This window comes from Prorops nasuta, unplaced genomic scaffold (assembly GCF_024137725.1).
Source record: "Prorops nasuta isolate Cenicafe-Biocafe unplaced genomic scaffold, Cenicafe_Pnas_1.2 PNAS00040, whole genome shotgun sequence".
Classification (NCBI taxonomy): Eukaryota; Metazoa; Arthropoda; class Insecta; order Hymenoptera; family Bethylidae; genus Prorops; species Prorops nasuta.
Genome location: NW_027116837.1, coordinates 626,936 through 699,024, shown reverse-complemented (window position 1 = coordinate 699,024; position 72,089 = coordinate 626,936). Strand labels below are relative to the sequence as shown.

At 44.2% G+C, this 72,089-nt stretch overlaps 4 long non-coding RNA genes across 4 annotated transcripts; 2 read left to right on the top strand and 2 right to left on the bottom strand.

The window, feature by feature from the left end:
- The first annotated feature begins 38,391 nt into the window (after nucleotides 1-38,391).
- On the top strand, nucleotides 38,392-39,368 carry LOC136784006 (uncharacterized). The gene is made up of 3 exons (XR_010824358.1): nucleotides 38,392-38,807; nucleotides 38,870-39,094; nucleotides 39,339-39,368. It is a non-coding gene; the product is annotated as an uncharacterized lncRNA (long non-coding RNA).
- Nucleotides 39,369-39,398: 30 nt separating this feature from the next.
- LOC136784003 (uncharacterized) lies at nucleotides 39,399-40,917 on the top strand. Its single transcript, XR_010824356.1, has 3 exons — nucleotides 39,399-39,547; nucleotides 39,611-39,679; nucleotides 39,742-40,917. It is a non-coding gene; the product is annotated as an uncharacterized lncRNA (long non-coding RNA).
- A 3,618-nt stretch (nucleotides 40,918-44,535) lies between these two features.
- Nucleotides 44,536-46,054, bottom strand: LOC136784002 (uncharacterized). The gene is made up of 3 exons (XR_010824355.1): nucleotides 45,906-46,054; nucleotides 45,774-45,842; nucleotides 44,536-45,711 (listed from the first exon to the last, which is right to left on the bottom strand). It is a non-coding gene; the product is annotated as an uncharacterized lncRNA (long non-coding RNA).
- A 30-nt stretch (nucleotides 46,055-46,084) lies between these two features.
- Nucleotides 46,085-47,061, bottom strand: LOC136784005 (uncharacterized). Its single transcript, XR_010824357.1, has 3 exons — nucleotides 46,646-47,061; nucleotides 46,359-46,583; nucleotides 46,085-46,114 (listed from the first exon to the last, which is right to left on the bottom strand). It is a non-coding gene; the product is annotated as an uncharacterized lncRNA (long non-coding RNA).
- Between the last annotated feature and the right edge of the window lie 25,028 nt (nucleotides 47,062-72,089).

Here is a 72,089-nt window from a genome sequence, read left to right as displayed (position 1 = left end):
GGGCTATGGTAACTCACTTGGGGTCAGGGAGTACTTCTATGGGACTAGGGTAACTCACTTGCGGTCAGAGAGTACATATAAAGGGGCTAGGATAACTCACTTGGGGTCAGGGTGTACTTATAAAGGGGCTAGTGTAACTCACTTGGGGTCAGGGAGTACTACTATGGGACTAGGGTAACTCACTTGCGTTCAGAGAGTACATATAAAGGGGCTAGGATAACTCACTTGGGGTCAGGGAGTACTTATAAAGGTGATATGGTAACTTACTTGGGGTCAGGGAGTACTTATATAGGGGCTAGTGTAATTCACTTTGGGTCAAGGTGTACATATATGGGACTAGGGTATCTTACTTGGTGTTTGTGAGTACTTATATGAGACCAGGGTAACTCATTTGGAGCCGGGGTGTACTTATAGAGGGGTTATTGTAACTCACTTGGGGTCCGGGAGTACTTCTATGGGACTAGGGTAACTCAATTAGGGTCAGGGTGTATTTATTTGGGACTAGGGTAACTCACTTGCGGTCAGAGAGTACATATAAAGGGGATAGGATAACTCACTTGTGTTCAGAGAGTACTTATAAAGGGGCTAGGATAACTCACATGGGGTCAGGGTGTACTTATAAAGGGGCTAGTGTAACTCACTTGGGGTCAGGGAATACTACTATGGGACTAGGGTAACTCACTTGGGGTCAGGGAATACTATTATGGGACTAGGGTAATTCACTTGCGGTCAGAGAGTACATATAAAGGGGTTAGGATAACTCACTTGGGGTCAGGGAGTACTTATATAGGTGATATGGTAACTCACTTGGGGTCAGGGAATACTTATAAAGGGGCTAGTGTAACTCACTTGGGTCTAGGAGTACTTATATGGGACTAGGGTATCTCACTTGGTGTTTGTGAGTACTTATATGAGACCAGGGTAACTCACTTGATGCCAGGGTGTACTTATAAAGGGGCTATGGTAACTCACTTGGGGTCAGGGAGTACTTATTAAGGGGTTAAAATAAATCACTTGCGGTCAGAGAGTACATATATAGGGGCTAGGATAACTCACTTGCGGTCAGAGAATACATATAAGGAGCTAGGACAACTCACTTGGGGTCAGGGTGTACTTATAAAGGGGCTAGTGTAACTCACTTGGTGTCAGAGAGTACTTATAAGGGACTAGGGTAATTCACTTGGGGTCAGGGAGTACTTCTATGGGACTAGGGTAACTCACTTGCGGTCAGAGAGTACATATAAAGGGGCTAGGATAACTCACTTGGGGTCAGGGTGTACTTATAAAGGGGCTAGTGTAACTCACTTGGGGTCAGGGAGTACTCCTATGGGACTAGGGTAACTCACTTGCGTTCAGAAAGTACATATAAAGGGGCTAGGATAACTCACTTGGGGTCAGGGAGTACTTATAAAGGGGCTAAGGTAACTCACTTGGGGTCAGGGAGTACTTATAAAGGGGCTATGGTAACTCACTTGGGGTCAGGAAGTACTTCTATGGGACTAGGGTAACTCACTTGGGGTCTGGGAGTAATTATATGAGACCAGGGTAACTCACTTGATACCAGGGTGTACTTATAAAGGGGTTATGGTAACTCACTTGGGGTCAGGGAGTACTTATTAAGGGGTTAGAATAACTCACTTGCGGTCAGAGAGTACATATAAAGTGCCTAGGATAACTCACTTGGTGTCAGGGAGTACTACTATGGGACTAGGGTAAATCTCTTGCGGTCAGAGAGTACATATAAAGGGCCTAGGATAACTCACTTGGGGTCAGGGAGTACTTCTATGGGACTAGGGTAACTCACTTGCGGTCAGAGAGTACATATATAGGGGCTAGGATAACTCACTTGGGGTCAGGGAGTACTTATAAAGGTGATATGGTAACTCACTTGGTGTCAGAGAGTACTTATAAAGGGGTAGGGTAACTTACTTTGGGTCAAGTAGCACTTATATGGGACTAGGGTAACTCACTGCGGTCAGAGAGTACATATAAAGGGGCTGGGATAACTCACTTGGGGTCAGGGAGTACTTATAAAGGGGCTATGGTAACTCACTTGGGGTCAGGGAGTACTTATAAAGGTGATATTGTAACTCACTTGGGGTCAGAGAGTACTTATAAAGGGGTAGGGTAACTTACTTTGGGTCAAGTAGCACTTATATGGGACTAGGGTAACTCACTGCGGTCAGAGAGTACATATAAAGGGGCTGGGATAACTCACTTGGGGTCAGGGAGTACTTATAAAGGGGCTATGGTAACTCACTTGGGGTCAGGGAGTACTTATAAAGGTGATATGGTAACTCACTTGGTGTCAGAGAGTACTTATAAAGGGGTAGGGTAACTTACTTTGGGTCAAGTAGCACTTATATGGGACTAGGGTAACTCACTGCGGTCAGAGAGTACATATAAAGGGGCTGGGATAACTCACTTGGGGTCAGGGAGTACTTATAAAGGGGCTATGGTAACTCACTTGGGGTCAGGGAGTACTTATAAAGGTGATATTGTAACTCACTTGGGGTCCGGGAGTACTTATAAAGGTGATATTGTAACTCACTTGGGGTCCGGGAGTACTTCTATGGGACTAGGGTAACTCACTTGGAGTCAGGGTGTATTTATATGGGACTAGGGTAACTCACTTGCGGTCAGAGAGTACATATATAGGGGCTAGGATAACTCACTTGGGGTCAGGGAGTACTTATATAGGGGCTAAGGTAACTCACTTGCGGTCAGAGAGTACATATAAAGGGGCTAGGATAACTCACTTGGGGTCAGCGTGTACTTATAAAGGGGCTAGTGTAACTCACTTGGGGTCAGGGAATACTAGTATGGGACTAGGGTAACTCACTTGCGTTCAGAGAGTACATATAAAGGGGCTAGAATAACTCACTTGGGGTCAGGGAGTGCTTATAAAGGTGATATGGTAACTCACTTAGGGACAGAGAGTACTTCTATGGGGCTAGGATAACTCACTTGGGGTCAGGGTGTACTTATAAAGGGGCTAGTGTAACTCACTTGGGGTCAGGGAATACTATTATGGGACTAGGGTAACTCACTTGCGTTCAGAGAGTACATATAAAGGGGCTAGGATAACTCACTTGGGGTCAGGGTGTACTAATAAAGGGGCTAGTGTAACTCACTTGGGGTCAGGGTGTACTTATAAAGGGGCTAGGGTAACTCACTTGGGGTCAGGGAGTACTTATTAAGGTGATATGGTAACTTACTTGGGGTCAGGGAGTACTTATATAGGGGCTAGTGTAATTCACTTTGGGTCAAGGTGTACATATATGGAACTAGGGTATCTCACTTGGTGTTTGTGAGTACTTATATGAGACCAGGGTAACTCATTTGGAGCCAGGGTGTACTTATAAAGGGGTTATTGTAAATCACTTGGGGTCCGGGAGTACTTCTATGGGACTAGGGTAACTCAATTAGGGTCAGGGTGTATTTATATGGGACTAGGGTAACTCACTTGCGGTCAGAGAGTACATATAAAGGAAATAGGATAACTCACTTGTGTTCAGAGAGTACATATATAGGGGCTAGGATAACTCACTTGGGGTCAGGGAGTACTTATAAAGGTGATATGATAACTCACTTGGGGTCAGAGAGTACTTATAAAGGGGCTAGTGTAACTCACTTTGGGTCAAGGAGTACTATTATGGGACTAGGGTTATTCACTTGCGGTCAGAGAGTACATATTAAGGGGTTAGGATAACTCACTTGGGGTCAGGGAGTACTTATAAAGGGGCTATGGTAACTCACTTTAGGTCAGGAAGTACTACTATGGGACTAGGGTAACTCACTTGCGTTCAGAGAGTACATATAAAGGGACTAGGGTAACTCACATGGGGAATGGGAGTACTTATAAAGGGGCTAGGATAACTCACTTGGGGTCAGGGAGTACTACTATGGGACTAGGGTAACTCACTTGCGTTCAGAGAGTACATATAAAGGGGCTAAGATAACTCACTTGGGATCAGGGAGTACTTATAAAGGTGATATGGTAACTCACTTGGGGTCAGAGAGTACTTATAAAGGGGCTAGGGTAACTCACTTGGTGTCTGTGAGTACTTTATGGGACCAGGGTAACTCACTTGGGGCCAGGGTGTACTTATATAGGGGCTAGGGTAACTCACTAGGGGTCAGGGAGTATTTATAAGGGACTAGGATAAATCACTTGCGGTCAGAGAGTACATTTAAGGGGCTAGGATAACTCACTTGGGGTCAGGTAGTACTTATAAAGGGGCTATGGTAATTCACTTGGGGTCAGCGAGTACTTATTTGGGACTACGGTAACTCACTTAGGTTCAGGGTGTATTTATACTGGACTAGGGTAACTCACTTGCGGTCAGAGAGTACATATAAAGGGGATAGGATAACTCACTTGTGGTCAGGGAGAACTTATAAAGGTGATATGGTAACTCACTTGGGGTCAGAGAGTACTTATAAAGGGGCTAGGGTAACTCACTGCGGTCAGAGAGTTTATATAAAGGGGCTAGGATAACTCACTTGGGTTCAGGGAGTACTACTATGGGACTACGGTAACTCACTTGCGGTCAGAGAGTATATATAAAAGGGCTAGGAATACTCACTTGGGGTCAGAGAGTACTTATAAAGGGGCTAGGGTAACTTACTTTGGGTCAAGGAGTACTTATATGGGACTAGGGTAACTCACTGCGGTCAGAGAGTACATATAAAGGGGCTAAGATAACTCACTTGGGATCAGGGAGTACTTATAAAGGTGATATGGTAACTCACATGGGGTCAGAGAGTACTTATAAAGGGGCTAGGGTAACTCACTTGGTGTCTGTGAGTACTTTATGGGACCAGGGTAACTCACTTGGGGCCAGGGTGTACTTATATAGGGGCTAGGGTAACTCACTAGGGGTCAGGGAGTATTTATAAGGGACTAGGATAAATCACTTGCGGTCAGAGAGTACATTTAAGGGGCTAGGATAACTCACTTGGGGTCAGGTAGTACTTATAAAGGGGCTATGGTAATTCACTTGGGGTCAGCGAGTACTTATTTGGGACTACGGTAACTCACTTAGGTTCAGGGTGTATTTATACTGGACTAGGGTAACTCACTTGCGGTCAGAGAGTACATATAAAGGGGATAGGATAACTCACTTGTGGTCAGGGAGAACTTATAAAGGTGATATGGTAACTCACTTGGGGTCAGAGAGTACTTATAAAGGGGCTAGGGTAACTCACTGCGGTCAGAGAGTTTATATAAAGGGGCTAGGATAACTCACTTGGGTTCAGGGAGTACTACTATGGGACTACGGTAACTCACTTGCGGTCAGAGAGTATATATAAAAGGGCTAGGAATACTCACTTGGGGTCAGAGAGTACTTATAAAGGGGCTAGGGTAACTTACTTTGGGTCAAGGAGTACTTATATGGGACTAGGGTAACTCACTGCGGTCAGAGAGTACATATAAAGGGGCTAGGATAACTCACTTGGGGTCAGGGAGTACTTATAAAGGGGCTATGGTAACTCACTTGGGGTCAGGAAGTACTTCTATAGGGCTAGGGTAACTCACTTGGGCTCTGGGAGTACATATAAAGCGGCTAGGGTAACTCACTTGGAGTCTGGGAGTACATATAAAGGGGCTAGGATAACTCACTTGGGGTCTGGGAGTACATATAAAGGGGCTAGGATAACTCACTTGCGGTCAGAGACCTCTTCTATGGGACTAGGGTAACTCACTTGGGGTCAGGGAGTACTTTTTAGGGACTAGGGTAACTCACTTGGGGTCATTGAGTACTTTTATAGGGGCTAGGATAACTCACTTGGGGTCAGTGAGTACTACAATGGGACTAGGGTAACTCACTTGCGGTCACAGAGTACATATAAAGGGGCTAGGATAACTCACTTGGGGTCAGGGAGAACTTATAAAGGTGATATGGTAACTCACTTTGGGTCAGGGAGTACTTATATGGGTCTGGGGTAAGTCACTTGGGGCCAGGGAGTACTTATAAGGGGCTATGGTAACTCACTTGGGATAAGGGAGTACTTATTTGGGACTAGGGTACTCACTTAGGGACAGGGAGTTCTTATATGGAACTAGGGTAACTCACTTGCGGTCAGAGAGTACATATAAAGGGGATAGGATAACTCACTTGGGGTCAGGGAGTACTTATAAAGGTGATATGGTAACTTACTTGGGGTCAGGGTGTACTTATAAAGGGGATAGTGTAACTCACTTTGGGTCAAGGAGTACTTATATTGGACTAGGTTATCACACTTGGTGTCTGTGAGTACTTATATGAGATCAGGGTAACTCACTTGGAGCCAGGGTGTACTTTTAAAGGGGCTAGGGTAACTCACTTTGGGTCAAGGAGTATATATATGGGACTAGGGTAACTCACTTGGTCTCTGTGAGTACTTATATGGGACCAATGTAACTCACTTGGGGCCAGGGTGTACTTATTAAGGGGCTAGGGTAACTCACTTTGGGTCAGGGAGTACTTATAAAGGGGCTATGGTAACTCACTTGGGGTCAGGAAGTACTTATATAGGGCTAGGGTAACTCACTTGGGCTCTGGGAGTACATATAAAGCCGCTAGGTTAACTCACTTGGAGTCTGGGAGTACACATAAAGGGGCTAGGATAACTCAATTGGGGTCTGGGAGTACATATAAAGGGGCTAGGATAACTCACTTGCGGTCAGAGACCTCTTCTATGGGACTAGGGTAACTCACTTGGGGTCAGGGAGTACTTTTTAGGGACTAGGGTAACTCACTTGGGGTCAGGGAGTACTTATATAGGAGCTAGGGTAACTCACTTGGGGTCAGTGAGTACTACAATGGGACTAGGGTAACTCACTTGCGGTCAGAGAGTACATATAAAGGGGCTAGGATAACTCACTTACGGTCAGGGAGTACTTATAAAGGGGCTATGGTAACTCACTTGGGGTCAGGGAGTACTACTATGGGACTAGGGTAACTTACTTGGGGTCAGAGAGTACATATAAAAGGGCTAGGATAACTCACTTGGGGTCAGTGGAACTTATAAAGGTGATATGGTAACTCACTTTGGGTCAGGGAGTACTTATATGGGACTGGGGTAACTCACTTGGGGCCAGGGTGTACTTATTAAGGGGCTAGGGTAACTCAGTTGGGGTCAGGGAGTACTTGTAAAGGGGCTATGGTAACTCACTTGGGGTCAGGAAGTACTTCTATGGGACTAGGGTAACTCACTTGGGCTCTGGGAGTACATATAAAGCGGCTAGGGTAACTCACTTGGAGTCAGGGAGTACATATAAAGGGGCTAGAGTAACTCACTTAGGGTCAGAGAGTACTTATATAGGGGCTAGGGTAACTCACTTGGGGTCAGGGAGTGCTTATAAAGGTGATATGGTAACTCACTTGGGGTCAGGTAGTATTTCTATGGGACTAGGGTAACTCACATGGGGTCTGGGAGTACATATAAAGCGGCTAGGGTAACTCACTTGGAGTCTGGGAGTACATATAAAGGGTCTAGGATAACTCACTTGGGGTCAGGGAGTACTTATAAAGGGGCTATGGTAACTCACTTGGGGTCAGGGAGTACTTATAAAGGGGTTAGAATAACTCACTTGCGGTCAGAGAGTACATATAAAGGAGCTAGGATAACTCATTTTGGGTCAAGGAGCACTTATATGGTTCTATGGTATCTCACTTGGTGTCTGTGAGTACTAATATGAGACCAGGGTAACTCACTTGGAGCCGGGGTGTACTTATAAAGGGGTTATTGTAACTCACTTGGGGTCCGGGAGTACTTCTATGGGACTAGGTTAACTCACTTAGGGTCAGGGTGTATTTATATGGGCCTAGGGTAACTCACTGCGGTCAGAGAGTACATATAAAGGGGCTAGGAGAACTCACTTGGGGTCAGGGAGAACTTATAAAGGGGCTAGTGTAACTCACTTTGGGTCAAGGAGTCCTTATATGGGACTAGGTTAACTCACTGCGGTCAGAGAGTACATATAAAGGGGCTAGGATAACTCACTTTGGGTCAGGGAGTACTTATAAAGGGGCTATTGTAACTCACTTGGGGTCAGGAAGTACTACTATGGGACTAGGGTAACTCACTTACGTTCAGAGAGTACATATAAAGGGACTAGGGTAACTCACTTGGGGTCTGGGAGTACTTATAAAGGGGCTAGGATAACTCACTTTGGGTCAGAGAGTACTTATAAAGGGGCTAGGGTAACTCACTTTGGGTCAAGGAGTACTTATAAAGGGGCTATGGTAACTCACTTTGGGTCAAGGAGTACTTATATGGGACTAGGGTAACTCATTTGGTGTCAGGGAGTACTTATAAGGAACAAGGGTAACTCACTTGGGGTCTGGGAGTACTTATAAAGGGGCTATGGTAACTCACTTGGGGTCAGGGAGTACTTCTATGGGACTAGGGTAACTCACTTGCGGTCAGAGAGTACATATATAGGGGCTAGGATAACTAACTTGGGGTCAGGGAGTACTTATAAAGGGGCTAGGATAACTCACTTGGGGTCAGGGAGTACTACTATGGGACTAGGGTAACTCACTTGCGTACAGAGAGTACATATAAAGGGGCTAGTATAACTCACTTGGGGTCAGGGAGTACTTATAAAGGTGATATGGTAATTCACTTGGGGTCAGAGAGTACTTATAAAGGGGCTAGGGTAACTCACTTTGGGTCAAGGAGTACTTATATGGGACTAGGGTAACTCATTTGGTGTCAGGGAGTACTTATAAGGAACAAGGGTAACTCACTTGGGGTCTGGGAGTACTTATAAAGGGGCTATGGTAACACACTTGGGGTTAGGGAGTACTTATAAAGGGGTTAGAATAACTCACTTGCGGTCAGAGAGTACATATAAAGGGGCTAGGATAACTCACATGGGGTCAAGGAATACTTATAAAGAGGCTATGGTAACTCACTTGGGGCCAGGAAGTACTTCTATGGGACTAGGGTAACTCACTTAGGGTCAGGGTGTATTTATATGAACCTAGGGTAACTCACTGCGGTCAGAGAGTACATATAAAGGGGCTAGGAGAACTCACTTGGGGTCAGGGAGAACTTATAAAGGGGCTAGTGTAACTCACTTTGGGTCAAGGAGTCCTTATATGGGACTAGGTTAACTCACTGCGGTCAGAGAGTACATATAAAGGGGCTAGGATAACTCACTTTGGGTCAGGGAGTACTTATAAAGGGGCTATGGTAACTCACTTGGGGTCAGGAAGTACTACTATGGGACTAGGGTAACTCACTTACGTTCAGAGAGTACATATAAAGGGACTAGGGTAACTCACTTGGGGTCTGGGAGTACTTATAAAGGGGCTAGGATAACTCACTTTGGGTCAGAGAGTACTTATAAAGGGGCTAGGGTAACTCACTTTGGGTCAAGGAGTACTTATAAAGGGGCTATGGTAACTCACTTTGGGTCAAGGAGTACTTATATGGGACTAGGGTAACTCATTTGGTGTCAGGGAGTACTTATAAGGAACAAGGGTAACTCACTTGGGGTCTGGGAGTACTTATAAAGGGGCTATGGTAACTCACTTGGGGTCAGGGAGTACTTCTATGGGACTAGGGTAACTCACTTGCGGTCAGAGAGTACATATATAGGGGCTAGGATAACTCACTTGGGGTCAGGGAGTACTTATAAAGGGGCTAGGATAACTCACTTGGGGTCAGGGAGTACTACTATGGGACTAGGGTAACTCACTTGCGTACAGAGAGTACATATAAAGGGGCTAGTATAACTCACTTGGGGTCAGGGAGTACTTATAAAGGTGATATGGTAATTCACTTGGGGTCAGAGAGTACTTATAAAGGGGCTAGGGTAACTCACTTTGGGTCAAGGAGTACTTATATGGGACTAGGGTAACTCATTTGGTGTCAGGGAGTACTTATAAGGAACAAGGGTAACTCACTTGGGGTCTGGGAGTACTTATAAAGGGGCTATGGTAACACACTTGGGGTTAGGGAGTACTTATAAAGGGGTTAGAATAACTCACTTGCGGTCAGAGAGTACATATAAAGGGGCTAGGATAACTCACATGGGGTCAAGGAATACTTATAAAGAGGCTATGGTAACTCACTTGGGGCCAGGAAGTACTTCTATGGGACTAGGGTAACTCACTTGGGATCTGGGAGTACATATAAAGCGGCCAGGGTAACTCACTTGGAGTCTGGGAGTACATATAAAGGGGCTAGGATAACTCACTTGGGTCCAGGGTGTACTTATAAAAGGGCTAGGGTACCTCACTTGGTGTCAGGGAGTACTTATAAGGGACTAGGGTAACTCATTTGCGGTCAGAGAGTACATATAAAGGGGCTAGGATAACTCACTTGCGGTCAGAGAGTACATATAAAGGGGCTAGGATAACTCACATGGGGTCAGAGAGTACTTCTATGGGACTAGGGTAACTCACTTGTGGTCAGAGAGTACATATAAAGGAGCTAGGATAAGTCACTTGGGGTTAGGGTGTACTTATAAAGCGGTTAGGGTACCTCTCTTGGTGTCAGGGAGTAATTATAAGGGACTAGGGTAACTCACTTGGGGTCTGGGAGTACTTATAAAGGGGCTATGGTAACTCACTTGGGGTGAGGGAGTACATATAAAGGGGCTAGGATAACTCACTTGGGGTCAGGGAGTACTTATAATGGGGCTATGGTAACTCACTTGTGGTCAGGGAGTACTTCTATGGGACTAGGGTAACTCACTTGGGGTCAGGGAGTACTTATAAAAGGGCTATGGTAACTCACTTGGGGTCAAGGAGTACTTATAAGGGACTAAGGTAACTCACTTGATGTCTGGGAGTACTTATAAAGCGGCTAGGATAACTCACTTGCGGTCAGAGAGTACAAATAAAGGGGCTAGGGTAACTCACTTGCGGTCAGAGAGTACATATAAAGGGGCTAGTATAACTCACATGGGGTCAAGGAATACTTATAAAGAGTCTATGGTAACTCACTTGGGGTCAGGGAGTACTAATATGAGACTAGGGTAACACACTTGGGGTCAGGGAGTACTTATTAAGGGGTTAGAATAACTCACTTGCGGTCAGAGAGTACATATAAAGGGGCTAGGGTAACTCACTTGCGGTCAGAGAGTACTTATAAGGGGCTAGGGTAACTCACTTGCGGTCAGAGAGTACATATAAAGGGGCTAGGATAACTAAACATGGGGTCAGGAAGTACTTATAAAGGGGCTATTGTAACTCACTTGGGGTCAGGGAGTAATAATATGAGACTAGGGTAACACACTTGGGGTTAGGGAGTACTTATAAAGGGGTTAGAATAACTCATTTGCGGTCAGAGAGTACATATATAGGGGCTAGGATAACTCACTTGGGGTCAGGGAGTACTTATAAAGGGGCTATGGTAACTCACTTGGGGTCAGGGAGTACTTATAACGGACTAGGGTAACTCACTTGGGGTCAGGGAGTACTTCTATGGGACTAGGGTAACTCACTTGCGGTCAAAGAGTACATATAAAGGGGCTAGGATAACTCACTTGGGGTCAGGGTGTACTTATAAAGGGGCTAGGGTAACTCACTTGGTGTCAGGGAGTACTTATAAGGGACTAGGGTAATTCACTTGGGGTCAGGGAGTACTTCTATGGGACTATCGTAACTCACTTGCGGTCAGAGAGTACATATAAAGGGGCTAGGATAACTCACTTAGGGTCAGGGAGTACTTCTATGGGACTAAGGTAACTCACTTGCGGTCAGAGAGTACATATAAAGGAGCTAGGATAACTCACTTGGGGTCAGGGTGTACTTATAAAGAGGCTATGGTAACTCACTTGGGGTCAGGGAGTACTAATATGAGACTAGGGTAACACACTTGGGGTCAAGGAGTACTTATTAAGGGGTTAGAATAACTCACTTGCGGTAAGAGAGTACATATAATGGGGCTAGGGTAACTCACTTGCGGTCAGAGAGTACTTATAAGGGGCTAGGGTAACTCACTTGCGTTCAGAGAGTACATATAAAGGGGCTATGATAACTCACATGGGGTCAGGAAGTACTTATAAAGGGGCTATTGTAACTCACTTGGGGTCAGGGAGTAATAATATGAGACTAGGGTAACACACTTGGGGTTAGGGAGTACTTATAAAGGGGTTAGAATAACTCATTTGCGGTCAGAGAGTACATATATAGGGGCTAGGATAACTCACTTGGGGTCAGGGAGTACTTATAAAGGGGCTATGGTAACTCACTTGGGGTCAGGGAGTACCTATAAGGGACTAGGGTAACTCACTTGGGGTCAGGGAGTACTTCTATGGGACTAGGGTAACTCACTTGCGGTCAGAGAGTACATATAAAGGGGCTAGGATAACTCACTTGGGGTCAGGGTGTACTTATAAAGGGGCTAGGGTAACTCACTTGGTGTCAGGGAGTACTTATAAGGGACTAGGGTAATTCACTTGGGGTCAGGGAATACTTCTATGGGACTATCGTAACTCACTTGCGGTCAGAGAGTACATATAAAGGGGCTAGGATAACTCACTTAGGGTCAGGGAGTACTTCTATGGGACTAAGGTAACTCACTTGCGGTCAGAGAGTACATATAAAGGAGCTAGGATAACTCACTTGGGGTCAGGGTGTACTTATAAAGAGGCTATGGTAACTCACTTGGGGTCAGGGAGTACTAATATGAGACTAGGGTAACACACTTGGGGTCAGGGAGTACTTATTAAGGGGTTAGAATAACTCACTTGCGGTAAGAGAGTACATATAAAGGGGCTATGATAACTCACTTGGGGTCAGGGAGTAATTATAATGGGGCTATGGTAACTCACTTGGGGCCAGGAAGTACTTCTATGGGACTAGGGTAACTCACTTGGGATCTGGGAGTACATATAAAGCGGCCAGGGTAACTCACTTGCGGTCAGAGGGTACATATAAATGGGCTAGGGAACTCACTTGCGGTCAGAGAATACATATAAATGGGCTAGGATAACTCACTTGGGATCTGGGAGTACATATAAAGCGGCTAGGGTAACTCAGTAGGAGTCTGGGAGTACATATAAAGGGGCTAGGATAACTCACTTGGGGTCAGAGAGTACTTATAAGGGACTAGGGTAACTCATTTGCGGTCAGAGAGTACATATAAAGGGGCTAGGATAACTCACTTGGGGTCAGGGTGTACTTATAAAGAGGCTATGGTAACTCACTTGGGGTCAGGGAGTACTAATATGAGACCAGGGCAACTCACTTGGGGCCAGGGTGTACTTATAAAGGGGCTATGGTAACTCACTTGGTGTCAGGGAGTACTTATAAAGGGGTTAGAATAACTCACTTACGGTCAGAGAGTACATATAAAGGGGTTAGGATAACTCACTTGGGGTCAGGGAGTACTTATAAAGGGCTATGGTAACTCACTTTGGGTCAGGGAGTAGTAATATGAGACTAGGGTAACACACTTGGGGTTAGGGAGTACTTATAAAGGGGTTAGAATAACTCACTTGCGTCAGAGAGTACATATAAAGGGGCTAGGATAACTCACATGGGGTCAAGGAATACTTATAAAGAGGCTATGGTAACTCACTTGGGGCCAGGAAGTACTTCTATGGGACTAGGGTAACTCACTTGGGATCTGGGAGTACATATAAAGCGGCTAGGGTAACTCACTTGGAGTCTGGGAGTACATATATAGGGGCTAGGATAACTCACTTGGGGTCTGGGAGTACATATAAAGGGGCTAGGATAACTCACTTGCGGTCAGAGACCTCTTCTATGGGACTAGGGTAACTCACTTGGGGTCAGGGAGTACTTTTTAGGGACTAGGGTAACTCACTTGGGGTCAGGGAGTACTACAATGGGACTAGGGTAACTCACTTGCGGTCACAGAGTACATATAAAGGGGCTAGGATAACTCACTTGGGGTCAGGGAGAACTTATAAAGGTGATATGGTAACTCACTTTGGGTCAGGGAGTACTTATATGGGTCTGGGGTAAGTCACTTGGGGCCAGGGAGTACTTATAAGGGGCTATGGTAACTCACTTGGGATAAGGGAGTACTTATTTGGGACTAGGGTACTCACTTAAGGACAGGGAGTTCTTATATGGAACTAGGATAACTCACTTGGGGTCAGGGAGTACTTATAAAGGTGATATGGTAACTTACTTGGGGTCAGGGTGTACTTATAAAGGGGATAGTGTAACTCACTTTGGGTCAAGGAGTACTATTATGGGACTAGGGTTATTCACTTGCGGTCAGAGAGTACATATAAAGGGGTTAGGATAACTCACTTGGGGTCAGGGAATACTTATAAAGGGGCTATGGTAACTCACTTTAGGTCAGGAAGTACTACTATGGGACTAGGGTAACTCACTTGCGTTCAGAGAGTACATATAAAGGGGCTAGGATAACTCACTTGGGGTCAGGGTGTACTTATAAAGGGGCTAGTGTAACTCACTTGGGGTCAGGGTGTACTTATAAAGGGGCTAGGGTAACTCACTTGGGGTCAGGGAGTACTTATTAAGGTGATATGGTAACTTACTTGGGGTCAGGGAGTACTTATATAGGGGATAGTGTAACTCACTTTGGGTCAAGGAGTACTATTATGGGACTAGGGTTATTCACTTGCGGTCAGAGAGTACATATAAAGGGGATAGGATAACTCACTTGGGGTCAGGGTGTACTTATAAAGGGGCTAGTGTAACTCACTTGGGGTCAGGGAATACTACTATGGGACTAGGGTAACTCACTTGCGTTCAGAGAGTACATATAAAGGGGCTAGGATAACTCACTTGGGGTCAGGGTGTACTTATAAAGGGGCTAGTGTAACTCACTTGGGGTCAGGGTGTACTTATAAAGGGGCTAGGGTAACTCACTTGGGGTCAGGGAGTACTTATAAAGGGCTATGGTAACTCACTTGGTGTCAGGGAGTACTTATAAAGGGGTTAGAATAACTCACTTACGGTCAGAGAGTACATATAAAGGGGCTAGGATAACTCACTTGGGGTCAGGGAGTACTTATAAAGGGCTATGGTAACTCACTTTGGGTCAGGGAGTACATATAAGGGGGTTAGAATAACTCACTTGCGGTCAGAGAGTACATATAAAGGGGCTAGGATAACTCACTTGGGGTCAGGGAGTACTTATAAAGGAGCTATGGTAACTCACTTGGGGTCAGGGAGTAGTAATATGAGACTAGGGTAACACACTTGGGGTTAGGGAGTACTTATAAAGGGGTTAGAATAACTCACTTGCGGTCAGAGAGTACATATAAAGGGGCTAGGATAACTCACATGGGGTCAAGGAATACTTATAAAGAGGCTATGGTAACTCACTTAGGGCCAGGAAGTACTTCTATGGGACTAGGGTAACTCACTTGGGATCTGGGAGTACATATAAAGCGGCCAGGGTAACTCACTTGCGGTCAGAGGGTACATATAAATGGGCTAGGGAACTCACTTGCGGTCAGAGAATACATATAAATGGGCTAGGATAACTCACTTGGGATCTGGGAGTACATATAAAGCGGCTAGGGTAACTCAGTAGGAGTCTGGGAGTACATATAAAGGGGCTAGGATAACTCACTTGGGGTCAGAGAGTACTTATAAGGGACTAGGGTAACTCATTTGCGGTCAGAGAGTACATATAAAGGGGCTAGGATAACTCACTTGGGGTCAGGGAATATTTATAAAGGTGATATGGTAACTCACTTGGGGTCAGAGAGTACTTCTATGGGACTAGGGTAACTCACTTGCGGATAGAGAGTACATATAAAGGAGCTAGTGTAACTCACTTGGGGTCAGGGAGTGCTTATAAAGGTGATATGGTAACTCAGTTGGGGTCAGAGAGTACTTCTATGGGACTAGGGTAACTCACTTGCGGTCAGAGAGTACATATAAAGGAGCTAGGATAACTCACTTGGGGTCAGGGTGTACTTATAAAGAGGCTATGGTAACTCACTTGGGGTCAGGGAGTACTAATATGAGACTAGGGTAACACACTTGGGGTCAGGGAGTACTTATTAAGGGGTTAGAATAACTCACTTGCGGTCAGAGAGTACATATAAAGGGGCTAGGATAACTCATTTGGGGTCAGGGAGTACTTATAAAAGGGCTATGGTAACTCACTTGGGGCCAGGAAGTACTTCTATGGGACTAGGGTAACTCACTTGGGATCTGGGAGTACATATAAAGCGGCTAGGGTAACTCACTTGGAGTCTGGGAGTACATATAAAGGGGCTAAGGTAACACATTTGAGTTCAGGGAGTACTTATATGAGACTATGGTAACACACTTGGGGTCAGAGAGGACTTATAAAGGGATTTGAATAACTCACTTGCGGTCAGAGAGTACATATAAAGGGGCTATTGTAACTCACTTGGGGTCAGGGAGTACTTATAAAGGGGCTATGGTAACTCACTTAGGGACAGGGAGTTCTTATATGTGACTAGGGTAACTCACTTGCGGTCAGAGAGTACATATAAGGAGTTAGGATAACTCACTTAGGGTCAGAGAGTACTTATATAGGGGCTAGGGTAACTCACTTGGGGTCAGGGAGTGCTTATAAAGGTGATATGGTAACTCACTTGGGGTCAGGTAGTATTTCTATGGGACTAGGGTAACTCACATGGGGTCTGGGAGTACATATAAAGCGGCTAGGGTAACTCACTTGGAGTCTGGGAGTACATATAAAGGGGCTAGGATAACTCACTTGGGGTCAGGGAGTACTTATAAAGGGGCTATGGTAACTCACTTGGGGTCAGGGAGTACTTATAAAGGGGTTAGAATAACTCACTTGCGGTCAGAGAGTACATATAAAGGAGCTAGGATAACTCATTTTGGGTCAAGGAGCACTTATATGGTTCTATGGTATCTCACTTGGTGTCTGTGAGTACTAATATGAGACCAGGGTAACTCACTTGGAGCCGGGGTGTACTTATAAAGGGGTTATTGTAACTCACTTGGGGTCCGGGAGTACTTCTATGGGACTAGGTTAACTCACTTAGGGTCAGGGTGTATTTATATGGGCCTAGGGTAACTCACTGCGGTCAGAGAGTACATATAAAGGGGCTAGGAGAACTCACTTGGGGTCAGGGAGAACTTATAAAGGGGCTAGTGTAACTCACTTTGGGTCAAGGAGTCCTTATATGGGACTAGGTTAACTCACTGCGGTCAGAGAGTACATATAAAGGGGCTAGGATAACTCACTTTGGGTCAGGGAGTACTTATAAAGGGGCTATGGTAACTCACTTGGGGTCAGGGAATACTAGTATGGGACTAGGGTAACTCACTTGCGTTCAGAGAGTACATATAAAGGGGCTAGAATAACTCACTTGGGGTCAGGGAGTGCTTATAAAGGTGATATGGTAACTCACTTAGGGACAGAGAGTACTTCTATGGGGCTAGGATAACTCACTTGGGGTCAGGGTGTACTTATAAAGGGGCTAGTGTAACTCACTTGGGGTCAGGGAATACTACTATGGGACTAGGGTAACTCACTTGCGTTCAGAGAGTACATATAAAGGGGCTAGGATAACTCACTTGGGGTCAGGGTGTACTTATAAAGGGGCTAGTGTAACTCACTTGGGGTCAGGGTGTACTTATAAAGGGGCTAGGGTAACTCACTTGGGGTCAGGGAGTACTTATTAAGGTGATATGATAACTTACTTGGGGTCAGGGAGTACTTATATAGGGGCTAGTGTAATTCACTTTGGGTCAAGGTGTACATATATGGAACTAGGGTATCTCACTTGGTGTTTGTGAGTACTTATATGAGACCAGGGTAACTCATTTGGAGCCAGGGTGTACTTATAAAGGGGTTATTTTAAATCACTTGGGGTCCGGGAGTACTTCTATGGGACTAGGGTAACTCAATTAGGGTCAGGGTGTATTTATATGGGACTAGGGTAACTCACTTGCGGTCAGAGAGTACATATAAAGGAAATAGGATAACTCACTTGTGTTCAGAGAGTACATATATAGGGGCTAGGATAACTCACTTGGGGTCAGGGAGTACTTATAAAGGTGATATGATAACTCACTTGGGGTCAGAGAGTACTTATAAAGGGGCTAGTGTAACTCACTTTGGGTCAAGGAGTACTATTATGGGACTAGGGTTATTCACTTGCGGTCAGAGAGTACATATAAAGGGGTTAGGATAACTCACTTGGGGTCAGGGAGTACTTATAAAGGGGCTATGGTAACTCACTTTAGGTCAGGAAGTACTACTATGGGACTAGGGTAACTCACTTGCGTTCAGAGAGTACATATAAAGGGACTAGGGTAACTCACATGGGGTCAGGGAGTACTTATAAAGGTGATATGGTAATTCACTTGGGGTCAGAGAGTACTTATAAAGGGGCTAGGGTAACTCACTTTGGGTCAAGGAGTACTTATATGGGACTAGGGTAACTCACTTGCGGTCAGAGAGTACATATATAGGGGCTAGGATAACTCACTTGGGGTCAGGGAGTACTTATAAAGGGGCTAGGATAACTCACTTGGGGTCAGGGAGTACTACTATGGGACTAGGGTAACTCACTTGCGTACAGAGAGTACATATAAAGGGGCTAGTATAACTCACTTGGGGTCAGGAGTACTTATAAAGGTGATATGGTAATTCACTTGGGGTCAGAGAGTACTTATAAAGGGGTTAGGGTAACTCACTTTGGGTCAAGGAGTACTTATATGGGACTAGGGTAACTCATTTGGTGTCAGGGAGTACTTATAAGGAACAAGGGTAACTCACTTGGGGTCTGGGAGTACTTATAAAGGGGCTATGGTAACTCACTTGGGGTCAGGGAGTACTTCTATGGGACTAGGGTAACTCGCTTGCGGTCAGAGAGTACATATATAGGGGCTAGGATAACTCACTTGGGGTCAGGGAGTACTTATAAAGGTGATATGGTAACTCACTTGGGGTCAGAGAGTACTTATAAAGGGGTAGGGTAACTTACTTTGGGTCAAGGAGTACTTATATGGGACTAGGGCAACTCACTGCGGTCAGAAAGTACATATAAAGGGGCTGGGATAACTCACTTGGGATCAGGGAGTACTTATAAAGGGGATATTGTAACTCACTTTGGGTCCGGGAGTACTTCTAAGGGACTAGGGTAACTCACTTAGGGTCAGGGTGTATTTATATGGGACTAGGGTAACTCACTTGCGGTCAGAGAGTACATATGAAGGGGATAGGATAACTCACTTGTGGTCAGAGAGTACATATATAGGGGCTAGAATAACTCACTTGCGGTCAGAGAGTACATATAAAGGGGTTAGGATAACTCACTTGGGGTCAGGGAGTGCTTATAAAGGTGATATGGTAACTCACTTGGGGTCAGGTAGTATTTCTATGGGACTAGGGTAACTCACATGGGGTCTGGGAGTACATATAAAGCGGCTAGGGTAACTCACTTGGAGTCTGGGAGTACATATAAAGGGGCTAGGATAACTCACTTGGGGTCAGGGAGTACTTATAAAGGGGCTATGGTAACTCACTTGGGGTCAGGGAGTACTTATAAAGGGGTTAGAATAACTCACTTGCGGTCAGAGAGTACATATAAAGGAGCTAGGATAACTCATTTTGGGTCAAGGAGCACTTATATGGTTCTATGGTATCTCACTTGGTGTCTGTGAGTACTAATATGAGACCAGGGTAACTCACTTGGAGCCGGGGTGTACTTATAAAGGGGTTATTGTAACTCACTTGGGGTCCGGGAGTACTTCTATGGGACTAGGTTAACTCACTTAGGGTCAGGGTGTATTTATATGGGCCTAGGGTAACTCACTGCGGTCAGAGAGTACATATAAAGGGGCTAGGAGAACTCACTTGGGGTCAGGGAGAACTTATAAAGGGGCTAGTGTAACTCACTTTGGGTCAAGGAGTCCTTATATGGGACTAGGTTAACTCACTGCGGTCAGAGAGTACATATAAAGGGGCTAGGATAACTCACTTTGGGTCAGGGAGTACTTATAAAGGGGCTATGGTAACTCACTTGGGGTCAGGGAATACTAGTATGGGACTAGGGTAACTCACTTGCGTTCAGAGAGTACATATAAAGGGGCTAGAATAACTCACTTGGGGTCAGGGAGTGCTTATAAAGGTGATATGGTAACTCACTTAGGGACAGAGAGTACTTCTATGGGGCTAGGATAACTCACTTGGGGTCAGGGTGTACTTATAAAGGGGCTAGTGTAACTCACTTGGGGTCAGGGAATACTACTATGGGACTAGGGTAACTCACTTGCGTTCAGAGAGTACATATAAAGGGGCTAGGATAACTCACTTGGGGTCAGGGTGTACTTATAAAGGGGCTAGTGTAACTCACTTGGGGTCAGGGTGTACTTATAAAGGGGCTAGGGTAACTCACTTGGGGTCAGGGAGTACTTATTAAGGTGATATGATAACTTACTTGGGGTCAGGGAGTACTTATATAGGGGCTAGTGTAATTCACTTTGGGTCAAGGTGTACATATATGGAACTAGGGTATCTCACTTGGTGTTTGTGAGTACTTATATGAGACCAGGGTAACTCATTTGGAGCCAGGGTGTACTTATAAAGGGGTTATTTTAAATCACTTGGGGTCCGGGAGTACTTCTATGGGACTAGGGTAACTCAATTAGGGTCAGGGTGTATTTATATGGGACTAGGGTAACTCACTTGCGGTCAGAGAGTACATATAAAGGAAATAGGATAACTCACTTGTGTTCAGAGAGTACATATATAGGGGCTAGGATAACTCACTTGGGGTCAGGGAGTACTTATAAAGGTGATATGATAACTCACTTGGGGTCAGAGAGTACTTATAAAGGGGCTAGTGTAACTCACTTTGGGTCAAGGAGTACTATTATGGGACTAGGGTTATTCACTTGCGGTCAGAGAGTACATATAAAGGGGTTAGGATAACTCACTTGGGGTCAGGGAGTACTTATAAAGGGGCTATGGTAACTCACTTTAGGTCAGGAAGTACTACTATGGGACTAGGGTAACTCACTTGCGTTCAGAGAGTACATATAAAGGGACTAGGGTAACTCACATGGGGTCAGGGAGTACTTATAAAGGTGATATGGTAATTCGCTTGGGGTCAGAGAGTACTTATAAAGGGGCTAGGGTAACTCACTTTGGGTCAAGGAGTACTTATATGGGACTAGGGTAACTCACTTGCGGTCAGAGAGTACATATATAGGGGCTAGGATAACTCACTTGGGGTCAGGGAGTACTTATAAAGGGGCTAGGATAACTCACTTGGGGTCAGGGAGTACTACTATGGGACTAGGGTAACTCACTTGCGTACAGAGAGTACATATAAAGGGGCTAGTATAACTCACTTGGGGTCAGGAGTACTTATAAAGGTGATATGGTAATTCACTTGGGGTCAGAGAGTACTTATAAAGGGGCTAGGGTAACTCACTTTGGGTCAAGGAGTACTTATATGGGACTAGGGTAACTCATTTGGTGTCAGGGAGTACTTATAAGGAACAAGGGTAACTCACTTGGGGTCTGGGAGTACTTATAAAGGGGCTATGGTAACTCACTTGGGGTCAGGGAGTACTTCTATGGGACTAGGGTAACTCGCTTGCGGTCAGAGAGTACATATATAGGGGCTAGGATAACTCACTTGGGGTCAGGGAGTACTTATAAAGGTGATATGGTAACTCACTTGGGGTCAGAGAGTACTTATAAAGGGGTAGGGTAACTTACTTTGGGTCAAGGAGTACTTATATGGGACTAGGGCAACTCACTGCGGTCAGAAAGTACATATAAAGGGGCTGGGATAACTCACTTGGGATCAGGGAGTACTTATAAAGGGGATATTGTAACTCACTTTGGGTCCGGGAGTACTTCTAAGGGACTAGGGTAACTCACTTAGGGTCAGGGTGTATTTATATGGGACTAGGGTAACTCACTTGCGGTCAGAGAGTACATATGAAGGGGATAGGATAACTCACTTGTGGTCAGAGAGTACATATATAGGGGCTAGAATAACTCACTTGCGGTCAGAGAGTACATATAAAGGGGTTAGGATAACTCACTTGGGGTCAGGGAGTACTTATAAAGGTGATATGGTAACTTACTTGGGGTCAGGGAGTACTTATATAGGGGCTAGTGTAATTCACTTTGGGTCAAGGTGTACATATATGGGACTAGGGTATCTTACTTGGTGTTTGTGAGTACTTATATGAGACCAGGGTAACTCATTTGGAGCCGGGGTGTACTTATAGAGGGGTTATTGTAACTCACTTGGGGTCCGGGAGTACTTCTATGGGACTAGGGTAACTCAATTAGGGTCAGGGTGTATTTATTTGGGACTAGGGTAACTCACTTGCGGTCAGAGAGTACATATAAAGGGGATAGGATAACTCACTTGTGTTCAGATAGTACATATATAGGGGCTAGGATAACTCACTTGGGGTCAGGGAGTACTTATAAAGGGGCTAAGGTAACTCACTTGGGGTCAGGGAGTACTTATATGGGACTAGGGTAACTCACTTGCCGCCAGAGAGTACATATAAAGGGGCTAGGGTAACTCACTTGGGGTCAGGGAGTACTACTATGGGAATAGGGTAACTCACTTGCGGTCAGAGAGTACATATAAAGGGCCTAGGATAACTCACTTGGGGTCAGGGAGTACTTATAAAGGGGCTATGGTAACTCACTTGGGGTCAGGAAGTACTTCTATGGGACTAAGGTAACTCACTTGGTGTCTGGGAGTAATTATATGAGACCAGGGTAACTCACTTTATACCAGGGTGTACTTATAAAGGGGCTATGGTAACTCACTTGGGGTCAGGGAGTACTTATTAAGGGGTTAGAATAACTCACTTGCGGCCAGAGAGTACATATAAAGGGCCTAGGATAACTCACTTGGGGTCAGGGAGTACTACTATGGGACTAGGGTAACTCACTTGCGGTCAGAGAGTACATATAAAGGGCCTAGGATAACACACTTGGGGTCAGGGAGTACTTCTATGGGACTAGGGTAACTCACTTGCGGTCAGAGAGTACATATATAGGGGCTAGGATAACTCACTTGGGGTCAGGGAGTACTTATAAAGGTGATATGGTAACTCACTTGGGGTCAGAGAGTACTTATAAAGGGGTAGGGTAACTTACTGTGGGTCAAGGAGTACTTATATGGGACTTGGGTAACTCACTGCAGTCAGAGAGTACATATAAAGGGGCTGTGATAACTCACTTGGGGTCAGGGAGTACTTATAAAGGGGCTACGGTAACTCACTTGGGGTCAGGGAGTACTATTATGGGACTAGGGTAATTCACTTGCGGTCAGAGAGTACATATAAAGGGGTTAGGATAACTCACTTGGGGTCAGGGAGTACTTATAAAGGTGATATTGTAACTCACTTGGGGTCCGGGAGTACTTCTATGGGACTAGGGTAACTCACTTGGGGTCAGGGAATACTATTATGGGACTAGGGTAATTCACTTGCGGTCAAAGAGTACATATAAAGGGGTTAGGATAACTCACTTGGGGTCAGGGAGTACTTATAAAGGTGATATTGTAACTCACTTGGGGTCCGGGAGTACTTCTAAGGGACTAGGGTAACTCACTTAGGGTCAGGGTGTATTTATATGGGACTAGGGTAACTAACTTGCGGTCAGAGATAACAAATGAAGGGGATAGGATAACTCACTTGTGGTCAGAGAGTACATATATAGGGGCTAGGATAACTCACTTGGGGTAAGGGAGTACTTATAAAGGGGCTAAGGTAACTCACTTGCGGTCAGAGAGTACATATAAAGGGGCTAGGATAACTCACATGGGGTCAGGGTGTACTTATAAAGGGGCTAGTGTAACTCACTTGGGGTCAGGGAATACTACTATGGGACTAGGGTAACTCACTTGCGTTCAGAGAGTACATATAAAGGGGCTAGGATAACTCACTTGGGGTCAGGGAGTGCTTATAAAAGTGATATGGTAACTCACTTAGGGACAGAGAGTACTTCTATGGGACTAGGGTAACTCACTTGCGATCAGAGAGTACATATAAGGAGCTAGGATAACTCACTTGGGGTCAGGGTGTACTTATAAAGGGGCTAGGGTAACTCACTTGGGGTCAGGGAGTACTGATTAAGGTGATATGGTAACTTACTTGGGGTCAGGGAGTACTTATATAGGGGCTAGTGTAATTCACTTTGGGTCAAGGTGTACATATATGGGACTAGGGTATCTCACTTGGTGTTTGTGAGTACTTATATGAGACCAGGGTAACTCATTTGGAGCCGGGGTGTACTTATAAAGGGGTTATTGTAACTCACTTGGGGTCCGGGAGTACTTCTATGGGACTAGGGTAACTCAATTAGGGTCAGGGTGTATTTATATGGGACTAGGGTAACTCACTTGCGGTCAGAGAGTACATATAAAGGGGATAGGATAACTCACTTGTGTTCAGAGAGTACATATATAGGGGCTAGGATAACCCACTTGGGGTCAGGGAGTACTTATAAAGGTGATATGGTAACTTACTTGGGGTCAGGGAGTACTTATATAGGGGCTAGTGTAATTCACTTTGGGTCAAGGTGTACATATATGGGACTAGGGTATCTCACTTGGTGTTTGTGAGTACTTATATGAGACCAGGGTAACTCATTTGGAGCCGGGGTGTACTTATAAAGGGGTTATTGTAACTCACTTGGGGTCCGGGAGTACTTCTATGGAACTAGGGTAACTCAATTAGGGTCATGGTGTATTTATATGGGACTAGGGTAACTCACTTGCGGTCAGAGAGTACATATAAGGAGCTAGGATAACTCATTTGGGGTCAGGGAGTACTTATAATGGGGCTAAGGTAAATCACTTGGGGTCAGGGAGTACTTATATGGGACTAGGGTAACTCACTTGCCGCCAGAGAGTACATATAAAGGGGCTAGGGTAACTCACTTGGGGTCAGGGAGTACTACTATGGGACTAGGGTAACTCACTTGCGATCAGAGAGAACATATAAAGGGCCTAGGATAACTCACTTGGGGTCAGGGAGTACTTTTAAAGGGGCTATGGTAACTCACTTGGGGTCAGGAAGTACTTCTATGGGACTAGGGTAACTCACCTGGGGTCTGGGAGTAATTATATGAGACCAGGGTAACTCACTTGATGCCAGGGTGTACTTATAAAGGGGCTATGGTAACTCACTTGGGGTCAGGGAGTACTTCTATGGGACTAGGGTAACTCACTTGCGGTCAGAGAGTACATATAAAGGGGCTAGGATAACTCACTTGGGGTCAGGGTGTACTTATTAAGGGGTTAAAATAAATCACTTGCGGTCAGAGAGTACATATATAGGGGCTAGGATAACTCACTTGCGGTCAGAGAATACATATAAGGAGCTAGGACAACTCACTTGGGGTCAGGGTGTACTTATAAAGGGGCTAGTGTAACTCACTTGGTGTCAGAGAGTACTACTATGGGACTAGGGTAACTCACTTGCGTTCAGAGAGTACATATAAAGGGGCTAGGATAACTCACTTGGGGTCAGGGAGTACTTATAAAGGTGATATGGTAACTTACTTGGGGTCAGGGAGTACTTATATAGGGGCTAGTGTAATTCACTTTGGGTCAAGGTGTACATATATGGGACTAGGGTATCTTACTTGGTGTTTGTGAGTACTTATATGAGACCAGGGTAACTCATTTGGAGCCGGGGTGTACTTATAGAGGGGTTATTGTAACTCACTTGGGGTCCGGGAGTACTTCTATGGGACTAGGGTAACTCAATTAGGGTCAGGGTGTATTTATTTGGGACTAGGGTAACTCACTTGCGGTCAGAGAGTACATATAAAGGGGATAGGATAACTCACTTGTGTTCAGAGAGTACTTATAAAGGGGCTAGGATAACTCACATGGGGTCAGGGTGTACTTATAAAGGGGCTAGTGTAACTCACTTGGGGTCAGGGAATACTACTATGGGACTAGGGTAACTCACTTGGGGTCAGGGAATACTATTATGGGACTAGGGTAATTCACTTGCGGTCAGAGAGTACATATAAAGGGGTTAGGATAACTCACTTGGGGTCAGGGAGTACTTATATAGGTGATATGGTAACTCACTTGGGGTCAGGGAATACTTATAAAGGGGCTAGTGTAACTCACTTGGTTCTAGGAGTACTTATATGGGACTAGGGTATCTCACTTGGTGTCTGTGAGTACTTATATGAGACCAGGGTAACTCACTTGATGCCAGGGTGTACTTATAAAGGGGCTATGGTAACTCACTTGGGGTCAGGGAGTACTTATTAAGGGGTTAAAATAAATCACTTGCGGTCAGAGAGTACATATATAGGGGCTAGGATAACTCACTTGCGGTCAGAGAATACATATAAGGAGCTAGGACAACTCACTTGGGGTCAGGGTGTACTTATAAAGGGGCTAGTGTAACTCACTTGGTGTCAGAGAGTACTTATAAGGGACTAGGGTAATTCACTTGGGGTCAGGGAGTACTTCTATGGGACTAGGGTAACTCACTTGCGGTCAGAGAGTACATATAAAGGGGCTAGGATAACTCACTTGGGGTCAAGGTGTACTTATAAAGGGGCTAGTGTAACTCACTTGGGGTCAGGGAGTACTACTATGGGACTAGGGTAACTCACTTGCGTTCAGAAAGTACATATAAAGGGGCTAGGATAACTCACTTGGGGTCAGGGAGTACTTATAAAGGGGCTAAGGTAACTCACTTGGGGTCAGGGAGTACTTATAAAGGGGCTATGGTAACTCACTTGGGGTCAGGAAGTACTTCTATGGGACTAGGGTAACTCATTTGGGGTCTGGGAGTAATTATATGAGACCAGGGTAACTCACTTGATACCAGGGTGTACTTATAAAGGGGCTATGGTAACTCACTTGGGGTCAGGGAGTACTAATTAAGGGGTTAGAATAACTCACTTGCGGTCAGAGAGTACATATAAAGTGCCTAGGATAACTCACTTGGGGTCAGGGAGTACTACTATGGGACTAGGGTAAATCTCTTGCGGTCAGAGAGTACATATAAAGGGCCTAGGATAACTCACTTGGGGTCAGGGAGTACTTCTATGGGACTAGGGTAACTCACTTGGGGTCAGGGAGTACTATTATGGGACTAGGGTAATTCACTTGCGGTCAGAGAGTACATATAATGGGGTTAGGATAACTCACTTGGGGTCAGGGAGTACTTATAAAGGTGATATTGTAACTCACTTGGGGTCCGGGAGTACTTCTAAGGGACCAGGGTAACTCACTTAGGGTCAGGGTGTATTTATATGGGACTAGGGTAACTCACTTGCGGTCAGAGAGTACATATATAGGGGCTAGGATAACTCACTTGGGGTCAGGGAGTACTTATATAGGGGCTAAGGTAACTCACTTGCGGTCAGAGAGTACATATAAAGGGGCTAGTATAACTCACTTGGGGTCAGCGTGTACTTATAAAGGGGCTAGTGTAACTCACTTGGGGTCAGGGAATACTAGTATGGGACTAGGGTAACTCACTTGCGTTCAGAGAGTACATATAAAGGGGCTAGAATAACTCACTTGGGGTCAGGGAGTGCTTATAAAGGTGATATGGTAACTCACTTAGGGACAGAGAGTACTTCTATGGGGCTAGGATAACTCACTTGGGGTCAGGGTGTACTTATAAAGGGGCTAGTGTAACTCACTTGGGGTCAGGGAATACTACTATGGGACTAGGGTAACTCACTTGCGTTCAGAGAGTACATATAAAGGGGCTAGGATAACTCACTTGGGGTCAGGGTGTACTTATAAAGGGGCTAGTGTAACTCACTTGGGGTCAGGGTGTACTTATAAAGGGGCTAGGGTAACTCACTTGGGGTCAGGGAGTACTTATTAAGGTGATATGGTAACTTACTTGGGGTCAGGGAATACTTATATAGGGGCTAGTGTAATTCACTTTGGGTCAAGGTGTACATATATGGAACTAGGGTATCTCACTTGGTGTTTGTGAGTACTTATATGAGACCAGGGTAACTCATTTGGAGCCAGGGTGTACTTATAAAGGGGTTATTGTAAATCACTTGGGGTCCGGGAGTACTTCTATGGGACTAGGGTAACTCAATTAGGGTCAGGGTGTATTTATATGGGACTAGGGTAACTCACTTGCGGTCAGAGAGTACATATAAAGGAAATAGGATAACTCACTTGTGTTCAGAGAGTACATATATAGGGGCTAGGATAACTCACTTGGGGTCAGGGAGTACTTATAAAGGTGATATGGTAATTCACTTGGGGTCAGAGAGTACTTATAAAGGGGCTAGGGTAACTCACTTTGGGTCAAGGAGTACTTATATGGGACTAGGGTAACTCACTTGCGGTCAGAGAGTACATATATAGGGGCTAGGATAACTCACTTGGGGTCAGGGAGTACTTATAAAGGGGCTAGGATAACTCACTTGGGGTCAGGGAGTACTACTATGGGACTAGGGTAACTCACTTGCGTACAGAGAGTACATATAAAGGGGCTAGTATAACTCACTTGGGGTCAGGGAGTACTTATAAAGGTGATATGGTAATTCACTTGGGGTCAGAGAGTACTTATAAAGGGGCTAGGGTAACTCACTTTGGGTCAAGGAGTACTTATATGGGACTAGGGTAACTCATTTGGTGTCAGGGAGTACTTATAAGGAACAAGGGTAACTCACTTGGGGTCTGGGAGTACTTATAAAGGGGCTATGGTAACTCACTTGGGGTCAGGGAGTACTTCTATGGGACTAGGGTAACTCACTTGCGGTCAGAGAGTACTAATATAGGGGCTAGGATAACTCACTTGGGGTCAGGGAGTACTTATAAAGGTGATATGGTAACTCACTTGGGGTCAGAGAGTACTTATAAAGGGGTAGGGTAACTTACTTTGGGTCAAGGAGTACTTATATGGGACTAGGGCAACTCACTGCGGTCAGAAAGTACATATAAAGGGGCTGGGATAACTCACTTGGGGTCAGGGAGTACTTATAAAGGGGATATTGTAACTCACTTGGGGTCCGGGAGTACTTCTAAGGGACTAGGGTAACTCACTTAGTGTCAGGGTGTATTTATATGGGACTAGGATAACTCACTTGCGGTCAGAGAGTACATATGAAGGGGATAGGATAACTCACTTGTGGTCAGAGAGTACATATATAGGGGCTAGAATAACTCACTTGCGGTCAGAGAGTACATATAAAGGGGTTAGGATAACTCACTTGGGGTCAGGGAGTACTTATAAAGGTGATATGGTAACTTACTTGGGGTCAGGGAGTACTTATATAGGGGCTAGTGTAATTCACTTTGGGTCAAGGTGTACATATATGGGACTAGGGTATCTTACTTGGTGTTTGTGAGTACTTATATGAGACCAGGGTAACTCATTTGGAGCCGGGGTGTACTTATAGAGGGGTTATTGTAACTCACTTGGGGTCCGGGAGTACTTCTATGGGACTAGGGTAACTCAATTAGGGTCAGGGTGTATTTATTTGGGACTAGGGTAACTCACTTGCGGTCAGAGAGTACATATAAAGGGGATAGGATAACTCACTTGTGTTCAGATAGTACATATATAGGGGCTAGGATAACTCACTTGGGGTCAGGGAGTACTTATAAAGGGGCTAAGGTAACTCACTTGGGGTCAGGGAGTACTTATATGGGACTAGGGTAACTCACTTGCCGCCAGAGAGTACATATAAAGGGGCTAGGGTAACTCACTTGGGGTCAGGGAGTACTACTATGGGAATAGGGTAACTCACTTGCGGTCAGAGAGTACATATAAAGGGCCTAGGATAACTCACTTGGGGTCAGGGAGTACTTATAAAGGGGCTATGGTAACTCACTTGGGGTCAGGAAGTACTTCTATGGGACTAAGGTAACTCACTTGGTGTCTGGGAGTAATTATATGAGACCAGGGTAACTCACTTTATACCAGGGTGTACTTATAAAGGGGCTATGGTAACTCACTTGGGGTCAGGGAGTACTTATTAAGGGGTTAGAATAACTCACTTGCGGCCAGAGAGTACATATAAAGGGCCTAGGATAACTCACTTGGGGTCAGGGAGTACTACTATAGGACTAGGGTAACTCAATTGCGGTCAGAGAGTACATATAAAGGGCCTAGGATAACACACTTGGGGTCAGGGAGTACTTCTATGGGACTAGGGTAACTCACTTGCGGTCAGAGAGTACATATATAGGGGCTAGGATAACTCACTTGGGGTCAGGGAGTACTTATAAAGGTGATATGGTAACTCACTTGGGGTCAGAGAGTACTTATAAAGGGGTAGGGCAACTTACTGTGGGTCAAGGAGTACTTATATGGGACTTGGGTAACTCACTGCAGTCAGAGAGTACATATAAAGGGGCTGTGATAACTCACTTGGGGTCAGGGAGTACTTATAAAGGGGCTACGGTAACTCACTTGGGGTCAGGGAGTACTATTATGGGACTAGGGTAATTCACTTGCGGTCAGAGAGTACATATAAAGGGGTTAGGATAACTCACTTGGGGTCAGGGAGTTATTATAAAGGTGATATTGTAACTCACTTGGGGTCCGGGAGTACTTCTATGGGACTAGGGTAACTCACTTGGGGTCAGGGAATACTATTATGGGACTAGGGTAATTCACTTGCGGTCAGAGAGTACATATAAAGGGGTTAGGATAACTCACTTGGGGTCAGGGAGTACTTATAAAGGTGATATTGTAACTCACTTGGGGTCCGGGAGTACTTCTAAGGGACTAGGGTAACTCACTTAGGGTCAGGGTGTATTTATATGGGACTAGGGTAACTAACTTGCGGTCAGAGAGTACATATAAAGGGGCTAGGATAACTCACATGGGGTCAGGGTGTACTTATAAAGGGGCTAGTGTAACTCACTTGGGGTCAGGGAATACTACTATGGGACTAGGGTAACTCACTTGCGTTCAGAGAGTACATATAAAGGGGCTAGGATAACTCACTTGGGGTCAGGGAGTGCTTATAAAAGTGATATGGTAACTCACTTAGGGACAGAGAGTACTTCTATGGGACTAGGGTAACTCATTTGCGATCAGAGAGTACATATAAGGAGCTAGGATAACTCACTTGGGGTCAAGGTGTACTTATAAAGGGGCTAGGGTAACTCACTTGGGGTCAGGGAGTACTGATTAAGGTGATATGGTAACTTACTTGGGGTCAGGGAGTACTTATATAGGGGCTAGTGTAATTCACTTTGGGTCAAGGTGTACATATATGGGACTAGGGTATCTCACTTGGTGTTTGTGAGTACTTATATGAGACCAGGGTAACTCATTTGGAACCGGGGTGTACTTATAAAGGGGTTATTGTAACTCACTTGGGGTCCGGGAGTACTTCTATGGGACTAGGGTAACTCAATTAGGGTCAGGGTGTATTTATATGGGACTAGGGTAACTCACTTGCGGTCAGAGAGTACATATAAAGGGGATAGGATAACTCACTTGTGTTCAGAGAGTACATATATAGGGGCTAGGATAACCCACTTGGGGTCAGGGAGTACTTATAAAGGTGATATGGTAACTCACTTGGGGTCCGGGAGTACTCTAAGGGACTAGGGTAACTCACTTAGTGTCAGGGTGTATTTATATGGGACTAGGATAACTCACTTGCGGTCAGAGAGTACATATGAAGGGGATAGGATAACTCACTTGTGGTCAGAGAGTACATATATAGGGGCTAGAATAACTCACTTGCGGTCAGAGAGTACATATAAAGGGGTTAGGATAACTCACTTGGGGTCAGGGAGTACTTATAAAGGTGATATGGTAACTTACTTGGGGTCAGGGAGTACTTATATAGGGGCTAGTGTAATTCACTTTGGGTCAAGGTGTACATATATGGGACTAGGGTATCTTACTTGGTGTTTGTGAGTACTTATATGAGACCAGGGTAACTCATTTGGAGCCGGGGTGTACTTATAGAGGGGTTATTGTAACTCACTTGGGGTCCGGGAGTACTTCTATGGGACTAGGGTAACTCAATTAGGGTCAGGGTGTATTTATTTGGGACTAGGGTAACTCACTTGCGGTCAGAGAGTACATATAAAGGGGATAGGATAACTCACTTGTGTTCAGATAGTACATATATAGGGGCTAGGATAACTCACTTGGGGTCAGGGAGTACTTATAAAGGGGCTAAGGTAACTCACTTGGGGTCAGGGAGTACTTATATGGGACTAGGGTAACTCACTTGCCGCCAGAGAGTACATATAAAGGGGCTAGGGTAACTCACTTGGGGTCAGGGAGTACTACTATGGGAATAGGGTAACTCACTTGCGGTCAGAGAGTACATATAAAGGGCCTAGGATAACTCACTTGGGGTCAGGGAGTACTTATAAAGGGGCTATGGTAACTCACTTGGGGTCAGGAAGTACTTCTATGGGACTAAGGTAACTCACTTGGTGTCTGGGAGTAATTATATGAGACCAGGGTAACTCACTTTATACCAGGGTGTACTTATAAAGGGGCTATGGTAACTCACTTGGGGTCAGGGAGTACTTATTAAGGGGTTAGAATAACTCACTTGCGGCCAGAGAGTACATATAAAGGGCCTAGGATAACTCACTTGGGGTCAGGGAGTACTACTATAGGACTAGGGTAACTCAATTGCGGTCAGAGAGTACATATAAAGGGCCTAGGATAACACACTTGGGGTCAGGGAGTACTTCTATGGGACTAGGGTAACTCACTTGCGGTCAGAGAGTACATATATAGGGGCTAGGATAACTCACTTGGGGTCAGGGAGTACTTATAAAGGTGATATGGTAACTCACTTGGGGTCAGAGAGTACTTATAAAGGGGTAGGGCAACTTACTGTGGGTCAAGGAGTACTTATATGGGACTTGGGTAACTCACTGCAGTCAGAGAGTACATATAAAGGGGCTGTGATAACTCACTTGGGGTCAGGGAGTACTTATAAAGGGGCTACGGTAACTCACTTGGGGTCAGGGAGTACTATTATGGGACTAGGGTAATTCACTTGCGGTCAGAGAGTACATATAAAGGGGTTAGGATAACTCACTTGGGGTCAGGGAGTTATTATAAAGGTGATATTGTAACTCACTTGGGGTCCGGGAGTACTTCTATGGGACTAGGGTAACTCACTTGGGGTCAGGGAATACTATTATGGGACTAGGGTAATTCACTTGCGGTCAGAGAGTACATATAAAGGGGTTAGGATAACTCACTTGGGGTCAGGGAGTACTTATAAAGGTGATATTGTAACTCACTTGGGGTCCGGGAGTACTTCTAAGGGACTAGGGTAACTCACTTAGGGTCAGGGTGTATTTATATGGGACTAGGGTAACTAACTTGCGGTCAGAGAGTACATATAAAGGGGCTAGGATAACTCACATGGGGTCAGGGTGTACTTATAAAGGGGCTAGTGTAACTCACTTGGGGTCAGGGAATACTACTATGGGACTAGGGTAACTCACTTGCGTTCAGAGAGTACATATAAAGGGGCTAGGATAACTCACTTGGGGTCAGGGAGTGCTTATAAAAGTGATATGGTAACTCACTTAGGGACAGAGAGTACTTCTATGGGACTAGGGTAACTCATTTGCGATCAGAGAGTACATATAAGGAGCTAGGATAACTCACTTGGGGTCAAGGTGTACTTATAAAGGGGCTAGGGTAACTCACTTGGGGTCAGGGAGTACTGATTAAGGTGATATGGTAACTTACTTGGGGTCAGGGAGTACTTATATAGGGGCTAGTGTAATTCACTTTGGGTCAAGGTGTACATATATGGGACTAGGGTATCTCACTTGGTGTTTGTGAGTACTTATATGAGACCAGGGTAACTCATTTGGAACCGGGGTGTACTTATAAAGGGGTTATTGTAACTCACTTGGGGTCCGGGAGTACTTCTATGGGACTAGGGTAACTCAATTAGGGTCAGGGTGTATTTATATGGGACTAGGGTAACTCACTTGCGGTCAGAGAGTACATATAAAGGGGATAGGATAACTCACTTGTGTTCAGAGAGTACATATATAGGGGCTAGGATAACCCACTTGGGGTCAGGGAGTACTTATAAAGGTGATATGGTAACTTACTTGGGGTCAGGGAGTACTGATTAAGGTGATATGGTAACTTACTTGGGGTCAGGGAGTACTTATATAGGGGCTAGTGTAATTCACTTTGGGTCAAGGTGTACATATATGGGACTAGGGTATCTCACTTGGTGTTTGTGAGTACTTATATGAGACCAGGGTAACTCATTTGGAGCCGGGGTGTACTTATAAAGGGGTTATTGTAACTCACTTGGGGTCCGGGAGTACTTCTATGGGACTAGGGTAACTCAATTAGGGTCATGGTGTATTTATATGGGACTAGGGTAACTCACTTGCGGTCAGAGAGTACATATAAGGAGCTAGGATAACTCATTTGGGGTCAGGGAGTACTTATAATGGGGCTAAGGTAAATCACTTGGGGTCAGGGAGTACTTATATGGGACTAGGGTAACTCACTTGCCGCCAGAGAGTACATATAAAGGGGCTAGGGTAACTCACTTGGGGTCAGGGAGTACTACTATGGGACTAGGGTAACTCACTTGCGATCAGAGAGAACATATAAAGGGCCTAGGATAACTCACTTGGGGTCAGGGAGTACTTTTAAAGGGGCTATGGTAACTCACTTGGGGTCAGGAAGTACTTCTATGGGACTAGGGTAACTCACTTGGGGTCTGGGAGTAATTATATGAGACCAGGGTAACTCACTTGATGCCAGGGTGTACTTATAAAGGGGCTATGGTAACTCACTTGGGGTCAGGGAGTACTTCTATGGGACTAGGGTAACTCACTTGCGGTCAGAGAGTACATATAAAGGGGCTAGGATAACTCACTTGGGGTCAGGGTGTACTTATAAAGGGGCTAGTGTAACTCACTTGGGGTCAGGGAGTACTACTATGGGACTAGGGTAACTCACTTGCGTTCAGAGAGTACATATAAAGGGGCTAGGATAACTCACTTGGGGTCAGGGAGTACTTATAAAGGTGATATGGTAACTTACTTGGGGTCAGGGAATACTTATATAGGGGCTAGTGTAATTCACTTTGGGTCAAGGTGTACATATATGGGACTAGGGTATCTTACTTGGTGTTTGTGAGTACTTATATGAGACCAGGGTAACTCATTTGGAGCCGGGGTGTACTTATAGAGGGGTTATTGTAACTCACTTGGGGTCCGGGAGTACTTCTATGGGACTAGGGTAACTCACTTGCGGTCAGAGAGTACATATAAAGGAAATAGGATAACTCACTTGTGTTCAGAGAGTACATATATAGGGGCTAGGATAACTCACTTGGGGTCAGGGAGTACTTATAAAGGTGATATGATAACTCAATTGGGGTCAGAGAGTACTTATAAAGGGGCTAGTGTAACTCACTTTGGGTCAAGGAGTACTATTATGGGACTAGGGTTATTCACTTGCGGTCAGAGAGTACATATAAAGGAAATAGGATAACTCACTTGTGTTCAGAGAGTACATATATAGGGGCTAGGATAACTCACTTGGGGTCAGGGAGTACTTATAAAGGTGATATGATAACTCACTTGGGGTCAGGGAGTACTTATAAAGGGGCTATGGTAACTCACTTTAGGTCAGGAAGTACTACTATGGGACTAGGGTAACTGACTTGCGTTCAGAGAGTACATATAAAGGGACTAGGGTAACTCACATGGGGAATGGGAGTACTTATAAAGGGGCTAGGATAACTCACTTGGGGTCAGGGAGTACTACTATGGGACTAGGGTAACTCACTTGCGTTCAGAGAGTACATATAAAGGGGCTAAGATAACTCACTTGGGATCAGGGAGTACTTATAAAGGTGATATGGTAACTCACTTGGGGTCAGAGAGTACTTATAAAGGGGCTAGGGTAACTCACTTGGTGTCTGTGAGTACTTTATGGGACCAGGGTAACTCACTTGGGGCCAGGGTGTACTTATATAGGGGCTAGGGTAACTCACTAGGGGTCAGGGAGTATTTATAAGGGACTAGGATAAATCACTTGCGGTCAGAGAGTACATTTAAGGGGCTAGGATAACTCACTTGGGGTCAGGTAGTACTTATAAAGGGGCTATGGTAATTCACTTGGGGTCAGCGAGTACTTATTTGGGACTACGGTAACTCACTTAGGTTCAGGGTGTATTTATACTGGACTAGGGTAACTCACTTGCGGTCAGAGAGTACATATAAAGGGGATAGGATAACTCACTTGTGGTCAGGGAGAACTTATAAAGGTGATATGGTAACTCACTTGGGGTCAGAGAGTACTTATAAAGGGGCTAGGGTAACTCACTGCGGTCAGAGAGTTTATATAAAGGGGCTAGGATAACTCACTTGGGTTCAGGGAGTACTACTATGGGACTACGGTAACTCACTTGCGGTCAGAGAGTATATATAAAAGGGCTAGGGTAACTCACTGCGGTCAGAGAGTTTATATAAAGGGGCTAGGATAACTCACTTGGGTTCAGGGAGTACTACTATGGGACTACGGTAACTCACTTGCGGTCAGAGAGTATATATAAAAGGGCTAGGAATACTCACTTGGGGTCAGGGAGTACTTATAAAGGGGCTATGGTAACTCACTTGGGGTCAGGAAGTACTTCTATGGGAGTAGGGTAACTCACTTGGGCTCTGGGAGTACATATAAAGCGGCTAGGGTAACTCACTTGGAGTCAGGGAGTACATATAAAGGGGCTAGAGTAACTCACTTAGGGTCAGAGAGTACTTATATAGGGGCTAGGGTAACTCACTTGGGGTCAGGGAGTGCTTATAAAGGTGATATGGTAACTCACTTGGGGTCAGGTAGTATTTCTATGGGACTAGGGTAACTCACATGGGGTCTGGGAGTACATATAAAGCGGCTAGGGTAACTCACTTGGAGTCTGGGAGTACATATAAAGGGGCTAGGATAACTCACTTGGGGTCAGGGAGTACTTATAAAGGGGCTATGGTAACTCACTTGGGGTCAGGGAGTACTTATAAAGGGGTTAGAATAACTCACTTGCGGTCAGAGAGTACATATAAAGGAGCTAGGATAACTTATTTTGGGTCAAGGAGCACATATATGGTTCTATGGTATCTCACTTGGTGTCTGTGAGTACTAATATGAGACCATGGTAACTAACTTGGAGCCGGGGTGTACTTATAAAGGGGTTATTGTAACTCACTTGGGGTCCGGGAGTACTTCTATGGGACTAGGTTAACTCACTTAGGGTCAGGGTGTATTTATATGGGCCTAGGGTAACTCACTGCGGTCAGAGAGTACATATAAAGGGGCTAGGAGAACTCACTTGGGGTCAGGGAGAACTTATAAAGGGGCTAGTGTAACTCACTTTGGGTCAAGGAGTCCTTATATGGGACTAGGTTAACTCACTGCGGTCAGAGAGTACATATAAAGGGGCTAGGATAACTCACATGGGGTCAAGGAATACTTATAAAGAGGCTATGGTAACTCACTTGGGGCCAGGAAGTACTTCTATGGGACTAGGGTAACTCACTTGGGATCTGGGAGTACATATAAAGCGGCCAGGGTAACTCACTTGGAGTCTGGGAGTACATATAAAGGGGCTAGGATAACTCACTTGGGTCCAGGGTGTACTTATAAAAGGGCTAGGGTACCTCACTTGGTGTCAGGGAGTACTTATAAGGGACTAGGGTAACTCATTTGCGGTCAGAGAGTACATATAAAGGGGCTAGGATAACTCACTTGCGGTCAGAGAGTACATATAAAGGGGCTAGGATAACTCACATGGGGTCAGAGAGTACTTCTATGGGACTAGGGTAACTCACTTGTGGTCAGAGAGTACATATAAAGGAGCTAGGATAAGTCACTTGGGGTTAGGGTGTACTTATAAAGCGGTTAGGGTACCTCTCTTGGTGTCAGGGAGTAATTATAAGGGACTAGGGTAACTCACTTGGGGTCTGGGAGTACTTATAAAGGGGCTATGGTAACTCACTTGGGGTGAGGGAGTACATATAAAGGGGCTAGGATAACTCACTTGGGGTCAGGGAGTACTTATAATGGGGCTATGGTAACTCACTTGTGGTCAGGGAGTACTTCTATGGGACTAGGGTAACTCACTTGGGGTCAGGGAGTACTTATAAAAGGGCTATGGTAACTCACTTGGGGTCAAGGAGTACTTATAAGGGACTAAGGTAACTCACTTGATGTCTGGGAGTACTTATAAAGCGGCTAGGATAACTCACTTGCGGTCAGAGAGTACAAATAAAGGGGCTAGGGTAACTCACTTGCGGTCAGAGAGTACATATAAAGGGGCTAGTATAACTCACATGGGGTCAAGGAATACTTATAAAGAGGCTATGGTAACTCACTTGGGGTCAGGGAGTACTAATATGAGACTAGGGTAACACACTTGGGGTCAGGGAGTACTTATTAAGGTAGTGGGTCAATTGTCCTACTTTTCTCTAGTGACAAGATGGCGTCGACGGTAACACTTTCCATGAGGTGAACACAATCTATGTTGTCAAATGAATTGCAGAAAATATAGGGCTTAAAGATCAGTCATGTGTTTCCGGTGGGTACAGTGTAGCGAAAAGAATATCATGAACTGTCAAAATTCGAAGATTTTGAAGACGATAATAATATTTATAAATATTTATGGAATGTTCATTTATTCAAATTAAGAGGAGAATTATAGGAAAAACACAATTTCAGATGAGTAACTCAATTCACATAAAAATAAAATAAAAGTTTACTCTAAATAAAGAATGTTTACTTTGCCTTAATTTTACTTTTTAAAGATAAAGCGCATGGAATAATTGGTTTTTATTCACATATTATGGGTCTGACTCTTTTATTGAGATTATATAAAGAAGCACTTTAGCTTATCGTACAAGGATAAAAGGACAGGTAACCTTGTTTTCAATTATAGTCATACAGTATAAATACCTTCACTTCTAAATAATTTACAGCGGATATAGAAGATAATTGTTGTTGCTCCTGTTCCCCCCAGCAGAGCATCAGTATATACAGAGCGGCTAAGCACAAATCATTAACTGATGTACCATAGTTTGCTTAATGGGATAATCCACCAACATTTTATAGAGCCATGATCGAAGTTGAAAAATATACAAAGTTAAAACTTTAAAAAAAGAATACATATGTTGAGCAATTATTCAGATGGCTTAACATTAGTGGTATGAAAATGGATACATTCATAAATTAGCTTTTTATAAAAATGTTAACTTTAAGATATAATTTTGAGACACATTACTCTAACAATGTCAGTAGGGAAGTGCTATTCAGTGGTCTAGGGATACATTATACATATGATAACTAAATATTTTGTTGATGTAGGGTGAAATATGAGAGTTTTCATACGTATTTCAAAAGTGTTGCAGAGGTTTTCTCTCTACTATAAATTTTATTTATTTTTTATAGAATTGAGGATGGAATTGCTGTAAATATATTTTCTATCATATTTTATGGAGCAAAGCTGTACGCAGCAAACCTATGTTAAAGTTATGGTATAATTGGAGAATACAGATTCTACAACAAAGGACATAGTAGTGGAGAAACTGCGTGAATTTATTCCTATTTGCTATAATCAATTAATTATTCCCTTCGCAGTACCCAGTATTTGAGTAGCGGTAAGTTATTGTAGTTAGAAAAGTATTATTCTTATTATTTCTTTTTTAATTCTCTTATTTTAGATACTATGAGCGCACAAGGTTAAAGCTGATAAGTTTGAAAATATTAAACGTGATTCACAAAAGATACCGGTATGTAATGATTCTATACAGAAATGAAACCTCCATTTTTGTCAATACTTCTTTTTTTATAGGTTTATATCTTAAATCTAGTTTGTGTAAACTATTCAATATATTGATACAGCTCATCAAGAAATAAGGTATTAAAATGAAAGGGAAGAATCAAAAAGATGTAAGGATAAGAAACAACAAAATTTATTTTATATCTTATACCTTAGAAGAGATATATATAAAAAAGAAAATAGTTAGAAATGAACACTGACAAAAGGGAGATTATAATATTTTTAAGGAAAAATGTATCTGGAGTTGAAGAGAAAAAGAGATCGACAGATTAAAGGAAAATATTAAAAAATGTAATAGGAAGAAATGAGAAGAGCAAATAAGAGATAGCTAGATACAGGGAGGGGGAGGGGGATATTATATAGAGCTTTATAGTTTACATGTTGCAACACGAAGAAGTACAAGAATGATGGAATGGAATAGAAAAGGATGGATCAGAAGGGAAGAAGGATTAGATGTAGATTGACGAAGCAACGGGTGGAATATGAAATTAAGGATACATTACTGTATTGAAAATAGAACGAAATAAATAGAATGACAAACGGTTGTAAGGTGTAGGCTACATAGTGAACGAAATATAAGAAAGTTGATGCTGTGTGCAGGGAAAGCAGGAATGAAAATTGAGAGAGCTCTTGGCAAAAATGTTGTTAGAAGGGAGGATTAGACTTAAAAATAAAAGTGAGGAAACTATTAAGAGAAGAGGAAAGAATTGATGGATAGAAAAATCATACATGTAATTAGTATAGTAGATACAATAATATAGAAAGAAACAGTTGTAGATGCAAGTATGAATGGAAAATATTGAATAAAAGATTATGTATAAGCGTAATGAAACAATTGGAAAATAAATACATCAGTAGATTGTATGTACATAAAGTATTAATTTATTTTTTTAGAAGGAGAATCTTTATAACTCTTTGCAGGAGCTAGTAGAATTTATATAAATGCAATTGAAACTTATGTTACAATGGAGTAAATCAAAGTTAAAAATAACTATATTGAATAGCCTGACGAAAAACTTCTTTACTATATTTATAAATGGAATTATTTTCATGCTAATTAAAATTTTATTTCAGATTGAATGAATCCTTGATTAAAATATCTCTAATTTTTTTCATTAAAAGTTTGTTCTGATATACTGATGTAGATAAAAACTCGTCAATTTGTCTAATTTTTGACTCATCGCTCATTGTTTGTAATCTATTTAATTTTTCCCAGCTTTCCTTTAACCATAAATCAAAATTTGTTGTACACTTCCGTCTGTTGGTGGTAGTAATAACCAAACCATTATTTAGTTGGCTTATTTGTATAACCGTTTTGATGATCAAGTCTTTTAATTTCACTGCAGATTTAAAAATATTTTAACTTTGTGTTTAATAATAGATGAAAAGATTACTTACATATAAATTTATAAAGTGTTGGCCTATGTCTCATCATCTCGTTTAAAGACTTATGATAGCGTTCTTGATTGTTGTTCGTTCGCCGTTCACATTGAAAAACGCTAAGTACATTGGCATCGACTTTTTTCATCCAGAAATCCTCAATATATCTTATTAGCTTTATAAATTGAACGATTTCTTTTAAATCATTACTGGCGTTAATGTTATTTTTTATGATTTCAAATCCAGTTTTAATGTAGGATGAAGGCAGCAGTGGTAAATTAAACAATTTCCTTAATAGAAAAATTCCCTTTATGTGAACTTTTACTGATTTCCCTTTTAAAATACTGTAGATTTTTAATTTCTTTGCGTATTTCCTAACATTCTGAAAGCAAAAATATTAGTTCCGGTTGCTTAGGTTTAACACATAAAAGTTATACTTACATACACATAATGAAAATAACATCCCATTAATGTACAGTGTGGAAAAACAGTTTTTATTGCATTTTGGAGTGCAAATTCGTAATCAGAAATTATCTTGGAAACGTTTAAATCTTTAAGAACAGAATCCTTTAAATACCTAAATAACCGAATATATTCGATTTCAGTTCTTCCGCTCATTAAAACCCATATACACGGTAGAAACTTAAATATTTAAAATTCATTAATTAATTGAATTGAATTATAAAGTTGAAAAAGGGTCGGTATTGCATACAAAAATATAACATTACTTTATTATTTATTCTACCCATAATTGTCACCAATTGAGAAATTCCAATTAATTTGGGCATTGAATAAAATGTTCCATCAATGCTATATTCATCACTTTTCACAAACATTCTTATCAATTTAACGTCATATAAAATTACTTGACAAGATGCGTCTAATTGTACAACATCAATTGCGATGTAGTGATTTTCTTTATCAATATTAAATTGTAAGGCTTGCATCCATATTTCATTCATCTGAATGAGACCTATATCACTCAGTTTCTTTGGATTAAAAGGACAAGTTTGATGTCTTTTCCGTTTTAGAGTACTTCTTAAATATTTCAAACTTAGAAATTTGGATGCTTCGATATGTCTATATTTCAATTAATTGAGGAAAAAATGAACCATTGAAAAAAAATTTGAATGTACGTAGTGTTACAATTATATTTTATAGTTTATATTGTCAGCTTACTCTTTAGATTTATAGTCATAAGCCTCTTTAAGCGAAATAGGGACAGTTTTCACGCAATGGTATAGATCCTCACGAAACGAGGCGCTTTTTAAAAACTTTCTATCTTTATCGTGATTATGATTTTTAATGGGATAAAATTGATTTCGTACTAATTTCCCGCTTCCGCGGCATTCACGCAATTTGCATTTCAGGTAACTACCAAAAGAAAAATTATATTAAATATTTGCTTTCATTATTCTTAAAAACATAAGTATATACTTACGTTACTTCATTTCCAGCTTTGTCTATTTTCTTCACGTTTTTGTAATAACAAAAACCATCGTCATATATAATTTTTGTCGTTTTATAATGGTTCATTTTGGTAAAGATGAGAAATTGCGCTGATTATTCTAATAAGTTGACACATATTATGACAATTTCCAATGCGCTTATAAACAAATGATATGTGCGAAACTTGCAATTGTCATAATATGTGTCAACTTATTAGAATAATCAGCGCAATTTCTCATCTTTACCAAAATGAACCATTATAAAACGACAAAAATTATATATGACGATGGTTTTTGTTATTACAAAAACGTGAAGAAAATAGACAAAGCTGGAAATGAAGTAACGTAAGTATATACTTATGTTTTTAAGAATAATGAAAGCAAATATTTAATATAATTTTTCTTTTGGTAGTTACCTGAAATGCAAATTGCGTGAATGCCGCGGAAGCGGGAAATTAGTACGAAATCAATTTTATCCCATTAAAAATCATAATCACGATAAAGATAGAAAGTTTTTAAAAAGCGCCTCGTTTCGTGAGGATCTATACCATTGCGTGAAAACTGTCCCTATTTCGCTTAAAGAGGCTTATGACTATAAATCTAAAGAGTAAGCTGACAATATAAACTATAAAATATAATTGTAACACTACGTACATTCAAATTTTTTTTCAATGGTTCATTTTTTCCTCAATTAATTGAAATATAGACATATCGAAGCATCCAAATTTCTAAGTTTGAAATATTTAAGAAGTACTCTAAAACGGAAAAGACATCAAACTTGTCCTTTTAATCCAAAGAAACTGAGTGATATAGGTCTCATTCAGATGAATGAAATATGGATGCAAGCCTTACAATTTAATATTGATAAAGAAAATCACTACATCGCAATTGATGTTGTACAATTAGACGCATCTTGTCAAGTAATTTTATATGACGTTAAATTGATAAGAATGTTTGTGAAAAGTGATGAATATAGCATTGATGGAACATTTTATTCAATGCCCAAATTAATTGGAATTTCTCAATTGGTGACAATTATGGGTAGAATAAATAATAAAGTAATGTTATATTTTTGTATGCAATACCGACCCTTTTTCAACTTTATAATTCAATTCAATTAATTAATGAATTTTAAATATTTAAGTTTCTACCGTGTATATGGGTTTTAATGAGCGGAAGAACTGAAATCGAATATATTCGGTTATTTAGGTATTTAAAGGATTCTGTTCTTAAAGATTTAAACGTTTCCAAGATAATTTCTGATTACGAATTTGCACTCCAAAATGCAATAAAAACTGTTTTTCCACACTGTACATTAATGGGATGTTATTTTCATTATGTGTATGTAAGTATAACTTTTATGTGTTAAACCTAAGCAACCGGAACTAATATTTTTGCTTTCAGAATGTTAGGAAATACGCAAAGAAATTAAAAATCTACAGTATTTTAAAAGGGAAATCAGTAAAAGTTCACATAAAGGGAATTTTTCTATTAAGGAAATTGTTTAATTTACCACTGCTGCCTTCATCCTACATTAAAACTGGATTTGAAATCATAAAAAATAACATTAACGCCAGTAATGATTTAAAAGAAATCGTTCAATTTATAAAGCTAATAAGATATATTGAGGATTTCTGGATGAAAAAAGTCGATGCCAATGTACTTAGCGTTTTTCAATGTGAACGGCGAACGAACAACAATCAAGAACGCTATCATAAGTCTTTAAACGAGATGATGAGACATAGGCCAACACTTTATAAATTTATATGTAAGTAATCTTTTCATCTATTATTAAACACAAAGTTAAAATATTTTTAAATCTGCAGTGAAATTAAAAGACTTGATCATCAAAACGGTTATACAAATAAGCCAACTAAATAATGGTTTGGTTATTACTACCACCAACAGACGGAAGTGTACAACAAATTTTGATTTATGGTTAAAGGAAAGCTGGGAAAAATTAAATAGATTACAAACAATGAGCGATGAGTCAAAAATTAGACAAATTGACGAGTTTTTATCTACATCAGTATATCAGAACAAACTTTTAATGAAAAAAATTAGAGATATTTTAATCAAGGATTCATTCAATCTGAAATAAAATTTTAATTAGCATGAAAATAATTCCATTTATAAATATAGTAAAGAAGTTTTTCGTCAGGCTATTCAATATAGTTATTTTTAACTTTGATTTACTCCATTGTAACATAAGTTTCAATTGCATTTATATAAATTCTACTAGCTCCTGCAAAGAGTTATAAAGATTCTCCTTCTAAAAAAATAAATTAATACTTTATGTACATACAATCTACTGATGTATTTATTTTCCAATTGTTTCATTACGCTTATACATAATCTTTTATTCAATATTTTCCATTCATACTTGCATCTACAACTGTTTCTTTCTATATTATTGTATCTACTATACTAATTACATGTATGATTTTTCTATCCATCAATTCTTTCCTCTTCTCTTAATAGTTTCCTCACTTTTATTTTTAAGTCTAATCCTCCCTTCTAACAACATTTTTGCCAAGAGCTCTCTCAATTTTCATTCCTGCTTTCCCTGCACACAGCATCAACTTTCTTATATTTCGTTCACTATGTAGCCTACACCTTACAACCGTTTGTCATTCTATTTATTTCGTTCTATTTTCAATACAGTAATGTATCCTTAATTTCATATTCCACCCGTTGCTTCGTCAATCTACATCTAATCCTTCTTCCCTTCTGATCCATCCTTTTCTATTCCATTCCATCATTCTTGTACTTCTTCGTGTTGCAACATGTAAACTATAAAGCTCTATATAATATCCCCCTCCCCCTCCCTGTATCTAGCTATCTCTTATTTGCTCTTCTCATTTCTTCCTATTACATTTTTTAATATTTTCCTTTAATCTGTCGATCTCTTTTTCTCTTCAACTCCAGATACATTTTTCCTTAAAAATATTATAATCTCCCTTTTGTCAGTGTTCATTTCTAACTATTTTCTTTTTTATATATATCTCTTCTAAGGTATAAGATATAAAATAAATTTTGTTGTTTCTTATCCTTACATCTTTTTGATTCTTCCCTTTCATTTTAATACCTTATTTCTTGATGAGCTGTATCAATATATTGAATAGTTTACACAAACTAGATTTAAGATATAAACCTATAAAAAAAGAAGTATTGACAAAAATGGAGGTTTCATTTCTGTATAGAATCATTACATACCGGTATCTTTTGTGAATCACGTTTAATATTTTCAAACTTATCAGCTTTAACCTTGTGCGCTCATAGTATCTAAAATAAGAGAATTAAAAAAGAAATAATAAGAATAATACTTTTCTAACTACAATAACTTACCGCTACTCAAATACTGGGTACTGCGAAGGGAATAATTAATTGATTATAGCAAATAGGAATAAATTCACGCAGTTTCTCCACTACTATGTCCTTTGTTGTAGAATCTGTATTCTCCAATTATACCATAACTTTAACATAGGTTTGCTGCGTACAGCTTTGCTCCATAAAATATGATAGAAAATATATTTACAGCAATTCCATCCTCAATTCTATAAAAAATAAATAAAATTTATAGTAGAGAGAAAACCTCTGCAACACTTTTGAAATACGTATGAAAACTCTCATATTTCACCCTACATCAACAAAATATTTAGTTATCATATGTATAATGTATCCCTAGACCACTGAATAGCACTTCCCTACTGACATTGTTAGAGTAATGTGTCTCAAAATTATATCTTAAAGTTAACATTTTTATAAAAAGCTAATTTATGAATGTATCCATTTTCATACCACTAATGTTAAGCCATCTGAATAATTGCTCAACATATGTATTCTTTTTTTAAAGTTTTAACTTTGTATATTTTTCAACTTCGATCATGGCTCTATAAAATGTTGGTGGATTATCCCATTAAGCAAACTATGGTACATCAGTTAATGATTTGTGCTTAGCCGCTCTGTATATACTGATGCTCTGCTGGGGGGAACAGGAGCAACAACAATTATCTTCTATATCCGCTGTAAATTATTTAGAAGTGAAGGTATTTATACTGTATGACTATAATTGAAAACAAGGTTACCTGTCCTTTTATCCTTGTACGATAAGCTAAAGTGCTTCTTTATATAATCTCAATAAAAGAGTCAGACCCATAATATGTGAATAAAAACCAATTATTCCATGCGCTTTATCTTTAAAAAGTAAAATTAAGGCAAAGTAAACATTCTTTATTTAGAGTAAACTTTTATTTTATTTTTATGTGAATTGAGTTACTCATCTGAAATTGTGTTTTTCCTATAATTCTCCTCTTAATTTGAATAAATGAACATTCCATAAATATTTATAAATATTATTATCGTCTTCAAAATCTTCGAATTTTGACAGTTCATGATATTCTTTTCGCTACACTGTACCCACCGGAAACACATGACTGATCTTTAAGCCCTATATTTTCTGCAATTCATTTGACAACATAGATTGTGTTCACCTCATGGAAAGTGTTACCGTCGACGCCATCTTGTCACTAGAGAAAAGTAGGACAATTGACCCACTACCCTTATTAAGGGGTTAGAATAACTCACTTGCGGTCAGAGAGTACATATAAAGGGGCTAGGATAACTCACATGGGGTCAGAGAGTACTTCTATGGGACTAGGGTAACTCACTTGTGGTCAGAGAGTACATATAAAGGAGCTAGGATAAGTCACTTGGGGTTAGGGTGTACTTATAAAGCGGTTAGGGTACCTCTCTTGGTGTCAGGGAGTAATTATAAGGGACTAGGGTAACTCACTTGGGGTCTGGGAGTACTTATAAAGGGGCTATGGTAACTCACTTGGGGTGAGGGAGTACTTATAAAGGGGCTAGGATAACTCACTTGGGGTCAGGGAGTACTTATAATGGGGCTATGGTAACTCACTTGTGGTCAGGGAGTACTTCTATGGGACTAGGGTAACTCACTTGGGTTCAGGGAGTACTTATAAAAGGGCTATGGTAACTCACTTGGGGTCAAGGAGTACTTATAAGGGACTAAGGTAACTCACTTGATGTCTGGGAGTACTTATAAAGCGGCTAGGATAACTCACTTGCGGTCAGAGAGTACAAATAAAGGGGCTAGGGTAACTCACTTGCGGTCAGAGAGTACATATAAAGGGGCTAGTATAACTCACATGGGGTCAAGGAATACTTATAAAGAGGCTATGGTAACTCACTTGGGGTCAGGGAGTACTAATATGAGACTAGGGTAACACACTTGGGGTCAGGGAGTACTTATTAAGGGGTTAGAATAACTCACTTGCGGTCAGAGAGTACATATAAAGGGGCTAGGGTAACTCACTTGCGGTCAGAGAGTACTTATAAGGGGCTAGGGTAACTCACTTGCGGTCAGAGAGTACATATAAAGGGGCTAGGATAACTCACATGGGGTCAGGAAGTACTTATAAAGGGGCTATTGTAACTCACTTGGGGTCAGGGAGTAATAATATGAGACTAGGGTAACACACTTGGGGTTAGGGAGTACTTATAAAGGGGTTAGAATAACTCATTTGCGGTCAGAGAGTACATATATAGGGGCTAGGATAACTCACTTGGGGTCAGGGAGTACTTATAAAGGGGCTATGGTAACTCACTTGGGGTCAGGGAGTACTTATAAGGGACTAGGGTAACTCACTTGGGGTCAGGGAGTACTTCTATGGGACTATCGTAACTCACTTGCGGTCAGAGAGTACATATAAAGGGGCTAGGATAACTCACTTAGGGTCAGGGAGTACTTCTATGGGACTAAGGTAACTCACTTGCGGTCAGAGAGTACATATAAAGGGGCTAGGATAACTCACTTAGGGTCAGGGTGTACTTATAAAGGGGCTAGGGTAACTCACTTGGTGTCAGGGAGTACTTATAAGGGACTAGGGTAATTCACTTGGGGTCAGGGAGTACTTCTATGGGACTATCGTAACTCACTTGCGGTCAGAGAGTACATATAAAGGGGCTAGGATAACTCACTTAGGGTCAGGGAGTACTTCTATGGGACTAAGGTAACTCACTTGCGGTCAGAGAGTACATATAAAGGAGCTAGGATAACTCACTTGGGGTCAGGGTGTACTTATAAAGAGGCTATGGTAACTCACTTGGGGTCAGGGAGTACTAATATGAGACTAGGGTAACACACTTGGGGTCAAGGAGTACTTATTAAGGGGTTAGAATAACTCACTTGCGGTAAGAGAGTACATATAATGGGGCTAGGGTAACTCACTTGCGGTCAGAGAGTACTTATAAGGGGCTAGGGTAACTCACTTGCGGTCAGAGAGTACATATAAAGGGGCTAGGATAACTCACATGGGGTCAGGAAGTACTTATAAAGGGGCTATTGTAACTCACTTGGGGTCAGGGAGTAATAATATGAGACTAGGGTAACACACTTGGGGTTAGGGAGTACTTATAAAGGGGTTAGAATAACTCATTTGCGGTCAGAGAGTACATATATAGGGGCTAGGATAACTCACTTGGGGTCAGGGAGTACTTATAAAGGGGCTATGGTAACTCACTTGGGGTCAGGGAGTACTTATAAGGGACTAGGGTAACTCACTTGGGTTCAGGGAGTACATCTATGGGACTAGGGTAACTCACTTGCGGTCAGAGAGTACATATAAAGGGGCTAGGATAACTCACTTGGGGTCAGGGTGTACTTATAAAGGGGCTAGGGTAACTCACTTGGTGTCAGGGAGTACTTATAAGGGACTAGGGTAATTCACTTGGGGTCAGGGAGTACTTCTATGGGACTATCGTAACTCACTTGCGGTCAGAGAGTACATATAAAGGGGCTAGGATAACTCACTTAGGGTCAGGGAGTACTTCTATGGGACTAAGGTAACTCACTTGCGGTCAGAGAGTACATATAAAGGAGCTAGGATAACTCACTTGGGGTCAGGGTGTACTTATAAAGAGGCTATGGTAACTCACTTGGGGTCAGGGAGTACTAATATGAGACTAGGGTAACACACTTGGGGTCAGGGAGTACTTATTAAGGGGTTAGAATAACTCACTTGCGGTAAGAGAGTACATATAAAGGGGCTATGATAACTCACTTGGGGTCAGGGAGTAATTATAATGGGGCTATGGTAACTCACTTGGGGCCAGGAAGTACTTCTATGGGACTAGGGTAACTCACTTGGGATCTGGGAGTACATATAAAGCGGCCAGGGTAACTCACTTGCGGTCAGAGGGTACATATAAATGGGCTAGGGAACTCACTTGCGGTCAGAGAATACATATAAATGGGCTAGGATAACTCACTTGGGATCTGGGAGTACATATAAAGCGGCTAGGGTAACTCAGTAGGAGTCTGGGAGTACATATAAAGGGGCTAGGATAACTCACTTGGGGTCAGAGAGTACTTATAAGGGACTAGGGTAACTCATTTGCGGTCAGAGAGTACATATAAAGGGGCTAGGATAACTCACTTGGGGTCAGGGTGTACTTATAAAGAGGCTATGGTAACTCACTTGGGGTCAGGGAGTACTAATATGAGACTAGGGTAACTCACTTGCGTTCAGAGAGTACATATAAAGGGGCTAGGATAACTCACTTGGGGTCAGGGAGTACTTATAAAGGGACTATGGTATATCACTTGGTGTCTGTGAGTACTTATATGAGACCAGGGTAACTCACTTGGGGCCAGGGTGTACTTATAAAGGGGCTATGGTAACTCACTTGGTGTCAGGGAGTACTTATAAAGGGGTTAGAATAACTCACTTACGGTCAGAGAGTACATATAAAGGGGCTAGGATAACTCACTTGGGGTCAGGGAGTACTTATAAAGGGCTATGGTAACTCACTTTGGGTCAGGGAGTACATATAAGGGGGTTAGAATAACTCACTTGCGGTCAGAGAGTACATATAAAGGGGCTAGGATAACTCACTTGGGGTCAGGGAGTACTTATAAAGGAGCTATGGTAACTCACTTGGGGTCAGGGAGTAGTAATATGAGACTAGGGTAACACACTTGGGGTTAGGGAGTACTTATAAAGGGGTTAGAATAACTCACTTGCGGTCAGAGAGTACATATAAAGGGGCTAGGATAACTCACATGGGGTCAAGGAATACTTATAAAGAGGCTATGGTAACTCACTTGGGGCCAGGAAGTACTTCTATGGGACTAGGGTAACTCACTTGGGATCTGGGAGTACATATAAAGCGGCCAGGGTAACTCACTTGCGGTCAGAGGGTACATATAAATGGGCAAGGGAACTCACTTGCGGTCAGAGAATACATATAAATGGGCTAGGATAACTCACTTGGGATCTGGGAGTACATATAAAGCGGCTAGGGTAACTCAGTAGGAGTCTGGGAGTACATATAAAGGGGCTAGGATAACTCACTTGGGGTCAGAGAGTACTTATAAGGGACTAGGGTAACTCATTTGCGGTCAGAGAGTACATATAAAGGGGCTAGGATAACTCACTTGGGGTCAGGGAATATTTATAAAGGTGATATGGTAACTCACTTGGGGTCAGAGAGTACTTCTATGGGACTAGGGTAACTCACTTGCGGATAGAGAGTACATATAAAGGAGCTAGGGTAACTCACTTGGGGTCAGGGAGTGCTTATAAAGGTGATATGGTAACTCAGTTGGGGTCAGAGAGTACTTCTATGGGACTAGGGTAACTCACTTGCGGTCAGAGAGTACATATAAAGGAGCTAGGATAACTCACTTGGGGTCAGGGTGTACTTATAAAGAGGCTATGGTAACTCACTTGGGGTCAGGGAGTACTAATATGAGACTAGGGTAACACACTTGGGGTCAGGGAGTACTTATTAAGGGGTTAGAATAACTCACTTGCGGTCAGAGAGTACATATAAAGGGGCTAGGATAACTCATTTGGGGTCAGGGAGTACTTATAAAAGGGCTATGGTAACTCACTTGGGGCCAGGAAGTACTTCTATGGGACTAGGGTAACTCACTTGGGATCTGGGAGTACATATAAAGCGGCTAGGGTAACTCACTTGGAGTCTGGGAGTACATATAAAGGGGCTAAGGTAACACATTTGAGTTCAGGGAGTACTTATATGAGACTAGGGTAACACACTTGGGGTCAGAGAGGACTTATAAAGGGATTTGAATAACTCACTTGCGGTCAGAGAGTACATATAAAGGGGCTATTGTAACTCACTTGGGGTCAGGGAGTACTTATAAAGGGGCTATGGTAACTCACTTAGGGACAGGGAGTTCTAATATGTGACTAGGGTAACTCACTTGCGGTCAGAGAGTACATATAAAGGGGCAAGGATAACTCACTTGGGGTCAGGGAGTACTTCTATGTGACTAGGGTAACTCACTTGGGGTCAGGGAGAAATTCTATGGGACTAGGGTAACTCACTTGGGGTCAAGGAGTACTTATAAAGGGGCTAGGGTAACTCACTTGGGGTCAAGGATTACTTATATTGGACTAGGCTACCTCACTTGGTGTCTGGGAGTACTTATATGGGACTATGGTAACTCACTTGCGGTCAGAGAGTACATATAAAGGGGCTAGGATAACTCACTTAGGGTCAGAGAGTACTTATATAGGGGCTAGGGTAACTCACTTGGTGTCTGGGAGTACTTATAAAGGGGCTATGGTAACTCACTTGGGGTCAGGGAGTGCTTATAAAGGTGATATTGTAACTCACTTGTGGTCAGGGAGTACTTCTATGGGACTAGGGTAACTCACTTGCGGTCAGAGAGTACATATAAGGAGTTAGGATAACTCACTTAGGGTCAGAGAGTACATATATAGGGGCTAGGATAACTCACTTGGGGTCAGGGAGTACTTATAAAGGGGCTAGGATAACTCACTTGGGGTCAGGGAGTACTACTATGGGACTAGGGTAACTCACTTGCGTACAGAGAGTACATATAAAGGGGCTAGTATAACTCACTTGGGGTCAGGGAGTACTTATAAAGGTGATATGGTAATTCACTTGGGGTCAGAGAGTACTTATAAAGGGGCTAGGGTAACTCACTTTGGGTCAAGGAGTACTTATATGGGACTAGGGTAACTCATTTGGTGTCAGGGAGTACTTATAAGGAACAAGGGTAACTCACTTGGGGTCTGGGAGTACTTATAATGGGGCTATGGTAACTCACTTGGGGTCAGGGAGTACTTCTATGGGACTAGGGTAACTCACTTGCGGTCAGAGAGTACATATATAGGGGCTAGGATAACTCACTTGGGGTCAGGGAGTACTTATAAAGGGGCTAGGATAACTCACTTGGGGTCAGGGAGTACTACTATGGGACTAGGGTAACTCACTTGCGTACAGAGAGTACATATAAAGGGGCTAGTATAACTCACTTGGGGTCAGGGAGTACTTATAAAGGTGATATGGTAACTCACTTGGGGTCAGAGAGTACTTATAAAGGGGTAGGGTAACTTACTTTGGGTCAAGGAGTACTTATATGGGACTAGGGCAACTCACTGCGGTCAGAAAGTACATATAAAGGGGCTGGGATAACTCACTTGGGGTCAGGGAGTACTTATAAAGGGGATATTGTAACTCACTTGGGGTCCGGGAGTACTTCTAAGGGACTAGGGTAACTCACTTAGGGTCAGGGTGTATTTATATGGGACTAGGGTAACTCACTTGCGGTCAGAGAGTACATATGAAGGGGATAGGATAACTCACTTGTGGTCAGAGAGTACATATATAGGGGCTAGGATAACTCACTTGGGGTCAGGGAGTACTTATAAAGGGGCTAAGGTAACTCACTTGGGGTCAAGGAGTACTTATATGGGACTAGGGTAACTCACTTGCCGCCAGAGAGTACATATAAAGGGGCTAGGGTAACTCACTTGGGGTCAGGGAGTACTACTATTGGACTAGGGTAACTCACTTGCGGTCAGAGAGTACATATAAAGGGGTTAGGATAACTCACTTGGGGTCAGGGAGTACTTATAAAGGTGATATGGTAACTTACTTGGGGTCAGGGAGTACTTATATAGGGGCTAGTGTAATTCACTTTGGGTCAAGGTGTACATATATGGGACTAGGGTATCTCACTTGGTGTTTGTGAGTACTTATATGAGACCAGGGTAACTCATTTGGAGCCGGGGTGTACTTATAGAGGGGTTATTGTAACTCACTTGGGGTCCGGGAGTACTTCTATGGGACTAGGGTAACTCAATTAGGGGCAGGGTGTATTTATTTGGGACTAGGGTAACTCACTTGCGGTCAGAGAGTACATATAAAGGGGATAGGATAACTCACTTGGGGTCAGGGAGTACTTATATAGGTGATATGGTAACTCACTTGGGGTCAGGGAATACTTATAAAGGGGCTAGTGTAACTCACTTGGGTCTAGGAGTACTTATATGGGACTAGGGTATCTCACTTGGTGTCTGTGAGTACTTATATGAGACCAGGGTAACTCACTTGATGCCAGGGTGTACTTATAAAGGGGCTATGGTAACTCACTTGGGGTCAGGGAGTACTTATTAAGGGGTTAAAATAAATCACTTGCGGTCAGAGAGTACATATATAGGGGCTAGGATAACTCACTTGCGGTCAGAGAATACATATAAGGAGCTAGGACAACTCACTTGGGGTCAGGGTGTACTTATAAAGGGGCTAGTGTAACTCACTTGGTGTCAGAGAGTACTTATAAGGGACTAGGGTAATTCACTTGGGGTCAGGGAGTACTTCTATGGGACTAGGGTAACTCACTTGCGGTCAGAGAGTACATATAAAGGGGCTAGGATAACTCACTTGGGGTCAGGGTGTACTTATAAAGGGGCTAGTGTAACTCACTTGGGGTCAGGGAGTACTACTATGGGAATAGGGTAACTCACTTGCGTTCAGAAAGTACATATAAAGGGGCTAGGATAACTCACTTGGGGTCAGGGAGTACTTATAAAGGGGCTAAGGTAACTCACTTGGGGTCAGGGTGTACTTATAAAGGGGCTATGGTAACTCACTTGGGGTCAGGAAGTACTTCTATGGGACTAGGGTAACTCACTTGGGGTCTGGGAGTAATTATATGAGACCAGGGTAACTCACTTGATACCAGGGTGTACTTATAAAGGGGCTATGGTAACTCACTTGGGGTCAGGGAGTACTTATTAAGGGGTTAGAATAACTCACTTGCGGTCAGAGAGTACATATAAAGTGCCTAGGATAACTCACTTGGGGTCAGGGAGTACTACTATGGGACTAGGGTAAATCTCTTGCGGTCAGAGAGTACATATAAAGGGCCTAGGATAACTCACTTGGGGTCAGGGAGTACTTCTATGGGACTAGGGTAACTCACTTGCGGTCAGAGAGTACATATAAAGGGGCTAGGATAACTCACTTCGGGTCAGCGTGTACTTATAAAGGGGCTAGTGTAACTCACTTGGGGTCAGGGAGTGCTTATAAAGGTGATATGGTAACTCACTTAGGGACAGAGAGTACTTCTATGGGGCTAGGATAACTCACTTGGGGTCAGGGTGTACTTATAAAGGGGCTAGTGTAACTCACTTGGGGTCAGGGAATACTACTATGGGACTAGGGTAACTCAATTAGGGTCAGGGTGTATTTATTTGGGACTAGGGTAACTCACTTGCGGTCAGAGAGTACATATAAAGGGGATAGGATAACTCACTTGTGTTCAGAGAGTACATATAAAGGGGCTAGGATAACTCACATGGGGTCAGAGAGTACATATAAAGGGGTTAGGATAACTCACTTGGGGTCAGGGAGTACTTATATAGGTGATATGGTAACTTACTTGGGGTCAGGGAATACTTATAAAGGGGCTAGTGTAACTCACTTGGGTCTAGGAGTACTTATATGGGACTAGGGTATCTCACTTGGTGTCTGTGAGTACTTATATGAGACCAGGGTAACTCACTTGATGCCAGGGTGTACTTATAAAGGGGCTATGGTAACTCACTTGGGGTCAGGGAGTACTTATTAAGGGGTTAAAATAAATCACTTGCGGTCAGAGAGTACATATATAGGGGCTAGGATAACTCACTTGCGGTCAGAGAATACATATAAGGAGCTAGGACAACTCACTTGGGGTCAGGGTGTACTTATAAAGGGGCTAGTGTAACTCACTTGGTGTCAGAGAGTACTTATAAGGGACTAGGGTAATTCACTTGGGGTCAGGGAGTACTTCTATGGGACTAGGGTAACTCACTTGCGGTCAGAGAGTACATATAAAGGGGCTAGGATAACTCACTTGGGGTCAGGGTGTACTTATAAAGGGGCTAGTGTAACTCACTTGGGGTCAGGGAGTACTACTATGGGACTAGGGTAACTCACTTGCGTTCAGAAAGTACATATAAAGGGGCTAGGATAACTCACTTGGGGTCAGGGAGTACTTATAAAGGGGCTAAGGTAACTCACTTGGGGTCAGGGAGTACTTATAAAGGGGCTATGGTAACTCACTTGGGGTCAGGAAGTACTTCTATGGGACTAGGGTAACTCACTTGGGGTCTGGGAGTAATTATATGAGACCAGGGTAACTCACTTGATACCAGGGTGTACTTATAAAGGGGCTATGGTAACTCACTTGGGGTCAGGGAGTACTTATTAAGGGGTTAGAATAACTCACTTGCGGTCAGAGAGTACATATAAAGTGCCTAGGATAACTCACTTGGGGTCAGGGAGTACTACTATGGGACTAGGGTAAATCTCTTGCGGTCAGAGAGTACATATAAAGGGCCTAGGATAACTCACTTGGGGTCAGGGAGTACTTCTATGGGACTAGGGTAACTCACTTGCGGTCAGAGAGTATATATAAAGGGGCTAGGATAACTCACTTCGGGTCAGCGTGTACTTATAAAGGGGCTAGTGTAACTCACTTGGGGTCAGGGAATACTAGTATGGGACTAGGGTAACTCACTTGCGTTCAGAGAGTACATATAAAGGGGCTAGAATAACTCACTTGGGGTCAGGGAGTGCTTATAAAGGTGATATGGTAACTCACTTAGGGACAGAGAGTACTTCTATGGGGCTAGGATAACTCACTTGGGGTCAGGGTGTACTTATAAAGGGGCTAGTGTAACTCACTTGGGGTCAGGGAATACTACTATGGGACTAGGGTAACTCACTTGCGTTCAGAGAGTACATATAAAGGGGCTAGGATAACTCACTTGCGGCCAGAGAGTACATATAAAGGGCCTAGGATAACTCACTTGGGGTCAGGGAGTACTACTATGGGACTAGGGTAACTCACTTGCGGTCAGAGAGTACATATAAAGGGCCTAGGATAACACACTTGGGGTCAGGGAGTACTTCTATGGGACTAGGGTAACTCACTTGCGGTCAGAGAGTACATATATAGGGGCTAGGATAACTCACTTGGGGTCAGGGAGTACTTATAAAGGTGATATGGTAACTCACTTGGGGTCAGAGAGTACTTATAAAGGGGTAGGGTAACTTACTGTGGGTCAAGGAGTACTTATATGGGACTTGGGTAACTCACTGCAGTCAGAGAGTACATATAAAGTGGCTGGGATAACTCACTTGGGGTCAGGGAGTACTTATAAAGGGGCTACGGTAACTCACTTGGGGTCAGGGAGTACTATTATGGGACTAGGGTAATTCACTTGCGGTCAGAGAGTACATATAAAGGGGTTAGGATAACTCACTTGGGGTCAGGGAGTACTTATAAAGGTGATATTGTAACTCACTTGGGGTCCGGGAGTACTTCTATGGGACTAGGGTAACTCACTTGGGGTCAGGGAATACTATTATGGGACTAGGGTAATTCACTTGCGGTCAGAGAGTACATATGAAGGGGTTAGGATAACTCACTTGGGGTCAGGGAGTACTTATAAAGGTGATATTGTAGCTCACTTGGGGTCCGGGAGTACTTCTAAGGGACTAGGGTAACTCACTTAGGGTCAGGGTGTATTTATATGGGACTAGGGTAACTAACTTGCGGTCAGAGATAACAAATGAAGGGGATAGGATAACTCACTTGTGGTCAGAGAGTACATATATAGGGGCTAGGATAACTCACTTGGGGTAAGGGAGTACTTATAAAGGGGCTAAGGTAACTCACTTGCGGTCAGAGAGTACATATAAAGGGGCTAGGATAACTCACATGGGGTCAGGGTGTACTTATAAAGGGGCTAGTGTAACTCACTTGGGGTCAGGGAATAATACTATGGGACTAGGGTAACTCACTTGCGTTCAGAGAGTACATATAAAGGGGCTAGGATAACTCACTTGGGGTCAGGGAGTGCTTATAAAAGTGATATGGTAACTCACTTAGGGACAGAGAGTACTTCTATGGGACTAGGGTAACTCACTTGCGATCAGAGAGTACATATAAGGAGCTAGGATAACTCACTTGGGGTCGGGGTGTACTTATAAAGGGGCTAGGGTAACTCACTTGGGGTCAGGGAGTACTGATTAAGGTGATATGGTAACTTACTTGGGGTCAGGGAGTACTTATATAGGGGCTAGTGTAATTCACTTTGGGTCAAGGTGTACATATATGGGACTAGGGTATCTCACTTGGTGTTTGTGAGTACTTATATGAGACCAGGGTAACTCATTTGGAGACGGGGTGTACTTATAAAGGGGTTATTGTAACTCACTTGGGGTCCGGGAGTACTTCTATGGGGCTAGGGTAACTCAATTAGGGTCAGGGTGTATTTATATGGGACTAGGGTAACTCACTTGCGGTCAGAGAGTACATATAAAGGGGATAGGATAACTCACTTGTGTTCAGAGAGTACATATAAAGGGGCTAGGATAACTCACATGGGGTCAGAGAGTACATATAAAGGGGTTAGGATAACTCACTTGGGGTCAGGGAGTACTTATATAGGTGATATGGTAACTCACTTGGGGTCAGGGAATACTTATAAAGGGGCTAGTGTAACTCACTTGGGTCTAGGAGTACTTATATGGGACTAGGGTATCTCACTTGGTGTCTGTGAGTACTTATATGAGACCAGGGTAACTCACTTGATGCCAGGGTGTACTTATAAAGGGGCTATGGTAACTCACTTGGGGTCAGGGAGTACTTATTAAGGGGTTAAAATAAATCACTTGCGGTCAGAGAGTACATATATAGGGGCTAGGATAACTCACTTGCGGTCAGAGAATACATATAAGGAGCTAGGACAACTCACTTGGGGTCAGGGTGTACTTATAAAGGGGCTAGTGTAACTCACTTGGTGTCAGAGAGTACTTATAAGGGACTAGGGTAATTCACTTGGGGTCAGGGAGTACTTCTATGGGACTAGGGTAACTCACTTGCGGTCAGAGAGTACATATAAAGGGGCTAGGATAACTCACTTGGGGTCAGGGTGTACTTATAAAGGGGCTAGTGTAACTCACTTGGGGTCAGGGAGTACTACTATGGGACTAGGGTAACTCACTTGCGTTCAGAAAGTACATATAAAGGGGCTAGGATAACTCACTTGGGGTCAGGGAGTACTTATAAAGGGGCTAAGGTAACTCACTTGGGGTCAGGGAGTACTTATAAAGGGGCTATGGTAACTCACTTGGGGTCAGGAAGTACTTCTATGGGACTAGGGTAACTCACTTGGGGTCTGGGAGTAATTATATGAGACCAGGGTAACTCACTTGATACCAGGGTGTACTTATAAAGGGGCTATGGTAACTCACTTGGGGTCAGGGAGTACTTATTAAGGGGTTAGAATAACTCACTTGCGGTCAGAGAGTACATATAAAGTGCCTAGGATAACTCACTTGGGGTCAGGGAGTACTACTATGGGACTAGGGTAAATCTCTTGCGGTCAGAGAGTACATATAAAGGGCCTAGGATAACTCACTTGGGGTCAGGGAGTACTTCTATGGGACTAGGGTAACTCACTTGCGATCAGAGAGTACATATAAGGAGCTAGGATAACTCACTTGGGGTCGGGGTGTACTTATAAAGGGGCTAGGGTAACTCACTTGGGGTCAGGGAGTACTGATTAAGGTGATATGGTAACTTACTTGGGGTCAGGGAGTACTTATATAGGGGCTAGTGTAATTCACTTTGGGTCAAGGTGTACATATATGGGACTAGGGTATCTCACTTGGTGTTTGTGAGTACTTATATGAGACCAGGGTAACTCATTTGGAGCCGGGGTGTACTTATAAAGGGGTTATTGTAACTCACTTGGGGTCCGGGAGTACTTCTATGGGGCTAGGGTAACTCAATTAGGGTCAGGGTGTATTTATATGGGACTAGGGTAACTCACTTGCGGTCAGAGAGTACATATAAAGGGGATAGGATAACTCACTTGTGTTCAGAGAGTACATATAAAGGGGCTAGGATAACTCACATGGGGTCAGAGAGTACATATAAAGGGGTTAGGATAACTCACTTGGGGTCAGGGAGTACTTATATAGGTGATATGGTAACTCACTTGGGGTCAGGGAATACTTATAAAGGGGCTAGTGTAACTCACTTGGGTCTAGGAGTACTTATATGGGACTAGGGTATCTCACTTGGTGTCTGTGAGTACTTATATGAGACCAGGGTAACTCACTTGATGCCAGGGTGTACTTATAAAGGGGCTATGGTAACTCACTTGGGGTCAGGGAGTACTTATTAAGGGGTTAAAATAAATCACTTGCGGTCAGAGAGTACATATATAGGGGCTAGGATAACTCACTTGCGGTCAGAGAATACATATAAGGAGCTAGGACAACTCACTTGGGGTCAGGGTGTACTTATAAAGGGGCTAGTGTAACTCACTTGGTGTCAGAGAGTACTTATAAGGGACTAGGGTAATTCACTTGGGGTCAGGGAGTACTTCTATGGGACTAGGGTAACTCACTTGCGGTCAGAGAGTACATATAAAGGGGCTAGGATAACTCACTTGGGGTCAGGGTGTACTTATAAAGGGGCTAGTGTAACTCACTTGGGGTCAGGGAGTACTACTATGGGACTAGGGTAACTCACTTGCGTTCAGAAAGTACATATAAAGGGGCTAGGATAACTCACTTGGGGTCAGGGAGTACTTATAAAGGGGCTAAGGTAACTCACTTGGGGTCAGGGAGTACTTATAAAGGGGCTATGGTAACTCACTTGGGGTCAGGAAGTACTTCTATGGGACTAGGGTAACTCACTTGGGGTCTGGGAGTAATTATATGAGACCAGGGTAACTCACTTGATACCAGGGTGTACTTATAAAGGGGCTATGGTAACTCACTTGGGGTCAGGGAGTACTTATTAAGGGGTTAGAATAACTCACTTGCGGTCAGAGAGTACATATAAAGTGTCTAGGATAACTCACTTGGGGTCAGGGAGTACTACTATGGGACTAGGGTAAATCTCTTGCGGTCAGAGAGTACATATAAAGGGCCTAGGATAACTCACTTGGGGTCAGGGAGTACTTCTATGGGACTAGGGTAACTCACTTGCGGTCAGAGAGTACATATATAGGGGCTAGGATAACTCACTTGGGGTCAGGGAGTACTTATAAAGGTGATATGGTAACTCACTTGGTGTCAGAGAGTACTTATAAAGGGGTAGGGTAACTTACTTTGGGTCAAGTAGCACTTATATGGGACTAGGGTAACTCACTGCGGTCAGAGAGTACATATAAAGGGGCTGGGATAACTCACTTGGGGTCAGGGAGTACTTATAAAGGGGCTATGGTAACTCACTTGGGGTCAGGGAGTACTTATAAAGGTGATATTGTAACTCACTTGGGGTCCGGGAGTACTTCTATGGGACTAGGGTAACTCACTTGGGGTCAGGGAGTACTATTATGGGACTAGGGTAATTCACTTGCGGTCAGAGAGTACATATAATGGGGTTAGGATAACTCACTTGGGGTCAGGGAGTACTTATAAAGGTGATATTGTAACTCACTTGGGGTCCGGGAGTACTTCTAAGGGACCAGGGTAACTCACTTAGGGTCAGGGTGTATTTATATGGGACTAGGGTAACTCACTTGCGGTCAGAGAGTACATATATAGGGGCTAGGATAACTCACTTGGGGTCAGGGAGTACTTATATAGGGGCTAAGGTAACTCACTTGCGGTCAGAGAGTACATATAAAGGGGCTAGGATAACTCACTTCGGGTCAGCGTGTACTTATAAAGGGGCTAGTGTAACTCACTTGGGGTCAGGGAATACTACTATGGGACTAGGGTAACTCACTTGCGTTCAGAGAGTACATATAAAGGGGCTAGGATAACTCACTTGGGGTCAGGGTGTACTTATAAAGGGGCTAGTGTAACTCACTTGGGGTCAGGGTGTACTTATAAAGGGGCTAGGGTAACTCACTTGGGGTCAGGGAGTACTTATTAAGGTGATATGGTAACTTACTTGGGGTCAGGGAGTACTTATATAGGGGCTAGTGTAATTCACTTTGGGTCAAGGTGTACATATATGGAACTAGGGTATCTCACTTGGTGTTTGTGAGTACTTATATGAGACCAGGGTAACTCATTTGGACCTGGGGCGGTTTACCACGCTACCAGGCGCGTCCCCGGGTGGTGGATAGGGGGACGGCCGGCAGATATGCCGGTTAGCTGCGAAATAAGCCGTTTCACACGGACGAATAAGCAGTCGCGAACCAAAATGGTATTCTCACCCTCGCCTCATTTCATTCTCATGTGTCATCTGCCGTCGTACGGATTCCGGACGAGGGCCCCATAACATCACTTTTCTCATTTCACCCATTTCAGGGGACACGGGTACGGCCTCTGTGTTGACACTGCCCGAAAGGGATGTGTGGATGATTCCAGTAAGGTCGTGCTCGTGTCGGATCCCGGTGTCTACGCACCGTCCTCCCACGGAGGTATGCGGAATGCCAGTGATGGAAGAAGGTGTAAGGCGGCCTGGATGTTTGTCCCCGGGCTTGAGCCCAAAGCCATGGTGTCTGATGGAGGTAGGCATCATGGTGATCACCCCTCCACTTCCTGAGGCGGCGCGTTCGGAGACGCTCCGCATGCTGGTGATTATTTATTAATTTATGGAAAACCAAACTTCTTCTTATTCTTCCCCTACAGGTAACGGCGTTAGCGCAGGAACGGGCTCCAGAGCCATGGACTTGGAGGAGGTGCGGCTGCGCCTGGAGGCCCGTGACAGAAGTGCGCAGGAACTGCATACGCTCATCCAGCGTATGTCAGTAGCAATGACGGAGCTTCTTGGACTCACTGACGGGAGAAAGGGCGTCAAGAGGAGCATCCAGGGAAAAGTGAGGGACCTGCGGGATCTCGTCGTCTCCGCTGTGCAGGAGGTGCAGGGAGCTGCGACCCAGGATTGTGGGTCACTTCTCCCTGTGCTTCTTGAGACGAGGGAGCGGGACGAAGCGCGAGAAGAGGTGCAACGGCCAGCGCTGAAGAATAAGGGTACGCAGACGTCGCTTCCGCTTCCACCGACTTCTAAAGGGGGGAGGGGGGTTTCGATTAAGTCGGGTGGAAGCGGCAATAGGGAAAGGGGCGCGAAAAGGGGAGCTGCCCTGGGGACGCCTTCTCCGCCGAAGGAGGGGGCCTCTGGGGCAGCTGGCCCGCCACCAGTGGCTACGGCATCTCCTCCGCGGGAGGAGGGGGTGCAATGGTCGGTCGTGGCTGGGCGGAAGGGAAGGGGGAGGAGGGATTTGGGGCCGGCCCCGATATCCCGTCCTCCTCATTCGGGTAGGGTTGGGGCACCTCCTCGTCGCCCCCGTGCCCAGGCCGTGCTCGTGGCGTGCGGGTCGGATGGGTATGGGGGGGCGATGAGGTTGCTGAAGGAAAGGGTGGACCCCGGTAAGGTCGGGGTTGAGGTCAGGTCGATCAGGAGGACTCGCAGGGGAGACCTCCTGATTGAGCTGAACAAAGGAGGGGGCTCCGCGTCCACGCTCGCGGGGGCGGTCGCGGAGGCGTTGGGTAACGGGATTCCGGTCTCTGCTCTCTCTCCGATGGAGAGGGTGGAGATCCGGGACCTCGATGGGGTTTCGTCCGGGGAGGATGTGCGTGCGGCCCTTCTGGCCGCACTGGGCGAGGAGGCAGCCGGGGTTAGAGTCTCAGCGCCGCGAAGAACTGGTGGGGGCTCCTGGGCCGTCGGCGCTTCCATGCCACCCGAGGTGGCTGGCAAGTTGTTGCGGCTTGGGCGCGTTCGCGTTGGGTGGGTGGTCTGCAGGGTTCGCCCTGCGACCAGTATCGTGCGGTGCAAGAGGTGTCACCACTTCGGTCACACCTCGGGTAGCTGCAAATTCAGCACAGACCGTTCGGGGCTGTGTTGGAGATGCGGGGAGGGGGGTCATGCCTCTGCCAGTTGTAGGGGTTCTCCTTGTTGTCTCGCCTGTAGGGACTCGGGGCTTGCGCATGATCACGCTGGGGGCTCTTCAGCGTGCGGATCGATCGGGGTGTGGAGAGGATCGAGACGTACATGAAGGGTCTCCAGATCAATGTCAATCGTTCGCGATCTGCTCAGGACTTGGCCGTCCATTGCACGTACTCTGGCGAGTACACGGTCTGCCTTGTCTCAGAGCAGCATAGGAATAGTAATTTCCCAAGCACCGGCTTGGAGGATGTCGGGGGGGATTCGGCTATGCTGCCCGGTGCTTCGTGCAAACTGGCATCCGTCTCGTCCGGTCGGGGGTTTTGTTCGTCTCTCGTTGGGGGCATTAGGGTGTACAGTGTTTACTTTACCCCTAATGCCCCCATCGGGGAGTTCGAGGCTTTCCTGGAGGACTTGGCGGGGAGTGTCAGGGAGCATGGGGTGCCGGTCCTCATTGGTGGAGACTTCAACTCGTGGTCGACATCATGGGGATCCGGTTGCACTAACCGACGTGGAGAGCTTGTTGAGGAATGGGGCGGTCAGCTCGGGTTGACATTGCTCAACCGAGGTCGTTCTCCGACCTTCGTCTCAGGCGACCGTGGTAGTATAATAGATCTCACCTGGGTATCGTCGTCGATCGCCTCGAGAGTAGTCTCTTGGGAGGTGCTCGATGACGAGACTCTGAGCGATCACCGCTTCATCCAGTGGATTCTCACGGATGGGGGTCCTGGCCCTGCCTCGCCGGAGCGGGGGGTGCGCTGGGTTCGCTCGAGGTTCGACCCACTCTTATGCGAATTGGCATTTGCGTGGGGAATAGCCTCGAGCAGCTCAGCTTCCCCTCCGTCCGGGCGGGGGAGGGCCGGGGCGGACGTCGGCGGTGACGGCTCGGGCGTCTCGCCGGAGGGTTATCTCCGGAGACTCGTCGGGGCGTCCGACGCTTCTATGCCCAGGGCTCACGGAACTGCCAAGCGCTGGAAAGCAGCGTATTGGTGGTGTGAGGACCTCGACCGTCTCCGTAAGGCAGCGAATGCTGCCCGCAGGAGGTGGTCGAGGTCGAGGGGTGCCAATACGGAAGTTCACTTGCGCGAAGCCTATAAGACGGCGAGAACCGCTTTCTCCTCCGCTATACGCGAGAGGAAGCGGGCCGCATGGTTGGCGCTGGTGAATGAAGTGGAGGCAGATCCTTGGGGTCGCCCCTTCTGGGTGGCCTACAAGAGATTGAAGAGACAGACATCTGCTAGTCTGACGGAGTCTGAGACGGTGGTTGCGATTGAGAGTCTTTTCTCGACGTCGCAAGTGAGGCCTGGGGGCGTTCCATTCGTGTTTCGCGGTAACACCAGGCCGATCTTGGAGTCTGATCTCATCACGGAAGCAGAGATTGTCATGGCTGCCGGGAGGTCCCCTGCAAAGGGGGCCCCTGGTGTCGATGGCATTCTCCCGGAAGTGGTTAAGGTTGCAGCAATGAGCTGCCCCGCTGATTTTGCCCGGTTGTTCAACCGCTGCCTGGAACTCGGCGACTTTCCCGCTATCTGGAGGAGGGCGAGGGTTGTCCTAATCCCGAAAGGGATCGGGGGCTTCAGACCCATATCTCTCCTACCGGTGGTGGGGAAGTTGTTCGAGAGGGTAGTTGTCGCTCGTCTTACGGAGGTTTATGAGGGGGTCGCACCTCTCGCGGACGGTCAATACGGGTTCCGTCCTGGTAGAAGTACCATGGATGCCGTATCGGCTGTCCAGAATTTTATTCGGATCGCCCTTCGGGGGTCTGTGTACCGGAGCAAACGCGTGGCCGTAATCCTTCTCGACATTAAGAACGCGTTCAATTCTGTGTCGCATGCGGCCATCTTGGAGGCCCTGGCCGCCAATGGCGCGGTCCCGGGGGTGATTGTGGATATAGTCCGCAGTTACCTGGGGGACCGGGTCATTGAGTGCGCTGGACGGCAGTGGCGCGTTGGGGCGGGTGTTCCGCAGGGATCGGTCTTAGGACCTCTCCTGTGGAGCATTTGTTTCGACGGTCTGCTGCGGTTGAGTCTCCCGGAGGGCTGCACGTTGACTTGTTACGCGGACGATACGGCATTGTGTGTGTCTGCGGGAAGCGTCGGGTCCTTGCAGTTGAAGGCTAACAGGGCTTTGTCGCGTATCGTTCTGTGGCTTGAGGGGAGGAACCTGGAGGTGAACGTCTCCAAATCGGAGGCTGTTTTCTTCTCTAGGAGGCGGTCTGATCGGGCTCCGCGGTTTTCGGTCGGGGGCGAGACGGTTTCCGTCTCCCCGCGGGCGAAATACCTCGGTGTGTGGTTGGATCGTCGTCTTTCCTTCAAGTTTCACATTGATTGCATGGTGGGAAAAGCCAAAAAGGCTGGGTGGGCGTTGAGTAATTTATTGCCGAACGTGGGTGGGTCGGGGGTCTCGGGAAGGATGTTGTACACGAATTTAGTGCACAGCATTCTTCTTTACGGGGCGCCTTGCTGGGCTGAGGCTGCCTCTCGCCCAACCATTGCGAGGTCCCTAATCTCCGCGCAGAGGGTCATGGCGCTGAGGGTTTCCCGCGCGTGTCGTACGGCTTCGTCCTGTGCGCTATTAGTAATCTCGGGCATACCACCGGCCCATCTTTTAGCTTTGGAGCGCAGGGAGGTGTACGATGCGTCGCGTGCGGGTGGCTCCTCGGCTGGCGTGGCCGAAGCGCGGAGATTGGCGAGGGCTAATTTAGTAGAGAGATGGCAGGCAGCATGGGACTCGGATGGTCGGGGTAGGTGGACCCACCGCCTCATCCCGGACATCCGGTCCTGGCTGGCTGCTAATTGTAGAAGCTTGAACTACCATGTTTCCCAGATGCTCCTGGGGCATGGTAGTTTCATGAGTCATCGCGCGAGGGTGGGCCGCAGGGCGACTCCCGACTGCTGGTGCTCCCCGAATCCGGTCGCGGATACGGCGGAGCACACGCTGTTGTGGTGTCCCCTGTGGGAATGCGAAAGAGCAGAACTCTGTGATGCTTTAGGTGTGCCCTCGTTGGAGGTGGAGACCCTTGTGTCCCATGTTACGAGTACGCCGAGAGCTTGGAATGCATTTTCCAGCTTCTCGGTTAGGGTCCTCACCTCCAAGGACAGTAGAGTCCGAGCTGAGGAGTCTGCTGCTCTCTCCTCTGGGGTGGGGTAGAGTCTGGGGTTTTTGTTTGTCTTGGGATGACCGCATACGGTCGTAGAGTAGAGCGTATACCCTCCTACCTGATGTTATAAGCTATGCTTGGTACCGGGTAGGGGGGCAGGTAGGGGGTTTTGGTGGGTTAGAATCCCACATAACCTCTGGCCAAAACATCGGCCGCCGGAGGTACTTAACAAGCCGTAAGGCTTTAAGAAGTTTCCCCCTACCTCGCAAAGCGTCGGAAAAAAAAAAAAAAAAAAAAAAAAAAAAAAAAAAAAAAAAAAAAAAGGGTAACTCATTTGGAGCCAGGGTGTACTTATAAAGGGGTTATTGTAAATCACTTGGGGTCCGGGAGTACTTCTATGGGACTAGGGTAACTCAATTAGGGTCAGGGTGTATTTATATGGGACTAGGGTAACTCACTTGCGGTCAGAGAGTACATATAAAGGAAATAGGATAACTCACTTGTGTTCAGAGAGTACATATATAGGGGCTAGGATAACTCACTTGGGGTCAGGGAGTACTTATAAAGGTGATATGATAACTCACTTGGGGTCAGAGAGTACTTATAAAGGGGCTAGTGTAACTCACTTTGGGTCAAGGAGTACTATTATGGGACTAGGGTTATTCACTTGCGGTCAGAGAGTACATATAAAGGGGTTAGGATAACTCACTTGGGGTCAGGGAGTACTTATAAAGGGGCTATGGTAACTCACTTTAGGTCAGGAAGTACTACTATGGGACTAGGGTAACTCACTTGCGTTCAGAGAGTACATATAAAGGGACTAGGGTAACTCACATGGGGAATGGGAGTACTTATAAAGGGGCTAGGATAACTCACTTGGGGTCAGGGAGTACTACTATGGGACTAGGGTAACTCACTTGCGTTCAGAGAGTACATATAAAGGGGCTAAGATAACTCACTTGGGATCAGGGAGTACTTATAAAGGTGATATGGTAACTCACTTGGGGTCAGAGAGTACTTATAAAGGGGCTAGGGTAACTCACTTTGGGTCAAGGAGTACTTATAAAGGGGCTATGGTAACTCACTTTGGGTCAAGGAGTACTTATATGGGACTAGGGTAACTCATTTGGTGTCAGGGAGTACTTATAAGGAACAAGGGTAACTCACTTGGGGTCTGGGAGTACTTATAAAGGGGCTATGGTAACTCACTTGGGGTCAGGGAGTACTTCTATGGGACTAGGGTAACTCACTTGCGGTCAGAGAGTACATATATAGGGGCTAGGATAACTCACTTGGGGTCAGGGAGTACTTATAAAGGGGCTAGGATAACTCACTTGGGGTCAGGGAGTACTACTATGGGACTAGGGTAACTCACTTGCGTACAGAGAGTACATATAAAGGGGCTAGTATAACTCACTTGGGGTCAGGGAGTACTTATAAAGGTGATATGGTAATTCACTTGGGGTCAGAGAGTACTTATAAAGGGGCTAGGGTAACTCACTTAGGGTCAAGGAGTACTTATATGGGACTAGGGTAACTCATTTGGTGTCAGGGAGTACTTATAAGGAACAAGGGTAACTCACTTGGGGTCTGGGAGTACTTATAATGGGGCTATGGTAACTCACTTGGGGTCAGGGAGTACTTCTATGGGACTAGGGTAACTCACTTGCGGTCAGAGAGTACATATATAGGGGCTAGGATAACTCACTTGGGGTCAGGGAGTACTTATAAAGGTGATATGGTAACTCACTTGGGGTCAGAGAGTACTTATAAAGGGGTAGGGTAACTTACTTTGGGTCAAGGAGTACTTATATGGGACTAGGGCAACTCACTGCGGTCAGAAAGTACATATAAAGGGGCTGGGATAACTCACTTGGGGTCAGGGAGTACTTATAAAGGGGATATTGTAACTCACTTGGGGTCCGGGAGTACTTCTAAGGGACTAGGGTAACTCACTTAGGGTCAGGGTGTATTTATATGGGACTAGGGTAACTCACTTGCGGTCAGAGAGTACATATGAAGGGGATAGGATAACTCACTTGTGGTCAGAGAGTACATATATAGGGGCTAGGATAACTCACTTGGGGTCAGGGAGTACTTATAAAGGGGCTAAGGTAACTCACTTGGGGTCAAGGAGTACTTATATGGGACTAGGGTAACTCACTTGCCGCCAGAGAGTACATATAAAGGGGCTAGGGTAACTCACTTGGGGTCAGGGAGTACTACTATTGGACTAGGGTAACTCACTTGCGGTCAGAGAGTACATATAAAGGGGTTAGGATAACTCACTTGGGGTCAGGGAGTACTTATAAAGGTGATATGGTAACTTACTTGGGGTCAGGGAGTACTTATATAGGGGCTAGTGTAATTCACTTTGGGTCAAGGAGTACATATATGGGACTAGGGTATCTCACTTGGTGTTTGTGAGTACTTATATGAGACCAGGGTAACTCATTTGGAGCCGGGGTGTACTTATAGAGGGGTTATTGTAACTCACTTGGGGTCCGGGAGTACTTCTATGGGACTAGGGTAACTCAATTAGGGGCAGGGTGTATTTATTTGGGACTAGGGTAACTCACTTGCGGTCAGAGAGTACATATAAAGGGGATAGGATAACTCACTTGTGTTCAGATAGTACATATATAGGGGCTAGGATAACTCACTTGGGCTCAGGGAGTACTTATAAAGGGGCTAAGGTAACTCACTTGGGGTCAGGGAGTACTTATATGGGACTAGGGTAACTCACTTGCCGCCAGAGAGTACATATAAAGGGGCTAGGGTAACTCACTTGGGGTCAGGGAGTACTACTATGGGAATAGGGTAACTCACTTGGGGTCAGGGAGTACTACTATGGGAATAGGGTAACTCACTTGCGGTCAGAGAGTACATATAAAGGGGATAGGATAACTCACTTGTGTTCAGATAGTACATATATAGGGGCTAGGATAACTCACTTGGGCTCAGGGAGTACTTATAAAGGGGCTAAGGTAACTCACTTGGGGTCAGGGAGTACTTATATGGGACTAGGGTAACTCACTTGCCGCCAGAGAGTACATATAAAGGGGCTAGGGTAACTCACTTGGGGTCAGGGAGTACTACTATGGGAATAGGGTAACTCACTTGGGGTCAGGGAGTACTACTATGGGAATAGGGTAACTCACTTGCGGTCAGAGAGTACATATAAAGGGCCTAGGATAACTCACTTGGGGTCAGGGAGTACTTATAAAGGGGCTATGGTAACTCAATTGGGGTCAGGAAGTACTTCTATGGGACTAAGGTAACTCACTTGGTGTCTGGGAGTAATTATATGAGACCAGGGTAACTCACTTTATACCAGGGTGTACTTATAAAGGGGCTATGGTAACTCACTTGGGGTCAGGGAGTACTTATTAAGGGGTTAGAATAACTCACTTGCGGCCAGAGAGTACATATAAAGGGCCTAGGATAACTCACTTGGGGTCAGGGAGTACTACTATGGGACTAGGGTAACTCACTTGCGGTCAGAGAGTACATATAAAGGGCCTAGGATAACACACTTGGGGTCAGGGAGTACTTCTATGGGACTAGGGTAACTCACTTGCGGTCAGAGAGTACATATATAGGGGCTAGGATAACTCACTTGGGGTCAGGGAGTACTTATAAAGGTGATATGGTAACTCACTTGGGGTCAGAGAGTACTTATAAAGGGGTAGGGTAACTTACTGTGGGTCAAGGAGTACTTATATGGGACTAGGGTAACTCACTTGCCGCCAGAGAGTACATATAAAGGGGCTAGGGTAACTCACTTGGGGTCAGGGAGTACTACTATTGGACTAGGGTAACTCACTTGCGGTCAGAGAGTACATATAAAGGGGTTAGGATAACTCACTTGGGGTCAGGGAGTACTTATAAAGGTGATATGGTAACTTACTTGGGGTCAGGGAGTACTTATATAGGGGCTAGTGTAATTCACTTTGGGTCAAGGAGTACATATATGGGACTAGGGTATCTCACTTGGTGTTTGTGAGTACTTATATGAGACCAGGGTAACTCATTTGGAGCCGGGGTGTACTTATAGAGGGGTTATTGTAACTCACTTGGGGTCCGGGAGTACTTCTATGGGACTAGGGTAACTCAATTAGGGGCAGGGTGTATTTATTTGGGACTAGGGTAACTCACTTGCGGTCAGAGAGTACATATAAAGGGGATAGGATAACTCACTTGTGTTCAGATAGTACATATATAGGGGCTAGGATAACTCACTTGGGCTCAGGGAGTACTTATAAAGGGGCTAAGGTAACTCACTTGGGGTCAGGGAGTACTTATATGGGACTAGGGTAACTCACTTGCCGCCAGAGAGTACATATAAAGGGGCTAGGGTAACTCACTTGGGGTCAGGGAGTACTACTATGGGAATAGGGTAACTCACTTGGGGTCAGGGAGTACTACTATGGGAATAGGGTAACTCACTTGCGGTCAGAGAGTACATATAAAGGGCCTAGGATAACTCACTTGGGGTCAGGGAGTACTTATAAAGGGGCTATGGTAACTCAATTGGGGTCAGGAAGTACTTCTATGGGACTAAGGTAACTCACTTGGTGTCTGGGAGTAATTATATGAGACCAGGGTAACTCACTTTATACCAGGGTGTACTTATAAAGGGGCTATGGTAACTCACTTGGGGTCAGGGAGTACTTATTAAGGGGTTAGAATAACTCACTTGCGGCCAGAGAGTACATATAAAGGGCCTAGGATAACTCACTTGGGGTCAGGGAGTACTACTATGGGACTAGGGTAACTCACTTGCGGTCAGAGAGTACATATAAAGGGCCTAGGATAACACACTTGGGGTCAGGGAGTACTTCTATGGGACTAGGGTAACTCACTTGCGGTCAGAGAGTACATATATAGGGGCTAGGATAACTCACTTGGGGTCAGGGAGTACTTATAAAGGTGATATGGTAACTCACTTGGGGTCAGAGAGTACTTATAAAGGGGTAGGGTAACTTACTGTGGGTCAAGGAGTACTTATATGGGACTTGGGTAACTCACTGCAGTCAGAGAGTACATATAAAGGGGCTAAGATAACTCACTTGGGATCAGGGAGTACTTATAAAGGTGATATGGTAACTCACTTGGGGTCAGAGAGTACTTATAAAGGGGCTAGGGTAACTCACTTTGGGTCAAGGAGTACTTATAAAGGGGCTATGGTAACTCACTTTGGGTCAAGGAGTACTTATAT